We start from the raw sequence: 60,960 nt of genomic DNA on the forward strand, positions 1-60,960 counted from the left end.
TTGCTGTGAGAAATGGTATGTAAGGAAGGAACTACATTGGAAGCAGATGTCGCTCTCTAGACATGCAATGGACATTGATAAGAACACAAGATACTTCCACAACTTAGCTTCTGCGAGAAGGAGAAACAATAGGATTGATGCGCTACTCATTAATGGAAGATCGATAAGAAATCAAGCTAGAATTAAAATTGCGACTTGGGACTTTTATAAGAACTTGTATCGTCAGGAGGAGTCTCCTTTGGTGGGGTTCAGGGACGGTCTAGTGGAAATGATTGGTGAAGAGGATGCTTCGGCTTTGGAGGTGCAACCAACTCTTGAAGAGGTTAGAGAAGCAGTGTAGGATTGTGAATCATCCAAGGCTTTCAGGAAGTGATGGATACGACATGAACTTCATAACAAGGTGTTGGGCTAAAATTAGCTCTGAATTCATGGCAGTGATGTCTGGTTTTTTCCTGACTTTCAAGTTACTGGCGGATGTTAATCTCACTTGGGTGGCGCTGGCCCTTAAATTTACTGGTGCAAAGGAAATAAAAGATCTAAGGCCGATCAACATGGTAAATTGTGTGTATAAAGTCGTTTCGAAAATGCTGGTTAGGAGGATGCAAGCAATAATGCCATCGCTAGTAGGTGAGACACAGAGTGCTTTTGTCAAGGGGCGAAAGATTCATGACGGGGCTCTTATCGCATGCGAAACTATTCAATGGATTAAATTGAGGAAGAAGGAAGCGGTGATAATAAAGCTAGCTTCCAGAAAGCATATAACAGAGTCAAGTGGAGCATTGTGCACCTTGTGTTGCAAAAGATGGGTTTTGGACGAAGATGGAGGAGTTGGGTTATGTAGTGTGTAAGTACGTGTTCTATGTCAGTACTGATAAACGGATCGTCATCTAAGCCATTTAATATGGAAAGGGGTCTGCGACAGGGTGATCCATTGTCTCCATTTTTGTTTGTACTTGTCGTTGATGTTCTACATAAGATGTTTGGGGAGGCGGTAAGAAACGAGCGCATATCACCATTACTGGTGGGTAGAGATCATGTTGAGTTGTTGCATCTTCAGTTTGCGGATGATATTGTTCTGTTCTGCCCCTCAGAGGAAGAGACCATTAAGAATTACAGAAGGATCCTTCATTGTTTTGAGCTAATGTTGGGGTTGAGTGTTAATTTTGAAAAAGCTAGCTTGATTCCAATTAACTGTGATGATCAGTGGGTACAACGTATGTATCGCGTGCTGGGCTGTAAGGTAGCCTCTCTTCCAGTGAAATACTTGAGAATCCCGTTAGGAGCGAATCCGAGGTTGGTGAAGACTTTGAAGCCCATTATAGAAAAAGTAGAGGAGATTAGCACATGGAAAGCCAAGGTTCTCAATAAAGTCGGTAAGTTGGTGCTTATTAAATCTGTATTGAACAGCCTCCCTGTCTATTATTTGAGTTTATATAAAATGCCAAAGGCTGTTGTAGAGAAACTGATTTTCTTACAGAGAAGATTTCTATGGAATAAGGAGGATGGTAGGAATGGTATGCAATGGTGAGGTGGGAGGTGGTGTAAGCTCCCAAAAAGTTTGGTGGGTTGGGTGTCGAGGATGCCATGGTGTGTAACACAGCCCTTCTATTTAAGTGGTGGTAGCGTTTTTCGAAGGATGATTGTTCCTTATAGAAGAATGTGATTTGCTCTTGTAACAACCTGAACCCAAATGTGATGTTGTCATCCCAGGTGTTACCTGTTTGGGGGAGGGGGAACGTGGAAGGATATCTACCATATATAGTTGAAGGATCAACAAGTAAGATAGAAGATGATACCATATATACATACATTGCTCTATTAGTGTTCTTTGCGTTGGTTGCTTGTTTTATCTGTTCTTGATTGTTTCTATTTGTTGTCTTCTTATGCTCCACTTGTTGTGTTGAACTTTTTTCTTTCAAAAAAAAAGAGTTGTGAAAGTTTGAAATTTGAGAAAGAAGATAAAGGGTGGGGGTAATCGGAGAATTTTATTAAAAAAGTCAACAAAAAATTAGAATTTTGGTACTTTTGTTATACGGAACCTATCTTCCATGAGTACAATATTAATTTTTTTTGTTTGATGGATATTTTTGACAGCGTTCATAAAATTTATGAATATAAATGGTAGTTTATTCTTCACATAAATTAATAATATTAAAGAAATAATAATCTAAAATTATTTTATTTAATCTAATATCTAACCTTATATATTTACTTTGATGGTAACTAATGAATATAAAATAAGATAATTTTTTATTAATTTAGACTGATTTTTAATATCTTTTAAATATTTTTTTCACAAATTGTCTTAATTAATGCTCTATAACAAACCGTGGATATGTGCTTTATCATATAGTCATATACAGAAGGGAGAAGGAAAAAATTCATTCTCAATATAGGGTATGAAAGAACGGTTCCATCATGTTAATTGTTAAGCATTGATATATAGCTGGTCTTGAGTAGTGTATCAATGATTCAATGTTCAACTTCTAAATTTCACCAAAATTAGGGTTTAGTAAGCTATAATTGAAGAAATAATTTTGTCAAATAAATTATTGTGTACCTTAGTTTCTTCCAATTATCTCCTTTCCTATTTAATATTACATCGCCATAATTAAATTCCAAATAAAGCAATGTTTGTATGGTACCAGTTAATTAACAACTAGTAAATACCGTATATTAATAATACAAATCTTGATAGAGATACTTTTTAATCATATATGTGTAATTTAATTTTCTCTTTTAAAAAAAATGGACGTGAATAATATATACATAGGGTTCATATGCTGATATACATAATTATATTAGGCATACATAACTACATAAGTAATGTAAAGAAAATGCAATGACATTTTATATATATTAATTAAGGATATAAAAGTGACGAAGATACACAATAACAATGTTATCAAATTCTCCTACAATAATGATTATCTATTCTTTATCAAATAACAAAAGGTAAATAATTAAACCAGTTTTTTATTCATCAATCATCAACTCAAATTCATAGCATTTCTTATTCAAGAGATCCTTTATCTTTTAATGATTGAAACCATTAGCTTTTGACTATTGATGAATGTAATAATATAACCCCCACAAGGATTCTTTTTGTGATGGAAAAAATCGAACCGTGGTAGAGTTAGTAAATTGTAGCTGGGGCACGCAAAAGACAAAAAAAAATAAATATAAGGTACAATTTAACAACAAAAAATTATAAAATTTATTATTTTTTAACTATAATTAGTCAATAATATTTAAATATGTGAATTGAAAATATATTATTAAATTATTAAACAAAAAAATTAGACTAATAACTAACAGTATTTACCAAAAATAATACATTCTGTTAACTTTTGAATTTTTCTCAATTAAAAGATTTGAAACACCAAACTGAAATATATTTAATTTAATTTGTATGAAAATGTGAAAAGTTGTGTCATCACTTTCTTTAATTGTCTGAGGCTTCATCCCTGCATGTCCCGGTAATTAGCTTCCAAAATTATTATTATTATTATTAAAACATGTCAAATTAACATTATTTAGTAATAAACAATCCCTGAAATGCGAAAACAATATAAGTATGTAGTACGGACACCTACCTCTGACTCCAACCAATGCTAAACTAACCAAAAGAGATTAGTAACATATCTTAACTAAAAAAGATTATTTATCCAAAAGCAACTTTAATTTGTCTCTCTAAAAGACTAGGTAGCTCAATAGCTCTTATTATATAGGAATCTTTGAAGATTGTACCAATGCTTAAAATCCAAAATTAAAAGGCAAACAAGTAAATTAAAGGTGTTTAATTATCTTTTCCTTCTATTTTATATGAATTGAATAATAATATTTCATCTTGATATTGCTCCGTGTTCCATGGTTTTTATTGCTCCGTGGTATATATTTCTAAAAAAAATATTATTTATACACTAAAATCAGTCATTAATATATTTATATATTTATGTATAAATATATATAGTTTAATTTATTTTTAATATATATTTATATTCTAACATGTATCTTATACTAATAACTAATTTTAATAGTTGATTTTAATATACATGTAGCAATACTCATATATCAAATATCTATACACACAAAAGATAAGTTCTATGTTTTTTAAGTGAGTCAAATCATATTTTTCAACTTAAATTATCTTGTCATCTTATTTTTAAAAATTTATATGAATCTCTTTCGATTATTTAAATCTAAAACCTGAAATTTGAATCTTTATAAATTTTCTAACAATCTTTTTTATTTTCAGTTTACATAGAAGACAACTAATAGTTATACAAATCTCTTGATTTTCTAAATCAATCGGATTACATATGAAATTATTCAAAATAATCTTTATAAACGAGAATAAAACATCAATTAAAATTTTAACTTTAAATTATATATTCTCATTAGTTTTTATGAATTGTTTATATTTCGTAATAACATACATTATATTACAATAATATTATGCATGAATTAAAGTCCTATATATATACTTTAAATACTTTTATTTAATAAAAAAATAACATTCTCAACATATTTTTGAATGTTTAATTTTATCCTAAACATCCTCCGACCCTAGCTATATACTACAACAAACGTGACAGATGGCGGCGGTTGGAACCTCGGATGGCGGCGGTTTTCTGACCGCCGCGAGACATTTTGCAACGGTTGGTTGACCGCTGGCAGTATGGGCGTCGGTAAACTTTTAGCGGCGATTTTTTACGACCGCCGGAATAACCGCTGCCAAACTGTGTTTAGCGTTGAAAGTATTTTGCGGCGGTTAGCAACCGCTGCTATCTTCCAGAACTGATTTTAGACCCATTTCGCGGCGGGTAGATAACCGCCGCTATTTAATTTTGTTAACAGTCAGGATTTTGCGTCGTCCCATAGTAACCGCCGCTAAAAGTTCAATTTTATTTTTATTTAAATTGATTATTTGAATTTTGTTTTCATATCACAATCAATATTTAAAAAATCTTTTAATTTTAAAATATTACGTATTAATTTAACTGATTATGTTTGCTATTACAGTAAAAAAAATACTTGACTTAAAACACAATGATGTGGTATTCTAACTGATATATATAGATCACAAACGAAAATAGTTAATAACAAATACTTCTCAAAGTATACTGTTCACAAAGGAAAAAAAATTGTGTTTAAGATCCCTATTTTGCTCCACTCCCCAAAGACTTCAGCTGTGCATCAATTTCAGGTGGCAAAGTATGTCCTTGCTGTTAGATGATGTATTTCACCAAGTTCTCCATTATCTGTATCTTTGCCTTGTCCTCTGCTGCCTCTGCCTTATGTTCTGTTGCTGCTGCCTTATGTTCTGCTGCTGCTGCCTTCAATTCTGTAATCTCTGCCTTTTGTTCTGCTGCCACTTCCTTCAATTCTGTAATTTTTCTCTGATACTCCTCAATTTGCACTCTAGGGTTCGATTGTGGAGTATTACGAATAATTTCGCTTGGACATGGTCCAAAACCTAACCCCCGAACTCGCCCTGAATGCTCCTTTCCAAGGACTTGCGCAAGCGAATCAGTAACAGAAATCTCCTTCGAGGTTCCACCTTGGCTCTCGATACTCGCAATTGCTTCCTACAGACATTCCAGAGTTAAGTTTATGTGTTTTTGAAGTTAGCAACACGAATAGAGTAACAGATGTAAATCATTCTTAACCACTACTTACTCCAACAACACGCGCATCATCATTCATATATGAGCTATCCCTTTTTCTATGAGTCATAATAAACATCTCTCCTCTACTGATGCGCCTTTGCTGTTTTTTCTCCTACAACCACATAAAATATTTACCCAATCATACATGTTATAAAAGAATATAACAAACCAAAAAGTTATGTATCAAACATAATACACATATAATTACCTCTTCATCCCTTAGCCTTGCTGTTGTCTTAGAGCCCCAGTATGTGTATATCGTTGCTTCGACCGATTTAGAGAATTTTGTCTGCACATTTCCTATAAATAAAAAAACAAATACAGTTTATCATGTAATGAATTGTATACAGTAATGATGCCTTCACAGTGTCACGGATTTTATTTTTTAAGGTTTGAAACTAATTTGACTGATGTTTGGCTTTTTAATTATATCACTTTCTATCAATTATTTTATTCACGTATTAAAAATGTTAAAAACTGCAACATTAAATGGAGTACCAATTTAATATTAATTACCTTCGTAGATTCCTTCAAACGATAGTAAAGGAACCATCTCCACTGCTGTGCATCTATTCCTGATGGGTTACGTTTGGCATTTACTTCGTAACTCTCTTCCTCGTCGTAAACCTTGTGAAACAAGTGGTTTCTTTCTTCCTTCCAGATTTTTCCTAGCCTTTGGATCATTACCCGCTTTATTGTTCCCTTGTCATCCTCCTCATACCGAAAGGTACACTAAAATTTTGAGACACAATGCGATGCACGTCCACAAATGAAAAAGTAAGAATTTGATATGATTTTACTTAACATAATAAACTCTAAATTTTAATATCATACCTTAATTGTCTCATATGCATGTTCCTTTAAAGCTTTGTCCATTGTCTTCCAACTGTCTTCATTGATGGGAAAATGTTGAAAGTCAGCACCCAGATTCCCTAAAAACCCACTCAATAATCCAGCCGCCTGACCGATCGGTTGCAACTCTTTATTAAACTCCAAAATGATTTTTCTGCTAGAAGGAAGTACTATGGCCTCCTTGACGCTCAAACTCATCGTTCTTGTGATGCCATCATCTAAGAAACAAATTAGAAGGATTAATTGCATTAATGTTACCTTAAAATTAAAAATAATACCAAAGTCATCCAATTATGATTAAATAATGCAGACCAAAGATAGAAATTTTACCGCTTACGATAACATTCCAATAATCCGTATCCTTGCGACCGTTGGACTTGTTCCGGGGTACAGCTTCTTCTTCAGCATATAAGTCATCAACGTAATCATCTCATGAGTCAACCTCATCAACCTCGGGATCATAATCTTCATCATCCGAAGAACTTTGGGCAGGCTCAGCAACATGTTCAGTCCCAGTGTTGATATGCTGATTTTTGTCAGTGCCAGCGTTGGAGATACAGATGTACCGCGGTTTCTTAGGCATATTTCCAAACCTTCAAGCAAACTACTAACACTTATTAGAGAGTAAAAACCTACCAAAAGCCAATGATAAAAATGTAATAAATTTAAAATTTCAGTGTAACTACACAGATTACATGCCTTAAATAAAAATCACATCTATTATTGAAAGTTTGCAAATTAAAATGTCACCATAGATTTGACAACACGACAACCGTACAATGGAGCACATAAGATGAGCTTTCTAACAAGAGTTTAAATTGGATGAGAAGTGCTTGAGAAAAAAATATATTCAAAGATTGCAATCCAAGTTAGTTAAGGAAGGGTTGTGATTTGGAGCACACCATTTATGATATGTTATTCACAGTTTTCTGAAGATGTGTGTGTTCAAACATAAAAAAATTTCTTAGTAAATGAGTCTCACCATATTTAAACAAGCTTCCAGTAATACAGCAAACTCTATAACTATCCTCTCTTCCTCGCTTTCTGAAAACTATATATTCAAGTGAATTTTGATGTCACAGGAAAAGAAGAAGTTCGGTAATTGATTTTTCATTCAAACCAGGTGATTCCTATGGTGCCTAAAATGTGATGTCTAGTTTGCAAAAAAGGTTTAAAAATATTTAATTTAAAAAATTTAAAACTAAATCATTTTTAAATAGTTAAAATTTACTCTAAAAAATAAATTTGGTAAAATTTAGACACTATAGAATTCACCTTGAAACTAATATTCTGTCAAAGGACTACACTAATTCAATTAAAAAAAAATTCAACTACTAATTTTTGAAAAGTCTTCTTATCCAGAAACAGAGTATATAAACTTAGAAAGAGCAATTCTACACAGTCAGCAAAATACTATCAGAATTACTAAGAATAAAGTAGTCTAATCCACTATTCTGTCTATCCATTCAGGAGTAAAGCAACATGCAACACAATTCTAACAACCATATCCTCATAAAATTTCTTGCACTAAACATTTTTCCAATTTTGTACCACTTATGGGATGTTACAATGGAAGTTTACAGATTATAGAAACTAAACTAAGTGCATGTTTGGGCGCCATTATTTTGTTAAAAAAAGATCTTTTTTCAATGAAAAAAGATCTTTTTTTTTATTTTTTAACGTGTTTTGTAAATTTCTAGTAGTAAAAGTAAAAGTACTAGTAAAATAAAAAAAAAATATCTTTTTTGAGAAGCTGTAATTTACATCTTTTTTTAAAAGATCTTTTTTCCTTAAAAAAAGATGTTTTTCATGTAATAAATAAACAAAAAAATACTTTTATATTGTTATACCCAAACATAATTTATTGATAAAAAGACATTTTTACATGAGATATCCAAACATAAAATTACTTTTACTTCTCTATAAGATCTTTTAAAAAAATATCTTTTTTTAAAAGCTCACCCAAACAAGCCCTAAAAGCAGATCACTTTTCTATCATCACATTTGGTGTCTTTGACATTATCACAAACAGTTGGTGGAATAAGACTTAAGATGCATCAAAATCCAAACTTTTTTACATAATAGTGTTATTAACCAAATGGGTTTGTCTTCAAGAGGAAAATGAACCTGAGAGTAGTATTGCTTTCAGCTATTTCATTACCTACCATACACTTTTTCTATTTTAATATGTAATTTTTATCACATTTAAAGGTCTTCGGTCAATTAAAACAAATATTAAATAATTTATTGAAAATAAAGTAAATATATTTAATATTAATCAAACTTTAAATTTTTTTTTTTCGTTTTTTCTGTTTTATTCTAAGTGAAGGAAACCTTTAACAAAGCTCAATAGTTGACTGAACCTAATTAAGTAAACATAAAAAATGAATTCAATCAAAGGAAACATAAAATAGCTACAAGCTTTCAGCAATTTGAATGGGTTAACAAAATGTTGTGACTATTTAATACCCCATAAATCTAACATCAGGTGTACTTTAAATTTTCATAGACTTAGTAAATATACAGCAAATTTTTTAAGCACTTAAATTTTGTTAAATAAAACAATAATGATAGAAGTTTTGTTGGATACATTGGCAAATTAAGAATAATAGAATAACTCACCACAAAATCAACAAAGGAGTGAGCTCAACAAGGACCAGACCAACCGAAGAAAACAGAAGACCTTATACAAGTACAACCAAGAGGAATGAGGAACACAATGAGCGTATTAATCTGGTCAACAAAACAGGATTTCAAGCTGTGGAGGAGCAACAATACTAGAAGCACGCAGCGCAGATTATATAGCAGATTCTGGCACAATGGCTGCGAGATAAAATACTGCTTGCGGCCCCAAAATAGGCGTATGAATGTGAAGAGGAGGTGTTGAAGATTAAGTTAGGTTTTTGGGCGGATACGACTACTAGTAGGGGCTTAAAACAAGATCACTTGGGTCTGACTAGTGTTAACTTCTCTCGTTCGATACACACCGGTAATCAAGAGGACCATGAGCCGTACATATTGGCATCAGAGGCTCATCTTGTATACTATGTGGATGATGAAGTAGATAAAGCATGGAGTATAGTGGTTCATGTCAAGCCACGAGACTTGTATGACATGGGAGAAGAGAATGAAGTAGCTGAAGTTGATTTTTCTCCACAACCAGGGTTGAACTTCTCAGCGGAAGGTGACATTAGAGACTTGCAGTTGACCAGGGATGATGATGTAGAAGACCCCGCAGACAATGCAGATGAGAATATTGACGAGGTTGCATAACAGAACTACGGTTAAAGTCAACGATTGTTAACAACAGTATTTTTATGTGTGGCTTAATGTTCATGGCGTATGTAGCTTCATAGTTATATCACGAGTGGTATTTTCAAAATTCAATTAAATCTTGACTGAATAGTGGGTTTTAATAAATAAAAGTTGTGATCCAATTCTTTTTATGGTTTTGTTGGAAATTTTTAGCTTACAATGAAGATATAAGTTCGTTATTATCGTATTTTGCAAACTATTAGATATAATCAATGCTAAAGTTGTTATCACTACTAAATATTACAGCACATAAAATGATAGCATAACAGGGCAAATGAAAATGAAGGACTTTTTATCATGCTGTGCAAGCACAACATTCGCTAAAGAGATGGCTATGGCCTCGCCATTCTCCTCATTAGGACATGCAATTTCTGTTGCTAGAGAGATATGGTTTCGCAAAATGAATGTGTGGTGTTGGTTGGAGGCTATTTCAGGACGCTCTTGTTGTAACAACCACCCCTTCTAGAAACAAAATTTAAATTTCAAAGTTTGAAAATCGGTTAGGAGATAAGATTAGAATTTTGAAATTTTGGATAGGAACCTAGTAACCGCCCTCAGTTTGAAATTTAAAATATCCCAACCACCTCATCCCCAGACGTATATAAATAGGGGAGCACCCATAGGTAGAAAATCACTCCTCTCAATATCAATCCTCTCCCTTCTCTCTCTCTACAAAGAAATAGTATTCTGTGTGCAAACACAAGAGGCAGGCTCGAAGAAGCGTTAAGAAAAAGAGTAGGGAATTATGCCTTTCTTACTTATGTTGGCATGTAGTATGTTTTATTTTGTTTTCTTCCATCCATGCATGGCTATCACCTTTCATGTATTTTATGGCATGAATTATTCTTTGCATCTACATTGAGCATGATTATCTATTTTGTCAATTATACCCTCTTGAAATCCATTAATATGTATCCCATATCTTTTCTATGTGCATTTACATGACCCTTTAATCACTATTCCTTTTATGTTAAGAGTACATGTCCCTTTATAACATTTTATTAAATTATTTAACAATCCCTAATTTTACTATGTGCCCTTACATGACCTTTGATACCGTTACCTTATTATTATTCCTTTTATGTTAAGAGTACATGTCCCTTTATAACATTTTATTAAATTATTTAACATTTCCTAATTTTACTATGTGTCCTTACATGACCTTTGCTACCGTTACCTTATTATTATTCCTTTAATATTGAGAGTACATGCTCCTTTTTATATCTTGTTCAAGGAACCCTATTTTATTATATGCAACTAAATGACCCCTTATATCATTATTGCTCCTTTATTTTAAAGATCAAGGGTACATACTTTTTATAATATCTAATCCAAGTATTTCAAATACTCACTTTCTTACTATATGCACTTAGATTATACTTTTTACATTATATCATTAATATCTTCTTAGGGTCAAGAGTATATGTTTTCTTATAGTTGTTTTATTCAGCTAATTAATATCCTATTTTCTATAATGTATTGTTTGTGAAGAAAAAGGACGGCAGCATGAATAGGACGGCAGCATGCGTCTCTGCGTGGACTATAGGCAACCCTGGGGAGCTCCGGTATTGTTTGTGAAGAAAAAGGACGGCAGCATGCGTCTCTGCGTGGACTATAGGCAACTCAACAAAATCACGGTGAAGAACAAGTATCCCCTCCCAAGAATAGATGACTTAATGGACCAACTACAAGGTGCAACAGTATTCTCAAAAATTGATCTGAGATCAGGGTATCATCAAATAAGGGTAAGAGAGAAAGACATTCCAAAGACAGCATTTCGAACGAGATACGGGCACTACGAGTTCACAGTAATGTCTTTTGGGTTGACCAATGCCCCCGCCCTCTTTATGGACTACATGAATAGGATTTTTCGACCTTACCTCGACAGTTTCGTGGTAGTATTCATAGATGATATCTTGATTTTCTCCAAGACAGAAGAAGAACACAGGGAGCACTTGCGTGTAATACTGGGAACCCTTCGAGAGAAGAAGTTGTACGCAAAACTATCCAAGTGTGAGTTTTGGATGAAAGAGGTACAATTCCTTGGACACATGGTTTCCGGCAACGGAATATCAGTGGATCCCAGTAAAATAGACTCGGTACTAAACTGGGAAAGGCCGACGTCAGTCACAGAAATAAGGAGTTTTTTAGGATTGGCGGGCTACTATAGAAGGTTCATAAGAGGGTTTTCTCAACTAGCCCTGCCGTTAACCCGTTTAACCAGGAAGGATACCCCGTTCACTTGGACGCCAGACTGCGAAAGAAGCTTCCAAGAGTTAAAGTGTCGTTTGACATCTGCCCCAGTACTAGCCTTACCTAACCCCGACATGGCCTTCGAAGTTTACTGTGACGCCTCAGGACAAGGATTGGGTTGCGTACTAATGCAATGCAAAAAGGTAGTGGCGTATGCGTCAAGACAACTGAAGGCCCACGAAGCCAACTATCCAACTCACGACCTTGAACTAGCTGCGATAGTATTTGCGCTGAAGACATGGAGGCATCATTTGTACGGAGTTGGATTTCAAGTATTCTCCGATCATAAGAGCTTAAAGTACCTGTTCGACCAGAAGGAACTCAACATGCGACAAAGGAGGTGGATGGAGTTTCTTAAAGATTATGACTTTGTTCTAAATTACCACCCAGGAAAGGCTAACTTGGTGGCTGATGCTCTGAGTCGGAAGGTACTCAAGGCATCATGGCTGATGATAAAAGAGGCAGAGTTGATAAAGAATTTCAGAGACATGAACCTACAAGTCACCCTCGCTCCAAAAAGCATACGTCTGAACCACCTAACAGTGGCAAGTCAATTCAAAGAACAAATAACCAAGGCGCAAAGTTCCGATCCCGATTTTCAGGAAACCCTGCGCCTTGTCAAAGAAGGAAAATTGAAAGGCTTCACCGAAGGAGAGGACAAGGTGTGGAGATACCAAGGTCGAATCTGTGTCCCAAAGGAAGGCGATCTTCAAAGCAAGATTGCGGAAGAAGCCCACAAAGGAGATTTTACCATTCATCCTGGCATGACAAAGATGTACCATGATTTGAAAAAGATGTTCTGGTGGCCAAGGATGAAAAAGGATTTAGCTACGGTCGTGAATAAATGTCTGGTTTGTCAGAAGGTAAAAATTGAACATCAGAAACCATCAGGGGTATTGCAACCCCTTGGCATCCCAGAGTGGAAATGGGAGGACATATCGATGGATTTCGTCATGGGACTACCTCGTACTCAAACAGGGCGTGACGCTATATGGGTCATCGTGGACCGACTTACAAAGACTGCCCACTTTCTACCAGTCAAGGCGACCGACTCATTGGAAAGACTAGCCACGCTATATATCAAAGAGATCGTGAGGTTACATGGGGTACCAACAACCATAGTCTCGGACAGAGACCCAAGATTTACCTCGAGGTTTTGGAACGCACTGTAGAAGGCATTCGGGACAAAATTGTGCCTGAGCACATCATACCACCCGCAAACAGATGGACAAACGGAGAGAACCATCCAGACGTTGGAAGACATGTTACGAGCTTGTGTCCTGGACAGACCAGGAAAGTGGGAGAGTCACCTACCACTGATCGAGTTTGCTTATAACAATAGTTACCATGGTAGCATTGGGATGGCACCATATGAGGCACTGTACGGGTGAAGATGCCAATCTCCTTTATGTTGGTACGGACCAGAAGATAAAGGCTACTTAGGACCGGAGTTAGTAAGACAGACCACAGAAGATATCAAGAGGATAAGAGAAAGAATACGCACCGCCCAAAGTCGACAAAAGAGTTATGCAGATCAACGAAGAAAACCCCTCGAATTTCAGGAAGGCGATCACGTATTCCTAAAAATCACCCCCACCACCGGGGTAGGGAGGGCTCTCAAGGTACGAAAACTAAGCCCCCGGTACCTGGGTCCATTCCAAATCCTCCGGCGTATAGGAAAGTCGGCATACCAGCTTGCCCTACCACCAAATCTATCAAGACTACACAACGTGTTCCACGTGTCCCAACTCCGAAAATACCAGCACGATCCAAGCCATGTGTTGCAGCAAGAGGACGTAACACTCAAAGACGACCTGACTTTTGAACTACCAGCCATGGAGATTGTAGACAGAAGCATGAAGCAACTAAGGAGCAAGACGATACAACTGGTAAAAGTGGCATGGGGCAGCGGCAATTCCAGAGACTACACATGGGAAAAAGAGGCAGACATGAGACAGAAGTTCCCAAATTTGTTTACAGGTAACAATCATGGTGAGGATTTCCTTTTCTCCCCAACAATAGAAAATTTCAGTAAGGCCCCTAAGTTAATTAAGATGACCCGTATCGACCAAGTTCAGACATGGAATTTGGGGACAAATTCTTTTCTTACGGGGGTGATAATGTAACAACCACCCCTTCTAGAAACAAAATTTAAATTTCAAAGTTTGAAAATCGGTTAGGAGATAAGATTAGAATTTTGAAATTTTGGATAGGAACCTAGTAACCGCCCTCAGTTTGAAATTTAAAATATCCCAACCACCCCATCCCCAGACGTATATAAATAGGGGAGCACCCATAGGTAGAAAATCACTCCTCTCAATATCAATCCTCTCCCTTCTCTCTCTCTACAAAGAAATAGTATTCTGTGTGCAAACACAAGAGGCAGGCTCGAAGAAGCGTTAAGAAAAAGAGTAGGGAATTATGCCTTTCTTACTTATGTTGGCATGTAGTATGTTTTATTTTGTTTTCTTCCATCCATGCATGGCTATCACCTTTCATGTATTTTATGGCATGAATTATTCTTTGCATCTACATTGAGCATGATTATCTATTTTGTCAATTATACCCTCTTGAAATCCATTAATATGTATCCCATATCTTTTCTATGTGCATTTACATGACCCTTTAATCACTATTCCTTTTATGTTAAGAGTACATGTCCCTTTATAACATTTTATTAAATTATTTAACAATCCCTAATTTTACTATGTGCCCTTACATGACCTTTGATACCGTTACCTTATTATTATTCCTTTTATGTTAAGAGTACATGTCCCTTTATAACATTTTATTAAATTATTTAACATTTCCTAATTTTACTATGTGTCCTTACATGACCTTTGCTACCGTTACCTTATTATTATTCCTTTAATATTGAGAGTACATGCTCCTTTTTATATCTTGTTCAAGGAACCCTATTTTATTATATGCAACTAAATGACCCCTTATATCATTATTGCTCCTTTATTTTAAAGATCAAGGGTACATACTTTTTATAATATCTAATCCAAGTATTTCAAATACTCACTTTCTTACTATATGCACTTAGATTATACTTTTTACATTATATCATTAATATCTTCTTAGGGTCAAGAGTATATGTTTTCTTATAGTTGTTTTATTCAGCTAATTAATATCCTATTTTCTATAATGTACATTTATACCCCTCTAGGGACGAGAGTACCTACTTTCGTATAAAATCTTATTTAAACATGCTTATTTTATCATGATATATGTCTCTCCTCTCGCATGGTTCATTCTTGTATATGCCTAAAATAACCGTACTTGTTAAAGAACTGAGGGAATGATCCTTCGGTAAGGGAAGGTGACCCCCAAAGACAAGATATCGAGATGATCCCTCGGTAAGGGAGGGTGATCGATCGAGATGATCCTTCGGTAAGGGAAGGTGATCGCCAAAACGTTTGGGATAAGAACCTTCGGTAAGGGAAGGGGACTCCCACTTATACCGGTTTGAGCTCAATACCCTCCATATAAGTTATAAATTAAGAAAGAAAGAAGGCACGAATGAAAGCTTGAGTTCTATGTTTTCCTTAGATTTAATTATGATTATGTTGATGTTATCCTTCTATTTTCCTATATGTTTTCCCTTTTTTTTACACACATGTTTTACAAAAAAGAAGATGCATATTACATGCCATGTTATACGCTTGTTTTTAAAATCCCGCACGTGGGCTGGAGATGGATATGGAGGTGTTACATAGCACTCCTACTGAGACGTTAGGTTCTCACTCCCTTTCTTTTCCCATACTATCTCCAGAGAAACATGGCACAGCGGATAGAGACGACGCAGTGCCCCCGAGGGTAACTTCTGAGTATGACCCCCTCAAAGCACGCGTGGGTAGTTGCGACCACTACTACCGTGCTCCAGACTATCCACTTAGGTCGAGAACCCGTGGAAGAAGAACCCCAGCTGCCCGTCATAACCTTCCTAGATAGGAATGCTTCAACATCTAGAAAGCGGTCACCTAAGGTGGTACACCTCGAGTCCGACTCCGAGGCCGAGGAAGAGGAATCCGACGACCCTGGCCAGAAGGAAGACACCATGGAGGCGGATACAGAGAAGAAGTTGAACCCTTGCGGAAGTCCAAAGGTGGAATACGTACCCTATTCCCCCACTTCGGCACCCCGTCGAGTTTTGGTTCATCCCACACAACGGAACCGGGTCTTCACTGAGCGAAAAGGTGTTGGAGGGAGACCCCTGGTACCTCGATTCGTGAATAACTAAAGACTCCTGATCAAGGATAGGATAGGATGCAAGTAGGGGAGTCTCTTCGATGAGATTAGTTTAGGACGTAGTTAGCTTCTTTTCCTGTTTTAGTTTCCTATAAGTATTTTGAAACGTACTCATGGTTAAGATGTTTATTTCACTTTAATCCAAATCCCAACATTTTAGCGCTACTCGTTTTCCGCTCTACACGTATTTACTCCTTCCTTGCGTAACGATTTAGTCATTTCTTTGCTTAATCAAGTGTGGCACCTTATTTTAAAAACCTCCACGATAGTATAAGAACTTAGGGTGTTACATTATTGGTATCAGAGCAAATTCGATCCTAGGAGATATGACTAATGGAGCCTCTTCCTATGGTTATCCATAAAAAGGGAATGTCCAGCAGTTCCCCCACCCCCTGCCAATGCACCCCAACGTCAAGGACGAGTCTTTGCCCTCAGCAGCGAGGAAGCCCACCAGTCAGAAGATCGAATCGAGGGTAAGTGCACAATTAATGGAGCTCCTTTAACTATCCTATACGATACTGGTGCTTCTCATTCATTTATATCTCTCTCTGCTACTAGTAGAATCAGTTTATGCATGACCAAATTACCATATGTCCTACTAGTAACCACCCCAGCCGGTAAGAGTGTCGAAACTCAGCAGGTTTGCCAGAGGGTTCGCATCCTCATTTCAGATAGATCATACGTTGCTGACCTAGTATGCCTCCCTTTAGTAGGATTAGACATCATCCTAGGAATGGATTGGCTCAACAAAAACCGCGTCTTGTTAGATTGTTTTGAGAGAAAAGTCATCTTCCCTTCCCAACCCACACGAGACACACGTGATCTTCCAAGATCCTCCGAAGACACACGTACGAGGCAAGGATATGCCTTGCTAAATTCGGTAAAAGTAGATTCCCATCAGGAGTTCTGTGAGATACCAGTAGTACAAGACTTTTCAGATGTCTTTCCCGAAGATATACCCTCGTTTCCCCCAACACGAGAGGTTGAGTTCTCCATAGAACTGATGCCTGGGACAGGGCCAATCTCCGTAGCCCCTTACCGAATGGCTCCGTTGGAACTCACTAAACTGAAGAACCAACTAGAGGAGCTGCTGCAAAAAGGATTCATCCGACCAAGTGCCTCTCCCTGGGGAGCTCCGGTATTGTTTGTGAAGAAAAAGGACGGCAGCATGCGTCTCTGCGTGGACTATAGGCAACTCAACAAAATCACGGTGAAGAACAAGTATCCCCTCCCAAGAATAGATGACTTAATGGACCAACTACAAGGTGCAACAGTATTCTCAAAAATCGATCTGAGATCAGGGTATCATCAAATAAGGGTAAGAGAGAAAGACATTCCAAAGACAGCATTTCGAACGAGATACGGGCACTACGAGTTCACAGTAATGTCTTTTGGGTTGACCAATGCCCCCGCCCTCTTTATGGACTACATGAATAGGATTTTTCGACCTTACCTCGACAGTTTCGTGGTAGTATTCATAGATGATATCTTGATTTTCTCCAAGACAGAAGAAGAACACAGGGAGCACTTGCGTGTAATACTGGGAACCCTTCGAGAGAAGAAGTTGTACGCAAAACTATCCAAGTGTGAGTTTTGGATGAAGGAGGTACAATTCCTTGGACACATGGTTTCCGGCAACGGAATATCAGTGGATCCCAGTAAAATAGACTCGGTACTAAACTGGGAAAGGCCGACGTCAGTCACAGAAATAAGGAGTTTTTTAGGATTGGCGGGCTACTATAGAAGGTTCATAAGAGGGTTTTCTCAACTAGCCCTGCCGTTAACCCGTTTAACCAGGAAGGATACCCCGTTCACTTGGACGCCAGACTGCGAAAGAAGCTTCCAAGAGTTAAAGTGTCGTTTGACATCTGCCCCAGTACTAGCCTTACCTAACCCCGACATGGCCTTCGAAGTTTACTGTGACGCCTCAGGACAAGGATTGGGTTGCGTACTAATGCAATGCAAAAAGGTAGTGGCGTATGCGTCAAGACAACTGAAGGCCCACGAAGCCAACTATCCAACTCACGACCTTGAACTAGCTGCGATAGTATTTGCGCTGAAGACATGGAGGCATCATTTGTACGGAGTTGGATTTCAAGTATTCTCCGATCATAAGAGCTTAAAGTACCTGTTCGACCAGAAGGAACTCAACATGCGACAAAGGAGGTGGATGGAGTTTCTTAAAGATTATGACTTTGTTCTAAATTACCACCCAGGAAAGGCTAACTTGGTGGCTGATGCTCTGAGTCGGAAGGTACTCAAGGCATCATGGCTGATGATAAAAGAGGCAGAGTTGATAAAGAATTTCAGAGACATGAACCTACAAGTCACCCTCGCTCCAAAAAGCATACGTCTGAACCACCTAACAGTGGCAAGTCAATTCAAAGAACAAATAACCAAGGCGCAAAGTTCCGATCCCGATTTTCAGGAAACCCTGCGCCTTGTCAAAGAAGGAAAATTGAAAGGCTTCACCGAAGGAGAGGACAAGGTGTGGAGATACCAAGGTCGAATCTGTGTCCCAAAGGAAGGCGATCTTCAAAGCAAGATTGCGGAAGAAGCCCACAAAGGAGATTTTACCATTCATCCTGGCATGACAAAGATGTACCATGATTTGAAAAAGATGTTCTGGTGGCCAAGGATGAAAAAGGATTTAGCTACGGTCGTGAATAAATGTCTGGTTTGTCAGAAGGTAAAAATTGAACATCAGAAACCATCAGGGGTATTGCAACCCCTTGGCATCCCAGAGTGGAAATGGGAGGACATATCGATGGATTTCGTCATGGGACTACCTCGTACTCAAACAGGGCGTGACGCTATATGGGTCATCGTGGACCGACTTACAAAGACTGCCCACTTTCTACCAGTCAAGGCGACCGACTCATTGGAAAGACTAGCCACGCTATATATCAAAGAGATCGTGAGGTTACATGGGGTACCAACAACCATAGTCTCGGACAGAGACCCAAGATTTACCTCGAGGTTTTGGAACGCACTGTAGAAGGCATTCGGGACAAAATTGTGCCTGAGCACATCATACCACCCGCAAACAGATGGACAAACGGAGAGAACCATCCAGACGTTGGAAGACATGTTACGAGCTTGTGTCCTGGACAGACCAGGAAAGTGGGAGAGTCACCTACCACTGATCGAGTTTGCTTATAACAACAGTTACCATGGTAGCATTGGGATGGCACCATATGAGGCACTGTACGGGTGAAGATGCCAATCTCCTTTATGTTGGTACGGACCAGAAGATAAAGGCTACTTAGGACCGGAGTTAGTAAGACAGACCACAGAAGATATCAAGAGGATAAGAGAAAGAATACGCACCGCCCAAAGTCGACAAAAGAGTTATGCAGATCAACGAAGAAAACCCCTCGAATTTCAGGAAGGCGATCACGTATTCCTAAAAATCACCCCCACCACCGGGGTAGGGAGGGCTCTCAAGGTACGAAAACTAAGCCCCCGGTACCTGGGTCCATTCCAAATCCTCCGGCGTATAGGAAAGTCGGCATACCAGCTTGCCCTACCACCAAATCTATCAAGACTACACAACGTGTTCCACGTGTCCCAACTCCGAAAATACCAGCACGATCCAAGCCATGTGTTGCAGCAAGAGGACGTAACACTCAAAGACGACCTGACTTTTGAACTACCAGCCATGGAGATTGTAGACAGAAGCATGAAGCAACTAAGGAGCAAGACGATACAACTGGTAAAAGTGGCATGGGGCAGCGGCAATTCCAGAGACTACACATGGGAAAAAGAGGCAGACATGAGACAGAAGTTCCCAAATTTGTTTACAGGTAACAATCATGGTGAGGATTTCCTTTTCTCCCCAACAATAGAAAATTTCAGTAAGGCCCCTAAGTTAATTAAGATGACCCGTATCGACCAAGTTCAGACATGGAATTTGGGGACAAATTCTTTTCTTACGGGGGTGATAATGTAACAACCACCCCTTCTAGAAACAAAATTTAAATTTCAAAGTTTGAAAATCGGTTAGGAGATAAGATTAGAATTTTGAAATTTTGGATAGGAACCTAGTAACCGCCCTCAGTTTGAAATTTAAAATATCCCAACCACCCCATCCCCAGACGTATATAAATAGGGGAGCACCCATAGGTAGAAAATCACTCCTCTCAATATCAATCCTCTCCCTTCTCTCTCTCTACAAAGAAATAGTATTCTGTGTGCAAACACAAGAGGCAGGCTCGAAGAAGCGTTAAGAAAAAGAGTAGGGAATTATGCCTTTCTTACTTATGTTGGCATGTAGTATGTTTTATTTTGTTTTCTTCCATCCATGCATGGCTATCACCTTTCATGTATTTTATGGCATGAATTATTCTTTGCATCTACATTGAGCATGATTATCTATTTTGTCAATTATACCCTCTTGAAATCCATTAATATGTATCCCATATCTTTTCTATGTGCATTTACATGACCCTTTAATCACTATTCCTTTTATGTTAAGAGTACATGTCCCTTTATAACATTTTATTAAATTATTTAACAATCCCTAATTTTACTATGTGCCCTTACATGACCTTTGATACCATTACCTTATTATTATTCCTTTTATGTTAAGAGTACATGTCCCTTTATAACATTTTATTAAATTATTTAACATTTCCTAATTTTACTATGTGTCCTTACATGACCTTTGCTACCGTTACCTTATTATTATTCCTTTAATATTGAGAGTACATGCTCCTTTTTATATCTTGTTCAAGGAACCCTATTTTATTATATGCAACTAAATGACCCCTTATATCATTATTGCTCCTTTATTTTAAAGATCAAGGGTACATACTTTTTATAATATCTAATCCAAGTATTTCAAATACTCACTTTCTTACTATATGCACTTAGATTATACTTTTTACATTATATCATTAATATCTTCTTAGGGTCAAGAGTATATGTTTTCTTATAGTTGTTTTATTCAGCTAATTAATATCCTATTTTCTATAATGTACATTTATACCCCTCTAGGGACGAGAGTACCTACTTTCGTATAAAATCTTATTTAAACATGCTTATTTTATCATGATATATGTCTCTCCTCTCGCATGGTTCATTCTTGTATATGCCTAAAATAACCGTACTTGTTAAAGAACTGAGGGAATGATCCTTCGGTAAGGGAAGGTGACCCCCAAAGACAAGATATCGAGATGATCCCTCGGTAAGGGAGGGTGATCGATCGAGATGATCCTTCGGTAAGGGAAGGTGATCGCCAAAACGTTTGGGATAAGAACCTTCGGTAAGGGAAGGGGACTCCCACTTATACCGGTTTGAGCTCAATACCCTCCATATAAGTTATAAATTAAGAAAGAAAGAAGGCACGAATGAAAGCTTGAGTTCTATGTTTTCCTTAGATTTAATTATGATTATGTTGATGTTATCCTTCTATTTTCCTATATGTTTTCCCTTTTTTTTACACACATGTTTTACAAAAAAGAAGATGCATATTACATGCCATGTTATACGCTTGTTTTTAAAATCCCGCACGTGGGCTGGAGATGGATATGGAGGTGTTACATAGCACTCCTACTGAGACGTTAGGTTCTCACTCCCTTTCTTTTCCCATACTATCTCCAGAGAAACATGGCACAGCGGATAGAGACGACGCAGTGCCCCCGAGGGTAACTTCTGAGTATGACCCCCTCAAAGCACGCGTGGGTAGTTGCGACCACTACTACCGTGCTCCAGACTATCCACTTAGGTCGAGAACCCGTGGAAGAAGAACCCCAGCTGCCCGTCATAACCTTCCTAGATAGGAATGCTTCAACATCTAGAAAGCGGTCACCTAAGGTGGTACACCTCGAGTCCGACTCCGAGGCCGAGGAAGAGGAATCCGACAACCCTGGCCAGAAGGAAGACACCATGGAGGCGGATACAGAGAAGAAGTTGAACCCTTGCGGAAGTCCAAAGGTGGAATACGTACCCTATTCCCCACTTCGGCACCCCGTCGAGTTTTGGTTCATCCCACACAACGGAACCGGGTCTTCACTGAGCGAAAAGGTGTTGGAGGGAGACCCCTGGTACCTCGATTCGTGAATAACTAAAGACTCCTGATCAAGGATAGGATAGGATGCAAGTAGGGGAGTCTCTTCGATGAGATTAGTTTAGGACGTAGTTAGCTTCTTTTCCTGTTTTAGTTTCCTATAAGTATTTTGAAACGTACTCATGGTTAAGATGTTTATTTCACTTTAATCCAAATCCCAACATTTTAGCGCTACTCGTTTTCTGCTCTACACGTATTTACTCCTTCCTTGCGTAACGATTTAGTCATTTCTTTGCTTAATCAAGTGTGGCACCTTATTTTAAAAACCTCCACGATAGTATAAGAACTTAGGGTGTTACACTTGTTTCAATGAATACTTGGAAACGGCTAACGAATCTATCATGCAGGTTTGTTCATCAAGCATACCCTATTAAACTTGTTTTAAACTCTATTTGATCAATACATATGTTAAGTTGAAATATAATAACAAACTTGCTGCGTTAATATTTGCAATGTCAACATTCATATTTGTAGGAACTTTATGAATGGGGATCAATGTATGAGAAGAAATTTGGATATGTTTTTGTGACATGTACATCTGGAAAGGGCTCTGAAGACATACTTACTGAACTGAAGGTTAAAAAAATATATTATATACAAAGTTCTTAATACAGACACAGTGTTGACCGAAAAAGATAATGAACTATGAATTTTATTATATAGATGCGCTTTACAAACAAGCATGTAATTGAGTTGGATATTGCATCACAGGAGGAAATGAAATTTATAGAATTGCAAATTACACAGCTTTTTTCCAAAGAATCTTCCCAAACGGTCAACAACGGAGATGGTAATTGTTGTTTATTGTTGTTTAGTTTTGAATCCTATGTTAGAAAATTACACGTACCATTTTTTCCCTAAAGTACTATCTAATGACTTGGAAGTTATTGGCATCTTCTGATTATACTAATATTTTTGTATGCGGATTCATATTTTCAGTTCTAGCTGAATATTCAGGCGAAATAGTTAACGACACTCTAGATGGGGGCAGAGATTGATTCAGCAGACAATTTAGACGACATCTCATCCACTGGCATTAACATGTCCATGCAGTTTGACCTGAATAAGGTGTCGGAAGAAGACAACAAAACTTCAGATGACCAACAAGTAGAAGATGGCATACATGTTGCAAAACAGCGCTTCAATCTGAACAAAAAACCATGGTTTGGAGATGACCTATCATATCCTGTGTCACGTGAAGCCAGTAGATTTTTGACAGAATTTTTCTAGCCGGGTCAATATGATGTTGACGAGAAAAATTGATCTTTTAATAAAACAAACTACATTGTGTCCTTTAATTTAATGGTCGGATTGCAGTATTACCTATTTCACTACTTTTACAATTAATTGATTTATGATTAGTAAGGTCTAAGTTCGAAGAAGCCTATTATAAACACATGCTAAACTGAAATTAGCATTAATTTATACATATTTTACGTATTTCTTTTATAGTTATGCCTGAATACAAACATAGAAGTTATTATACTGAATGAAAAAATCTCATTTCCAAGATTGTTCACCTCATTAAATATATTATTAAAATAAATTTTTTGTAACATAAAACGAGTGATACGGTTGATATTCCCTTAACATCAAACGTATTTGTGAAAATAAACTTATTAGAATATATCAAAAATTTAAATACAGGCAAACTCAATTTAATTACTAACGGAAAACTCTAAATTTTATGAAAGACAACATTTTTGTATTACGAGGGTCAAGAAATTAGTGAAAAATTAAGTAGTCTGTACTCTGTTAGTCTGTAAAAAGTTATAACGTTCGAATATCGAAGTTTATAGAAATGTTAAAGATAGCGGCGGTTGGATTGAAACCGCCGCTAAACAGCAAACATTGAATTAGCATTTCTTCCACCGATGGTATTTAATTAGCGGCGGTTACAAAAAAACCGCCACTAAAAGACAAACGACTACCAACACCCCGTATAGCCGCCGCTAGTTTCAGATTTGCAACGGTTAAAGGTCAACCGCCACCGCCATCTACCGCGTTTGTTGTAGTGATATATATATATATATATATATATATGAAAAACTTTAAAATGATTATATTTTTAAGATTTCAAGATATTATTTATGATTACTTTCTTTATTTAGTGCTTACAAGAATTTTTAGGATAATAACTACTCTATCACATATTCACATTCTTTGTGTTGCTGGGTCTTTGGAATCTCCATCTAATTAACTTTCGATCATTTTGAAATGATTTAAACATTCAAATGTTATCATGAAGCCAGCAGACAAATTAATAAATGGGTGGATGCCAGTTGCTTTTTATATATATATATATATATATTAAAGAAAGAACAGTAAAACCTTCATAATCCCAAAATACTATTAGAGTATTATGTGTTAAACTGTTAATCCCTTGGCTCCAGACCAACCAAAAAGATTATTAACACTTTTAATTAATCAATTAAATAATGATCATAAAAGGCAACTTTCCCTTTTGATCAGTGGTCCATGCATGACATAAAGACAAGTTTGTCCAAATGTAGCCAGCAGAAGAGCAAGATGTAATAGAATTATACAGCATAGTGTTTGATGCAAAATGCTTAATTTATTTTATTATTTGTGATATCAATATCATTATAAATTCCATGCCAAGCAGTTCATCAATAGCTTTTGAAAGGTTGTTTGTATGTCAAGTTATTGTAGAGTATAATTGATGATATATTTGTAGGATTCTTTGCATATATTGAAAACGAAGAAGAGGGGAGGTTAATTTTTTTAGATATGGAAAAAAATTGAGTGTAATTCATACTAATGGATAATTAGTATTTTTTTTTTATATAAATTTTTTTTGGTTAATTTTAAATAATAAACTAAACCTTCAGATTTTGAGAAGTAGTAGAGAAATTTGAGAATCAGATTTTATACTACTGTATAAATTAGAGAGTTTGATTTGTGTTGAAAAAAATTTTTTTCTACCGTAAAATAAATTGGATGATTTGATTTGTACATTAAAATTTTTTTTTAACGATTTGTACATTTAAATTTTTTTTAATATTAAAATATAAATCTGAGAGCTAGATTTATATGTTTTAAAAAATTTAAAATAAAATTCTAAATTTAATCCTCATATTTATGTGTTTAAAAAAAATTAAAAGTAATAAATTTGACTTTTAGATTTATGCTTCACACATAAAAAAAAACACAAACTCTTCACATTGTTTAAAAAAAATATCATTGGAAATTCAATAACAAAAATAAAAAGCAACCATGAGACTGATTGGTCTCTTGGAATTAAATCAAATACATACTAAATAACGTAATTATCACCAGGACGCCAGGATTCATATGATTGTTCGCACATTTAGCACAAATTATTACGAGTTATATTTATTTAAGATGAGAGATCTTTTATACCCAAGGTTACACAGTTGAGTAATTTTTTGTACGCCATAGATTTCATTAATCCAACTGTTGAATCATGTCATATTATAATGATAATCAAATTTGCCAATATATATATATATATATATATCATTTTGCATTTATATAATTTAATAATTATTATATTTTCTTGTATTATTTTTTTTTTCTAAAATTAAGAATAAAACTTGAATTCGTAATCTTTAGGTGAATATATAGGAGACTATATGTCATTTGAGTTATAACTTATTGGCTTATATTTTTAAAATTTAATAACATATTCAAATCAATTTTATATTTTATAAATATCAAATTATTTTCACGAGTAAAGTTAACTATTAGTACTCCTTACTCCTACGAACATAAATAATATTTATTTAAAATTTTATTTAAATAAAATCTATATCTAAACATATTGTTGTCAAACTATAGGGAATTAAAGATATAATACTTACAAATGGGAATTTTATATCAATAATGGTGAGTATTATATATATAGTTGTTTAAAAATTCTCTGAAATATTCTTATGATTATACTAAATAAAATAAAAATTAAGGCAATTAATATATTGACATTTTTAATTAATAATAACAAAATAATTTATTTAGTAATTTAAAACATTTTTTAAAAAGTCTTGTCAAGAGAATAAATTATTTCTACTATGTTGACCATTAATAGAGAGAGATAAAAAGACAAAAGAAATGAATGATGATGTAAAACTAAAGTCATGTTGTCAATTAAACAAAAACCTATCAATAAGTAAGATTATTGTTATTCCATATTTCCATTGTACATGTTTGTTTGAATGTTTTTATATATGATTGATGTAACTCCGCGATCCATACTCACACTCTACTTGGGAAAATTAAATAAAAAGACAAATTTGATATGAATTTTTTTTTCTTTGTTTTGGTGGGGGGTGGGGGTTTAAAAGCATTTAATTCCTCAACTGTGTGAATCTGACTATTTTTATTTTTCTCGCTCTAAGTTTTTCCAATATTCCATACCACATATTTCTATGCTCAAACCAATAAGCATCTACTAGTATATAGAACTGATCCAGAAATTAACAAGCTCAATAAAATAACTCACAGGATTTGATTCATGGATAGAGACTTTTACCGCGGTGAAAGAATATCAAAGTCTTTAAAGAATCAGGATTTTTATGCAAATTTTTTTTTTAATTTTAGGGTTCATTTGATATTAAATCAATTTAAAATTAAAGTATATTTTTTTATTTATTTATACATGTGGCACAATAATCACATTTCACCCTCCACACAAATAAATCTCTATTATATTTAATTTATTCTCCAGTTTTTTTATTTATTTTTTCGACAAATCCAATTATAAATTAAAATTACATTACATAATTAAATTGTAATTAAAATAACCTTTTATGAACACACAATTTTATAATTTAAATAGTATCTTTTATATAATAATGACACATAATTTATCATAAAAGGTATTTTAGTCTCTTAAAATTAATTATAAAAAATTATTTTAGTATTTTAAAAGTTAAGTATAATAATATTTTATTTTTTTACTATTATATTAAATTTTTTAATTTTAATATAATCAAATAATTTTAATTAATCTTATAAAAAAATTAGTCTTTTTCATGTTAATGATTAAAAGGGTATTTTAGTATTCTAATATGAATTACAAGAGTTTTTTATTTTTATTTTTATTTTTATATCATATTCAAACTTTTTAATTTTAACACAATCAATAATATGAATTAGTCCTATGATGGTTTTTTTTTTTTTAATTAACCTTCAAAAATTGTTTTGTTTTCTTGAAAATCAATTATAAAAGTATTTTAGTCTTTTTTTTTTTAAATTAATACTAAAAGTTTCTTTCTGTTTAAGTTTAAAAAAAATCTTAATCATTTAAAATAATCTAAAAAAGTATTTTAGTCTTATTAAAATCAAATTTAAATTTTCAACTCCAAACTATTTATTCATGTGAATTATCCCATTATCTACAATAATAAACATAATAATACTAATATATTTTTCCTTATTAGTCTTAAAAAAATGTATGAATAATATAAGCTGGTATTTTTTTTGGTAGGAAAACAATAATAAAAATTATTAACTAAGTTAATTGCATAATAAAAAAAATATGGATACTTTTTTAACTAATTTTATATAAAGAATGCATGTTTGGGTAATATATTTTTTTTATTAATTTTGGAAGGACTAAAATTAAATTATGATCGACATATATATAACCGATTTGTCCTTAATTAGTAATTACTATATTAATTTAAAATCAAAGAAATGTTGAAATTTTTTCATTTTAAATATATTAAAAACAATTAAAGACTTGATTATATTTACTTAACTAATAGTACGTATTATATAAACAATAATTAGAGCAATTAAATAATATTACTGTATTTTTAATATTTATATTACTCATGATATATATAAGGTTTAATTACTCTATTAGTCCCTCTAGTTTCACGAAATTTTTAATTAGGTCCGTATACTTTTTTTTTTTACTTGAATCCTTGCACCAATTTTTTTTTTAATTGAGTCCTATACTTTTTTTTTCTTTTATTTGAGTTCCTGCACCAATTATTTTTTTTAGTCGGATCTCTATACAATTAAGCCAATTACTATCAAGAGGGACCTAATTAAAAAAAAAATTTGGTACAAGGACCCAATTAAAAGGAAAAAAGGTACTGGGACCTAATTGAAAATTTTACGAAACTATTAGAACCAACAGAGTAATTAAACCTATATATAATTACCAAAATTTATCTACTAATCTCTTTGAATATATATAAATTACATAGTTTGTAAATAAGGGTTTCAAATTAAATATTTACTTAGTTAATAATTTTGTTGAAAGATTCAAATTACTTATATATTTTTTTGGTACCAATAAAATAAAGCAAAGTAAATAAAATTAATACTAATTTTATTTTATTTTTATCAATATAAAAAATAAAGGAATAACTGATTATTTTGATATTTACTTACATATATTATTTTTAACAAATTAATTTTACTAAATACATGTTTATCTCAAAAAGTCCACATTTTTCTTTCACTAAATTTACACCTTAAAATTATTAGTATAATTGACTATTTTTTAATTTATTCATTATAATTTTACTAACTTATTAGAGGTCATCCATGCAATATAAAAAATAGATTTAATTTGAATCCTCTAAATTTTGAATTTCATTTTAGAGGGTAAAATATGATCTATTACTATTTATTTTATAGGTAGGACCAAGAGAAAATATGAGAGAAAAAACATTCAATAGTAAAAGATCTTACTTTATCCTCTAAGGTGAAGATCTAAAATTTAGAGGATCCAAATTTTACAAAAATAGTGTAAGAAATCTTCACAGCTACAAAAATAGCATATTCTCTTTAATCTTGAAAGAGTTACTTTATATTTTTCTCACCATTCCTTGATTCATTGATTGGGAGTTATATCTTACAACATTTACAGTTTACTCTTCTGGAGAAACAAAAAGTAAAACAATGGAAAATATTTTTAAAATTATGGAAATATAGTGAAATATAGGCCTATAGGGTAATCAAATCCTATTTTCAGACAATTGAGTAATTAATTTCTCATTTTTTTAAAATTGTTTAGATGATAAATATAAATGAAAATATTTTATATTATTATTATTATTATTATTATTATTATTATTATTATTATTATTTCTATTTTCTTAATTACAATTATATTTTAATATGATTCTTATTTGTTACTATTGAAGTGTTATTTGTTATCCCTAAATATTATTGACAATTAATGAAACACTTACTTTAAAATATTCCAATATTACTATTAATATATATAGAGAATGATATTATTTAAATCACCAGTGTTAGGAAACTAGCACTTTTTTTAGATTTTGAGTCAGCAAACAATATTTGAAAAAAAAAAAAGCAATAAAGATAAAGTTTGTGAAATATTTAGAAAGAAATGATATTTGTCAGCTAAATAATGATTAAATTTGATTAAAACTGTTGGTGATATAGACTTTTTTCTATTTAAATATATACGTATATTAAGGAGATATCTACCATAATAAATAAATGTAAAATAAAAATTACACTAAAATTTGAAAATAATAAAATAGATGTAAATGAAAAATATGATGATTTAAATTGTGAAATATAGGAGTATGCTAGGCATTATCGAGAATAGTTTATCTTCTGTTAGTTCATAAATATAGCAGTTTTCAGATTTAGATTCGCTGTGTGTGTGTGTATATATATATATATATATTTTTTTTTTTTTTTCACTTCCAACTATTTTTGTTTTATTTTATTTTTGTGAGCGTCTATAGGAATATTGTCAAGTCAAGACAAGATGGACAGAAGAAAATTGGGTAAATATTCTTTTTAACGATTTGATTGGTCCTCTGATCTCTCCTGTCACTAATTCAACCCTATTAGCACCAAATAATAATGTCAATTTCAGAAAGACACTATTCATTAGACCGGAGAAATAGCATAGCATGTAGCATTCATGACCCTCCCCGACCCAATGTTTTTTCTAAAGTAAAAAAGCGAGTGCATTAAATTATTGTGATTATAATATCAATGTGATCATCACACGTAAGGCTACATTACAATCTTGATGTAATTATATCAATTTTTGATTGCACCCAATGAGAGAATGAAGGGAATTGGAATGAGAGGGTTAGATGTTATGTGATATTAAACTTTAAAGTGATGGGTCATTGTGTCTAAAAGGGGCATGCATCATGGAATAGGCTTAAAATTTTGTTAACATGACAAGAAATGGCCATATAAGTTTCTATAACTATTAGGGGGAAAGGGGCACGTGCCCTTGTTGTCATGTTGTAAACTGTCCTCTTTAAGGGATGGCGGTGTCCTTATGCGTGCGCGTGCTTTCAAACATATAACATGTCAAACACAAACAGACATATATACATGGCAAACACTTCAAAATTCAAATATCTGTTGTAAACAATTCTTTAGTAGTAGATAATCTGATTAACTTTTAGTAAATTGATTGATTATTGAATCTATTTAAAGTTAAACGTTAACGTAATTAAAAAAAGACACATAATTTAACAAGCAATTAAAGGACGTGGCAGTGATTTTGGCTACAAATCGAAGCTAGGGGATCTTAGTGACATCCAGAGAGAAAATCCCAAAATGGATATTGTCGATCACATACATGATACATACAACAACCCCCTATCGCGTGTGTAGACTAGATGGGTCCTTGTTCCTCCTTCTTCTTATTAATTTGTTTTTCCTTACGTCATAGATGCTTAGATTAAACACTTTAAGCCAAAATGTTTGTTGCGATGGCGGAATCAAGGTTATCTTATCAATTTGCAAGCACTCCACACTCAACTTCATGTTGGTCAAAGATCACATTTTTAAAGTCCTTATAAGCCATAGGCCTACAAGGACATACGGTAATCCAAATATATAGGTCATATACAAAACAATAATAATAAATGAAGAGGAATGCTAGGACCAACAATTTTAGTATTTTGTAATCATAAAGAGGTCATTAATAGAATTTTCAACGACACACTTTTTCTCATAGCTACTTCTGTTACTGTACTACAATCGATCTTCCTCACTCACTCTATGTCAAAAGAACATTGCTGTCTCATCGGAAGTCTATGCCATTCACCATGACCCATCGGAACACTATGGTGCTAACCACGTTGCACATTCAAAAATATGGAGAAAATAACAACTGAAACATGCAAAAAGAAACATCCATAATATAGAAAAAAGAACATCTAAAACATGAAAATAGAACATCCATGGTTCTGAAAATCGGACCGGACCGGCTGGTTTAACCGAAAAAATTGGGAACCGGTTACTTAGCCAGTCCGAGTAACGTAGAAAATCACCTGGTAAAAAATCGGTGAAAAAACCGGTCGAATTGGAAGAACCGTCCGATTTTTTGGCGGTTTAGTGATTTGCAACTTCAATGCCAAACGACGTCGTTTTGGCTAAAAAAAAAAAAAAGACAAAGGTGTACGCGAACCTAACCCTCTCATCAGTCTCACTCACCTAACCCACTACGGTGCTACAACCCCCCCTCTCTCTCTCAGCCAGGCGCCAGCAGCCCCCGCCTCCTCGTCTCACTCTCAGCCAACAACAGCAGTCTCCGGCGACCCATCGTCCGGAAAGCTGACCACCATTCTTACCTTCCCTCTTCTCTTCTCGCCTCTCCTTTTCCCTTCGAACGCTTCTGCCCCCACTCAGCTCTCGTCACTGCCACAGAGAGAAGCTGAATCTCTCTGCCCTGCATTGTTCCGCCGCTCGCGCCGCTCTCTGCGCCGCCGCGAGCTCAGCCGGCCACCATCAACTCTGGGCGGCACTACTTCTACTCTTCTTCCCCTTTCCATTTTTCAGTCTGTCTCTGCTACATTCCAGGTCCCCTGCCTTATCCCTGCTTCCTGCTCTGTTTCTTTACTTTCTTTTATTAATTCTGTTATTAATTTTAGTTAGATTGCTGATTAATCATAATATTGAATTAAGAAATTGGTTCTTTTTTGTTTTCTTTCCTTCTTCTCTGATATTATCATTATTGTTTGGTTTTGGGATCTTTTCCAGTTTCTGCTCGTTGGCTGCCATAGTTTTTTGGGACTCTATTCAGCTTTAGGAGAATACAGAAAGAAAAGAAAGCTACAAAAGTAAGAGTTTTTTCTCAGAAGAAAGATACTATACATACATTTAACAAGGTTTGTAAATATCTTAAACTAGCAGAACCTAGTGCAGTGAAATGGGTAGTGCTCCTTTATCAAGCTGGCCATGGGAGAATTTTGGATTATTCAAGGTATATTATATTATGTGATACATCTGTTATGTATATAGAATAAGTCTAACTACTTGTGTGTTTTCAATTTGATAAATACAGTATGTGTTATACGGTCCATTGGTGGGAAAAGTTGTGTATGAATGGTTGAATGGCGTGGAACTCTACTCCATGATCAGCTGCTGGAGCCTTCACTTGCTCATACTATGGATTCTAAGAGGAGGAGTTCATGTTCTGTGGAGTTCTTAATAATTCTGTTTGTTAGAATAGATAGATATATATGCTGTTAGGTAGCTAGGTTGTGGTTAGAGGATTCTAGGCCTGATAATTGCTCCGTTCTTGATTATCCAACATGGCTTAATACTGCTTATTTGCTGAATAATGTTGGTGTGATCATTACTGTGTTGTTTCTGTTTCATGTGACCTGATTCTACATGCTGCCCTGCTGAACTATACTAGTGAAATTAAGTTTGATGCTGCCTCTGTACATGCAATCCATGCTTTTCTTATGTTAATTGCAATTTTTGGATTCATGTGCTTATATTTTACTGCTACTTGCTACCCAAATTTCTAGAAATTGCTCTGTTTTTAAACTTGTTACTTAAGAGTTGAACGTGGAACTTTTCAAATTCTTAATATCATTGTATTTCTCTTCCTTAATGATCTATGAAGTTGTTTAGTTATAAACTTTGATGTTTGAAGTTGTTTGTGAACTTCTAATGTTAAGTTATGGATAATTTATTATGTGAAATTTTAAATTTTATTAAATTAGAAATTATTGAATTTATATATTTAAAATTATTTTTAAATTTTTTAATAATTTTATTTAATATTTAATTAAACTGGTTGAACCCCAGTTGAACCCCGGTCGAACCAGTAAACTATTGAACCAGTGACCTCACCAGTTTATTGACCGGTCCGGTTCTCGCAACCTTGAGAACATCCCAAAAATAACAAATTTTAAATATTTAAATTTTAGAGATTTTATATATATTTTTTTGAAAATGTCCAATAAAAGATAAATAAAAACAAACTGCAAAAAAATATCATTTCAAATGTTTTTTATACCTAAATTTCGAATGTTTAAATTTTAAAGGTTTTGGATTCTTTTTTTCTGAGAATGTACATTAAAAAGTAAATGAAAACAAATAACACATCATGAATCTCTTGAGAATGAAGAAGACTCACATGCTTATCAATCTTATTAGAAAGAGTAAAAGAGAATAATAGAAAAAGAATTTGTGTGTATTCAAGTTGTAGTTGTATGGAATGATATAATATAGAAGGGTATTTATAGGTGTTGAGAAAATCGAAATAATAAAAACGTAATATCCTGTAATAAATAATCATATATCTTAAATAATGTTAATTGATCTAATTGGTCCTAATTATACTATAACATCCCCTCTCAAACTCAAGTAATAACTTGAAGTTGAAACTGATTTAAAACAACGAAATAAAAAAATGCATAAACTAATAGAACGGGTGCAGACGTAACCGTAAAAAAGAAGCGCAAATGGAATTGTCGGAAGGAAGCGCAGACAGAACTACTACAAGAAAACGCAGACAGAATTGCTATAAAAAAACACCGACAGAACTACCACAAGGAAAGCGTAAACGGAATTGTTGGAAGGAAGTGCAGACGAAACTGTTGGAAGGAAATGTAGACGGAGCTGCCAGAAGGAAACACAGACGAAACTGCCAGAAGAAAATACAGTTCCAAAAGAAAACACAGACGGAACCGTCGGAAGAGAGCGCAGACGGAACTACCGCAAGAGTGGCCAACTGCAAAACTGCTGAAAAGATGGCGAATTGCTGGAAAAATGCTGAAAAGTGACAAAGTTCGAAAAGATGACAAACTATTGGAAGGTGATGAAAAACATATGGTTTCTCCATGAGAATAAGAAAGTAGTGAATGAGTTAATTGGTAAGGTAAGAAAAGCATTGACAAAAGAGAAGGGAAAAAATAGCACAAAAAAAAATATAAAAAGTACGATGATTTCACTAGAAGAAAATCAACCTAAATCAACCTATCATCTTCAAGGAGGATACTATGATTATGATATCATGTTAGAAAGGTAAGAAAGAGTAGTAAAAAAAAGGATTTGTGTATATTAAATTATATAAAATGATACAATATAAAAGGGTCAATGCATCGAAATCATAAAGACGTAATATTTTATAATAAATATTCAGATATACTAAATAATACTGATTAATCTTAATTATTATCTAACAAATTTTTTGAGCAGAAGAATATTACAACATTAAAATTGAAATCTCATTCGTCAATTGAAAATGTCATTCACTGATCAGATGAGTGAAGGACGTGATGCTGCGTGAGGGACGCGACGGTGAGATAGGTGGTCCCGCGATGTTCACCGTGAAGAGGAGGTGACGGTGATCAATGGACGCGGTGCAGAGATACTTGGTGTCCCGATGTCCGCTGTGAAATGATGATCAATAGGGACACGGCAGGGAGGAGGAGTGACGGAGGCGCACAATGTAAAGAAGTGATGATCCGTAGAAGAGCATGATAGAAAGGAGGAGTAGTGTGTAATTAGAGTATAATTAGGAGGAATCAGCGTTTTACTAATTTAAATTAGTATTTTATTAAATCATATTTTTAAAATAAAATTAGCTATTATATGAGATAGTTAACAAAAAAGATATTGGTTATCTAGATTTTTCATAATCATAAAAAACTAAAGAGAATTTTTTCTGACCTACATTTAAATAGACTTATTATTATCTCCTAATTATTATCGATGTATTTGATTTCAACATCCAATATTACTTGAGCAGTAATTCAGATGGAGGGGGAAAGGGACTATTAGAAGATCAAAATATCAATCAGGCAGATGAGTTGGACTTATCATCAATGGGGATAAGTTTGTCATGAGGGAGGGAAATTATTAATGATTTGAAAGTGAGTGGCAACTACCTTGAAATAATTAGAATAATAGCATAATAATATGCAAAATGCAAAAATTGAATTTCGGATATATGGTGCTAAACCGCTAATCATTAATGGTACAATGGAGTGGTTTGACATGTTTATCAAAAGTGCTTCCTTAGAGACCAACACACCCACTTAATGTGAATAGAGATCATGCATGCACTTATAACACTTCAATTCATTTTATTAGTCTTAATTATAATATAAGTACAAAATGTCCTTCATCTGATTAGTCTTGATTATAACATCTAGTGGTTAAAGTCCGAATTTATCGTTGATGATCTTATACCATTGATCTACCAATTAAGATGAAATTAATGTTGAATAGAATCTAACTTAAAATTGACCAAACCTGACATTAAGAAATGAAGGTACCAATGAGTTGATCTTTCTCAGCCTTATGCCAATGTCTCATTACAATATATATGATATGTTTTATCGTCTTATTGTATGTGGTTGTTGATGATAGAGATACATGCTAATGTTTTTTTGACTTGTCGCATAAGCATTGAATTAGAATCTTCAATAGTCTAAGGGGGTTAATGAAATTCCAAGAAAAATCAGCCAACCCTGCCTAACAGATATAAGAGAGAGCTTTCATGGCAATCACATACACAAAAGTTTTATTGCAATTCAAAAGCTTAGTTGTGGCATTGTGGTTGTTCTTTTCCTTCATTTCCCCATCTCATGTACATGGCCAATAAAGTAGCTTCACCAAAAAGCACTTTTGAAAGGGACTCAATTCAAGGACTCACATTACAAACTTAATTAAAATGCCATAGTTTGGGAATTCAAGTCCAACTTTTGCTGTGATCAAATTAATTAGTCTACCAAAAATTTTCATAGATTTATCAGTTTTGGGGAGTATGGACCAATTGTGAATGGCATCATTGTAAAGAACATCTGCTGAGAGTGACACTTTGAAGTGAGGTACTCTTGTTGGCATGTGGATATGTTTTCAACCCCCCCCCCCCCCCCCCCCCTTTTTCTCTCTTTTTCTAGAGTTTTAGTTTTAAAATTTTTCCTTTTTGGACTAATATCCAAATTCTATTAATTTGCCTTAGTAAAATTTTATCTCCCTCTTTGTGGTATTCGGATTCAAAATTACTAGAAGAGTGACTATTTCTCTTTATTATTGGTATTCAGATTTTATATTATTTTATTTAAAGAAAAAGACGAAGTTATTTATTACTCGACTAACCCTATAATCCTGAACACATTCAATGATATAATGTGTAAACTATGCTACCACATGCCTATGGAGGATGTAACAAGACATTAGCCTTGTCCTAAACTATAAGATAGTTGGGGACATGCTACAATTTTTGCTCATATGCTTTGTACTTAACTGCATGCATAGGGCTATATATATATGGATCCCCTTGTCAGTTCTCTACCATGTCATTTGTTGTGGGATCCATTTTTTGTGGAATTGTCTGCTTCACCCAGACATGATATGATTTGTTTTCAGCCTCTGCCATTTTCTATGCTTTTGGGAAAGCATTTCTTTCCCCTGCACCTTCCATCTTGGAAACCATACAATATCTTATTAGATTCTTTTTTATAAGCTTAAAAGCTACTAAAATTTTGGGTAATCAATTTATTTCTTAATTACTAATGAGGTTGTAAAGTTGAACCAAATTCATCTCCATAGCAGATGTTGTTCACTATGGAAATTTAGTAGTATTAAAAATTTGGAACTAAGTTTTGACTGCATTCACTTTCACTCATAATAAACTGAGTTTATTAATATGGTACCATGCTACATTAAAACTCATCAATTCTTATTAAAATGTTGATGTGGTAAGATAGAAATTTAATCATCTCTAATTAAATTCTGATATGGCCCTACCATGAACAGATCTGGAAATTAAAGTAGTACTAGCTCATAATTTTGCATTTAAGGAATGATATTTACGCATTACCAAAGTTATGAAAATCTTATCTGTTTCACTTCTGTTTATGGGAAATTTAATTGGACCCGCCTAATTTAACAACAAGCCTGCAAGGAAAACATATTTATTTGGGTAGATGAAATTTTAAAACTTAATTAAAACACAAGACAAATGTTTTTACTTTTTACCTAGCTACTCGTACAAATATACAGTTAATTGTTAATAACTTAATATTACCTAACTTGTGTTTTTCCTATTAATTTGGTTTTCGTGATAGAATCTTAAATGACTATAAATATAATCGTCATGATAAATCAATGCGCATGATAATATGGTATGGTATTAATGCTTCTTCTTTTTATTTTTATTTTTTTTAAAAAAAAAAATGTTCACTTTTCTCCAATTCTTCCCCTATTTAATTTGGTGGAGCATGGTATATAAATTTTGTTTAAGAATGTTGGAGGTTTAAGAGTTTTAGGCTTAAAAATAATCAATTAGAATCTTGTTTGAATGAGTTTTTTTTTTTTAGGGTTAACTGGGCTTTCTGTTTCCGACATATTTTTGGGTTTTGCGACTTAGTTTTTGTTGTGAAACAGTAATGACGATCTCTAGACCCAGAAGGATCAATACCTTATAATCTCCTTGTTGTTTTTTTGAGCTTTCGGCCTCGACATTAACCAAAAAAAAAAAAACATCCAAGTCTCCTTTATTCACTTTTAGCATAAAATTGGAAAATGTTATCCTAGTAGGAAATTTTTATTTCTAGCTATTACCCAACATTTTATTGGGGCTTTAAAATAAGAAGTACTACCCCTATTTTCAATCTTTATGCATAACATAACACAAAAGCAACCTAGACAGTAGATACTCAAACAACATACAACTCTCATAACTGATTATTCTTAGTAGGATTTTGCTAACTGCACTGGTTCAGGGATCACAAAACGGTGGAATTTTAAAAATTAACAATACTTTTTACCCAATGTTATAACAAAATCCCAATTATTTTCTGATAAAAACTCACAGCCAATTGATTTTATCTGAACTTGTCAATTAAGAATTGTTAAATGACAATTTAGTTAAATCATCTAAAAATTCTCAATTATCAACTTCACGTAAAGATAACTGCACATGTGAGTCTGTGTATTATTTTCTAGTCCTCTGGTCAGCGAGAACTGACTGATGCATACGAGTTAAGGTTTCGTTTCATATTCAAAGGCCATGCATCTGCCTAAACTGTGTCGTAAACTGGTAGACATTTTCTGGGTGTGGGAGTGATTTGACCACAGTTGGCCTCTGAAAGCACCTCTTAATCCATGCTGTAATCTTGGGGCAGTGGTCTTCAACTTTGAAGCCACCAAATTTTTCACATGCCAAGAACCATGTTGTGAGAGGGATTGCAATCACATCAACATACCCAAAGGAATCACCACCAAAGAAGTCCTTCTCCCCAAGAGCTTCCTCTAGTTGCTTTAGGATCTCAATGAAATCCTTCTTCGCAACTTCTTGTTCTTCTCCTCCCTTGCTTAGCCAGATACCCCTCATGGTCTCAAACACCTACCAATCACACATATATATCAACTAACTTCAAAAGGACATGCACGCTAGACTCTTAAGTGGTTGTGAGATTTAATAATAACAAGCATCTAGTTAATCTAAAACATAAGCACGTGAACAATATCCATATGATCTATAAAGAAACTTTGGTTTTCTTTCAATTAACTGCACAGCAAGAATGAATAAATTAACAATATCACAAAAAGCCTACGGTTTAAAAGTATGTACAAAGTATAAACCACTTTTGAGATTTAAGCAAGATTACATATAAGGGAAAAGATTGCATTGGGAACCAATAATCAAATGTAACATACACTTATTATTAACACCGTTGAAAATACAATTAAATGATGTGGTGTGTAATATTGCCTAAGCTAAGGTGAAGTTAGTAGAACTTATCCATTATGGAGCAGAGGAAATTTACCTTTTTGTCAATGAAGTCAGTCCAGAATCTTGCTTGGGCACGTTCATAGGCACAAGTTGGAAGTAGTGGATTGGAAGGAAAAACCTCATCAAGGTAGCTGACAATGATGGAAGACTCTAGCAAAGGCTTGCCATCATGCAAGAACACTGGAACCTTCTGATGAATTGGATTGGATTTCAGGAGAAGCTCACTCTTTCCCCCAAACAAATCCTCCTCCCTTTCCTCATAAGCCACACCTTTCTCCGCCAAGGCAAGCTTCACTCTCCCGCAAAAAGGACTTGTCGGGAATCCCAACAGAACATTATTTGTCTTTGACATCTTAGCTTCTTGCCTTTCTATTTGCTATTATGCTTTTCTATGTCCGTTACACAATGTGAGAGTAGTTTGTAAGTTTATATAGAACGATAAACTTGAGTTTATTATGAAATCTTGGAGTTAACGAAACATACTTGCTGTTCTTGTTCTTGGTTTTAAGAGAACTTATGTGGTTTTCCGCCGTTGGAGAGGGAATATTATGCGCTAGCCGGCCATATAATTTATTTACATAGTACGTGAGCATCTTCCTATGTTATCTTGGAAGAGATGATTTATTTTTCCTTTTCTTTTTGGGTTATAAAGGAATACTTTTATTGAAGTACTGATATTTATACAATCGTACTTACAAAATTGGTAGACATAAAATTGAGACTCATTATATATTTATATGACACTTACAAGTTACAACAGGAGGGTCCATCCTATGACAATATGTCACACCTGTGTTTAATATCTCATTACTTGAGGATGATGATTCTTAATTTCAATTTGTTCTCCACTTAGACTAATATATTGGTACTTGGTAACTAGCAAGCATAACTCCTTGAGGGCACCATACTCTGAAATTTGGTTGAGACTTGAGAGAGTCTAAAGTTTTATAAATTTTTTATTCCAAGGTGACTTTCTCTAATGTGATACCCATTATTTTGTCATCCCCTACAGACAGCTTCCCATGAATGCATTTTGCATCTGCGACACTCCATGTAGTTATATTGCCCAAGTCTCATTGAAAGAATCATTTATGACGAGTATAAATGTTTGGGTGTTCTCCCAAGAGTTATCCCAAGGGAGAAGTGTTGAAATAAATATAATTGACTATAACAAATAACAAATAGTCCTCTAAGGAGAAACGAATGAGACTAGTAGAATACCCTTGAAACAAGTTTTGTTGTTCAAGACTCAAATTGCTTGCCTTCAAAGGTTTGTCCAAAGGTCCAATGCTTGGGAGCAACATTGTAAGATGTAAGTGTGACACCATCACTGGCAGTAACCTCGAAAGAAAGAGGTTGGTTCTGTAGTAAGGCGCTTACATGCCAGTTTTGGCCCCAGTTCCTCCCCATAGGAAGCCAGCCAGTTCTTGAACCCTTAACCTTCACGGCAACAATGTCTCCTGTCCCAGCCACATTGCTGATCAGCACAGAAATGAAGATCCCAGAACCAGCGATCGTGAATCGGATTCCTCCTTCCCTTCTGCACTTTATCCTGCGCCAAACAGAAACAGTAAACATATATATGCTTAATAAGTAACAATGTAACATAAACCAACCGATTACATTCAACAACATCAAGATCCGTCTATGATATTTTATATAGTACTAAATCATCTAATAAATTTCATAGTATGTCAATATAATTCTTAAAAATAAATATAAAGTAACTAACATTTTGTATTTTGTCTTACAATTGAATCAACACTCTTTTGTTTTTAATTTTAGTTTCCTAAAATGCTTCATTGTTAATATATTTATGAGCCAATTTTTTTGTCAGGAAACACTCCTGGACTTACATTTTTTTTCTTTGATCAATTGTCTAGACAATTAAAACCGTTAACTAGATCTATAGATCTGCCCAGATGCTTCTACTTTGGGCCCCGGGCCCCAAATAAATTTTTAACTGTCACAAATATAAGACCAAAAGTAAACCGAAAGGAAAAAAATAAAAGACCGAAATAAAAGTTCTACAAACAAAATGGATCAAACTATGTTTATAAAGACAAAAAATAAGCTTCTGAGAACCTACTACTAATACCAAAATGGGCTTTTTGCCCCTTCTAATACCCAAAAAAAGAGACAAAAATAAGCTTTATTATTAAACTCATAATATAAATTATTTTGAATCTACCTCACGTATTTGAGGAGTTCACTCTTACGAGAAGAGAAACGCTCAAATATTAAACTAGAATAATGAATAGAATAAATTAAGAAACCTATACGTTACGGATCTAGATGCCCTGGGCATTGGCTCTTCTATAATTGATAATGAACTTTTAGCGGAAAGTGAACGCCAATCCCTAGTTTGATGAAAACCAAATCATATCCAACCAAAAAGTTATACACACTTTAACCAAACCATAATCTATGAGGCAGCAGATAATAATAACACAAATACCAGGACAACGCAGGCTTATCTAAGCAGGCTGATATCTGATTTCGAAGATTTAAAATTACTAGTTACGTATTGTTTTAACTAATATTTAGTGTGACATTTTTTACTGTTATGCAGGTTGAATAATAATTAAGAAAAAAAAAAAAGAAGAGTAGATTAGCACAGTAGCCAGTAGGTACCTCCGATACTGTACCGGCAGGTTCCCTTGCTTCCAGATCGCGATCTTCTCGAAGGTGTCAATGGGGACCACGAAGTGCTGCTTCGGAGGGTTGCACCTCCCGCCGCCACTCTCCTCGTCGGCGTCGACCCCGTAATTAGGTGCACAGAAGTCCGTCGCCGTTACCATCACCGACCTTCCGGGGATGCACCACCGACGGTCGAACGGAGAATCCTCCTCGGCACACCGCAGCTCGAAGCACGCACCACAGATCTGCCCCTGCTCAAACACCGCGTGGCTGAGGATCGCCGCGGCCGCCGCACCAGTGCCGTCAGAGTAGCCGCAGGCGCCTCCAAGCGCGTCGGTGGAATTGGCGGGGGTGTAGTAGGTGGCGTGTGCGGACAGCCATTCCGCATAAGGAGGAGAAAAGTGAGAAGAATGGGAAGAAGAGTTAAACGGCGCCGCCGGAGGTGAAGGAGAATAGTAGAGAGAGGTGGATGGTGAAGTGAGAATTACTAGTGTGATGGAGAAGATGGCGAGTATAGTAGATAGTGAGATTTGCATTTGCTTCCTTTCGTGTCTAGTTTGAAGGTTTTAGGGTTCCCCAACTTGAGAATCGTGACGATGATAAATAATGATGGTCGCAAAATTATTACTACTTCGTCTCCATCCCCACTCATCCCCATTTTGAACCCTCATTTTATACCACTGCTTTCGAGTCCCTTTTTTTCTTGGATAAAGGAACAGTAACTCACTGGCAGCTGCCATTCAATTTTTATTTGACTTTCCCACCAGCAGTAAAACAATCAGAAGTTACTCACTTTTACTCCTAGTCTCCTACCAAGGGGGATAACCATGATTGCATTTTAATCTGATATAACCTCTAGTAGTAGTTGTAGAAGCACTAAAACCCATGCTTTTCATGCCATTTATTAATTTTCATCCCAAGTTTTTAATATAAAAAGATTTACCTAATATCGTATATAATAAGATTATTAATAATATTTTTTTTAATTTATAATTTTTAAAATGTGTGTTTAGAATACAAAATAATAAAAATAAAAGATAAATAAGTTCTTGACTTTTTTTGTGTGGACATTTTCGTCCTTAATCATTGAAAAATACATTTTCCACTCACGCGTACGCTTGGATCACGCTTACGCGTAGCCTGACAGATTTCCCACTCACGCATTGCCATGAATTCTCCACTTCACCATAAATTCTTGCATATTTTTTTCCATTTCTTTCAAGTCATTCTTTCCTTTAAAACTTTAAATCACTCAAACAAACATATCAAAGGCATCGAATGTAAGAAAAGTAAGAATGATACAACCTCTACATGATTAAAAAAAGTTACCATGATAAAACTGCTCTCAAAGTTAAAAGTCGTTATTAATAACATTTTTTGTCGGCTTTTTTTTTTCGTCATCATAGCCTTGCATTGTATATCAAAATGTTAATTTAGTATTCTTTTACATTGTACTCTTATTCCAATACTCTCAATAATCTTATTCTTAATATTATTTTGGAATCCAACGTTTATGATTATATTATTACCTATGGTTAATATTTTATTTAATTTTTCTTTTTTAATGAGATCATAATTTATATTATAAAAAAAATTATACTAAAATATAGTACAGGAGAATTACAATTATTAAAGAGAGTACTACAAATAATAAAAATTAAATATTTATCTTGACAATGATGGAAATAAATCTAAAAATTTTTTATGATATTTTTATATAGATATTTTTTAGTATGCTATAATTTTACTATTATTATTCTATACAAAAAAATAATAGGTAAAAAATGTATATAAACAAAAAATAAGAATTTTATAAAGAATAATAATATCCATGAGAGAGTACTAAAGAAAAAATATTATAAAAAAAATAAAATTAATTATATGAACAATGAGATAGAAAATAAATTTCAATCTAATGTGAAAATGTAAACGCAAAAGCTATCATTTTTAGATTTGGCTAAACTTAGGTTGACAAGAAGAACCACGTTTACGTTTAGAAGAAGAAAAAATAGCCAAACTAAAAAGTGAAACTTAAAAAAAAAACTAAACCTACATTTGATGCTTCAAACGCTAAGCTAAACATATCCTAAATTGCTGAATTTAATTTACTTTTCTCCCACTCGATGCCTTGATATGTTTATTTGAGTGTTTTAAAGTTTTGAAGGCAAAAATGGCTTGAAAGAAATGGAAACAGTATGCAAAGTGGAGAATTTATGGTGAAGCTGAGAATTCATGTCAACGCGTACGCGTGAGTGGAAAATCTGTCAGGCGACGTGTACGCGTGACAAGTTTTTCCGTTGGGTCTGACGGGAGATTTCGACGGAGGGACTAATCCGTCCAACTTTTAAGGACGTTAGTGACTTAAAGTATTTTTCAATGGTCAAAGACGAAAATATCTGCGAAAAAAAAGGTCAGAAACCTATTTATCTTTTACTCAAATAATAAAATTCATAAAAAAAATTGTATAGGATCCAAAAACTACGCTGCAACACGACTGCTAGACTGCATATGTGTTGCTACTTGCTAGTGGTCATAGAAGGGCTATGTTTAGGGGTGACAAATGGGTCCAAATTTGTCTAATCCACAAAAGAAGATGGGTAGGTTAAAAATTTGAAACCACCAATCTTAAAAGTCCGTCTAACCCACACAATCTAATCCATGGGTTTTGACGGACTTCGACAGGGTGGGACAGACTTTTTTGACAGGTCAGGTATTTTTTTGTACAGAGATGTTTTTTTTTTATAAATTTTTATGATATTATTGATCTATGATTATAAACTTGAAGATGTTTAATTATATATTTTAAATAATATTTGTTTTACTTTGGATAATATTAGTTTTATTATTTTATTTTAAAAAATTTAGTTTATGATTATATTTATTATATATTTATAATATAAAAATTTTAATTTTTGTGAATTTAAAAATTATAATTTTTTTTATATTTTTAAAAATTTTAAATTTATTAAAATGATTGTGAAATTATATATATTATTTAATATTTAATGATTTATAAAAAAAATATTTATGGGCTTAACCCGTCAACCTGCTGTTAGACAGGACGAGGAAAAAATTCAAGACCGCCTTACTAGGTGGATTAGAACAGCTTAACGGGCTTTTGGTAGGACAGGACAGACTTTCTCATTTGCCACCCGCCTACGTTCTAGAAATGTTAGAAAAATGAGGCAAACCCATTATTACTAACAGTCTAAGACCATTCATTTCAAAATAACATAGAATAGAGAAAATTCCAAAAGCCAAGATACATATAATCAACCATATGCTTTTGACTCATTTGCTTATATGATTCCTAATAGGTAAAAATTCACATGTAATTGTCTTAATATGAAATTGATATTTGAAAATTATTTGATAATTTCACAAGTTTGATTAAATTATCTTAGATCATATAACGATTTTTAACTATCAACTTCACATGAAAATAACATCTTTCATCATAACAATGACATGATAATGGTCAAGATGTAAAGACATTGACATACCTATTTATAACATCCAAGAGAGGGAGAAGATGAAAAACAGAAACAAATAAAATAGGAGTTGAAGAGAAAGGAAAAGTGTACGTGTGAAGAAACACAAGAACACACCAGGTCCTTAAAAAGTGCACCCTTAAGGTTACAAAAACAGACTGAAAAATTTGTTGGCAGATGGTAAACTACCTCATGGACTTTGTCTACATAAGCCAACATCGGATAACTCCTCTTTAACAACCCACAAGAGATGCCTTGTTGGTAAAAACTGAAAGCCTATGAACAAGATATGTACCTTAACGAGGAACACTTCTATGAGGACCAACTGAAAGATACAAACACTAGATAATTCACAGTTGAAATTAGGAAGAGAGAAGGGGGTAAAAGGAGGCTCAATAGAAAGCCTATCCCGACCATGGTAAAATGGAAAATAAAAGGTCGTCCTGGAGCTATATATATGAAAAAGAAAGTAAAGGCAGGTTTGTGGATATGAACAACTTGCACTTCAAGTATGTAGCACAAATGTCAAAAATTTCAGCTACTCTTATCTTTTCTACTCATCCCAAATCCTGATACTTCCAGCTAGCGCATCTCTCAAAGGAAAAACCTGCTTTGAATATGATCTCATTGGAGGGAACTATAATGAAAGCCGGATGCCTTGCTCTTCCCTATCAGTGGAAGAGTGGTTTTTTTCTCTCTCAGCCATGAACCTTTTATATGGGACAAAACCTCTCCCACAGGTTTCAGTTCTCATTCTAGGCCTTAGCTTGGATGTTGCTCTAGTTTCGCTTGGAACAATATGGCTAGGAATTTCCGATTTTCCTTCCCCCTTGCCAAAGCAATGCACATTTATGTGTACGGGTATTGGTTTGCATGCCTCAATTGATGGAGGTGAGGGTCTGCATGTGTTTGTTACCGATAGAGTCATCCCGAAAAGCTTTACAGTCTGACCAAATGATTCTTCTACCATGCTTGCTTTGATTTCTTTCTGGGATATCTGGATGTTACGATAAACAAAATAGAAAAGGAAAAGAATATGGCATCATATATCTTTTTCTAAGGATTGTCAATATGACATAGTATTAATATTGGAGTCAATAGAATGAATTGGAATTGTAAGTACCACAAGAGGGTTCTCATTGTGAGCTGAATCGGCATTTAGTCCAGCTTCCTCGGATGGGGTTTTGGGTTCCACAAGTGTAAAGCCGCTTGAATTGACCCCGCTAACGGATGACATTGGGGATAAGCTTCCGTTAGGTGTATCTGAATCTGAGGAACCATGACTGTCTGAACCAACCCCAGTTAACACTGACTTGGGAGATTGGTTCTCTTGATCAAAATCTGCTTGTGACTTCAGAGAATTAGACCTCTTCGGCTGCTCTTTGACCGAAGTTATTTTATTAGGAGTCCCTACTAGCTTACGGGGGTAAGGATGCATCGGCTTTCGTTTTGGTCTTGGAGGAGGAATTTCAATTGACTCTGCAGAGTTGATAATCTTACCATTAGAGTCACGGAGAACCTGCCATGAATATATAACATAGAAAGAATTAAAGTGAATTCAAGCATAGATTAGTTAACCCTTCAATACCAAAGAAGATATTATTTTGGATACATAGTGGTCATTAACATCCAAGCATACTTTATGGTTACTAGAATAGAGCAGTAAACCTTAGAAAAAAACTTCTGAGCATGACTTCGAATCTGAACAGCAGTCTTTGTGCCAACATGTTCTGTGGTGAAACAATAGAGGACTCCAAAACTTTAGAACAAACTTCTTTAATGCTTACTTATATCTTTCTTTGGCTAAAATCCTAATAGTATACACTCCATAGAAAATGAAGTTTGAAAATTAATGATACCTTCGATACGACGCCAGGCCCTGCCATGTAACTTTAAAGCCTCAAGGAACTTCTTGTGCTCTTCATCCGTCCACCTCTCTCTTTGTTTCTTGATGGTGTACGGTTTCCTCACCTATTGAAGTAGAGAGAAACTTGATCAAAACAAAGATGACGCCAGCACACAAAAATCAAATCTTAACATGCCAAAGCCACAAATAGATGAGAATCTAGGGAGAACCTTGAGAGCACCATCATTTGTGGTTGAAAACTGGTCTTTGAGTTGAATATCTGTAACAGAATTCAGTTCAGAACCCGAAGATACTTCATTTCCCACTGGAGGACTACCCTGTGATGTGGTAACTCGATTTTGATCCTACATTAGATTCAAACAGCATGTATATAGTTATAATGTGATCATTAATTCATAACAGGAAATCATTTATCCACCAGTCATTAATCTTCCACGAAAATTCTTCACTTCACGTGAAAATACTTCCAAAAATTAATCAGTAATGAAAGCTTCTGCATTCTCTAAAAGGGAGGAAAGCAAAGCAGGTTCCTGCTCCTAATAAATTGTTTCTTGGGGCGAATCATTTAAAATTTACACTATCGTGAAGGAACGAAACCCATGTATATTTGACATTTGAAAACCGAAAAACCATAACATTAGAGTCCTATGTTTCCCATCATTTTGTCAAAACTCTGCTACCATTGACAATTTCAACTTCCACATGAACATGAGACTATGATAATATGTATAATTATCTATTATTGTTTCCATCGAAGGCCAAAAAAAGGATATAGCAGGGAAAATTTTATACGTACGTGAATGGCCATAACTGCAGAAATCAGTGCTCAAACTCAAAAGTGCCAAGCTTTCTTCAACTTTGTCTTCCCTCGCCCAAAGACAGAAACAACAGACACCAAAAAGCCACTCTTTGCTTACTCAAATCCCCACCCAACAATAGTATGGTCTACATAAACAATCAAATGAACAAATTTTGTACAGAAAAAAGGACCTTCTTCCCCAGTTCCATGTCTCACCACTTTCATCAAACACCAATTTTCAGCTAAAAAACTACATACAGAACCCTCTTGGCTATAAGATCCGGTGATCCCGCACTACAAAGCATGTTCATGAAAAAACAATAGTATCCACACAAATCTGGATCCTTTTGTACAGAGAACCAAGAAAACTCATCAGAATCTTGTTTGCAATATAGAAAAGCGGAAATGGAATGAGTCACCAAAAATTGAAGGAAATTGTGAGGGAAAATAAGCAAAAACAATAGGAGGAGATATTCACAAACACCTTGCAGGCAGAAATAGAAAACAGCGGGTTTCTTTTTTTCGATCACCGGAGCAACCAAACTCGTCGTGAATTGGCACCGGTGATCAATGTAATCAAGCTCCTAAACACACTCCGATGAGAAATAACCAAAATTGTTTGGTGTAAACTACAGAGAGAGAAAGTTCTAAGCTTTGAAACGTTAGGAGGAGAAGAAGTGAAGAGAAGAGGAAGATGGAAGTTACAAGTGAAATCTCTGACTCTGAAGAGAGTGGCTCTCATGGTTGTGAGAAAAAAACGAAAAAGAAAAAGGGGCAAGGAGGTGGTGAGTGGTGACACGTCAGATGTTTGATTTCTATTTTCATTTTACTTGGAAAAAAAGTCATATTTTTTTAAATATTCTAAAAACAGTATTAATAAATATTTTAAAGGTATTTTCAAAAAAATATATAAATAAAAATACTTTTTAAAATTCCAATAATGTAAACTGAAGAAATTTTTTTTAATAAAATATTTTTCTGTAATACTAAGTATACAAATGAACAAAAAATATAGCATTTTAAAACATTTTTAAATTCATATTTTTAGCAATTAAAAAGACAATTATTAACTAAACTCGTTTTATTATTCCGACATCGAAATCTCGAGAATTCAAAGGAATCTTGTGGCTCATGTCAAAGGAGTTTGCGCACACGTGGCGTTCAGTGGTGGCGTAGGTTCCTCGCTTTTTTGAAAAACGGAAATTTTGTTTTACTTCGGTGGGCGGAGGAAGCAGACTGTGGATAAAGCCGCACGCGCCAAATTTTGCTACGCGCGGCTTTGGGCGTGCCACGTGTGTCCATTTATTTGCCTGAACAAATAAGTTGTGGCCGAAGTTGTTTTCCTAATTTTCAAAACAGATAAATGTCACGATTTTATATTTATCCGTCTCCCATCAAATATTCTCCTTATCTTCTTTATTATTATTATTATTATTATTATTATTATTATTATTATTATTATTATTATTATTATTATTATTATGTTGTGTATATTTTGAGAAAGATCTGATAATTAAGAATATCTATTATTCATCATCCAAAGATATAATTTCTTCATTAAATTATCAAGAGTGTTTGGATTAATTATTTATTAATTTAAAAATTTTGTAAATTATAAAATTTAATTTTATGTGCACACAAAATTTTATTTATATTTCTTACTTATTTATAGTAGTTTTGACTTTTTGTTATATTTTCTCCGTATAAAAATGTCAAAATCTTTCATCCAATCATAAATATGAATAGTTTTTTTATTTAAGATGTATGTCGTCATTTTTGCCATGTAGATTATTAGATGTGTTTATTTTTTTTGTGACTTTTATTAAGATAAATAAAATGAATATAGTTTTTTTCCGTTAAATTTTTAATGTGAAAATTTCACAAAATAAAGCCTAAAATATAAAATACAATATGATAAAAAGTTAAACAGAAAACTATGCTAGGAAAGAAGGAATTGAGAAACACAAATAGAATCGAGAGTGACTGAATGAGCCAGAGCTGTGCAAATGGTGCAGTACAGACATCACATGGATAAATATTGTAATTGAAAAAAAAAAAGATAAATGATATAAAAAAATAAAATAAAATTGGATTCATTATATTATTAATGTGAGGATATTTTTTAGGCTAAAATATCTTGAGCCTCTGAAAATTAAGAAGAGTGTGGGTTGGCGAAGCCATGCATGATTTGTGGATCGAAAATAAAAGAGGGTCAGAGGGACCCTTGCGCTTTTGGCCACGTCACAGCCACATGCCGTCACACTTAAGAAACAACGCCACGTGTCACAGTGGAAAGAAAATAGAGTTCGTTCTAGACCACTCGTTTCTTTTCTCATTTTTTATTAAGCTCAAAATTCTCTGGCCACACGTTTCTATTTGGGGTTTTTAATTTAATTAAATTAAATTAGAAAACGGTAGAGGGTAAGTATTAGGCAATGCCAGGTGTAGGTGAGAGTGGAAGGCTGCAATCAGCGCTAAAAATGAGGCCCAACGCAGTGTCTGTGCTGAAGAGGAAGAGAACTGTCTAGTAGTGTGACTAATCTTTTTTGTGGACTCATTATGTTATTTAATTTAATTATATATTATTGTTATATTAGCTTTACTAGTAAGTGTTTTAGAAGTAAAATATGATTATCATTATCATTTTTATGAGTTTCTTTTATACAACTTATTAACAAAATTCTTATTAAGTTATCATTTAAAAAAATATATGACTTTTGTTTCATACTTTCATAAGATGAATAAGTATAACGATATAAAATAAATATAAGAAAAATGAGTTTTCAAAATTATTATATTAGCGACAGTTGTCTTAATCATTGTAATATTAAAACTCAAACAAATGTAAATGTATAATTTGAGAACAATGCAAAAATATTTTATATTTATCACATCATGGAAATTAAACTCCTACTAATATTAACAAGTGTTTTTTATATAGGTTCAATTTGCTTTTAAATTAAAGATCGGTCTTTATTTTAAACGTATTGTGTAAAATTAAAAAATGATAATATTACTTTTATTTTTATAATGTTATTTTATTTAACGTTATTTTTTGTATTATATATTTATATAATATAAATTTATAAAAAATAATATTGTTAAAATAAAAGTGACAATCAATATCATCATGGGTAAATTTCAGGCTGAGTATATTTTAATAATTTAATCCATTGGTTTGGTGTCTGAATCTTGATTAGCATTAATGAAGCCATATTGATGTTGTTCTGACGCTTGAAATAGCCGGGACACGTTGTTGAGTTTCAGTCCTTTGTTTTTGCTTTTGAGGTGATTGACTGGGTTTTATTGTTGCTTTGCCTTTAATTTGACAATGATGATTGATAACCCTTGGCTTTTAAACTCTTCCCTAAAGTGGGATTTCTTGATACTTTTTCTACTTTAGCTTTAGAGATATATATAATAGGAAAGTTTTCAAGGATATCGATACACCGATGTTTTAGTAATTTTTAATTGTTAATTTTAATTATATATATTATATATATTTTTTATAATTAAAATTAATGTATACTAATATATTTGAAAATTTTTTAATATAATATATCAGTAATGTTAAAAGAAAACATTTAAAATTATTTTATATAATATAATATTTATAATTTTATACTATAATATTTATTTATATATTTATTATATTTAAATTTATTTTTGTTGGTTTTCAAGCATTATATACTGTGGCTTTATTTTCATGATTACTTCTAAGTTCTACCAAGTGGTTAAGAACCCCGAGGATAGGTCAGTTCTGCTAAAGTGGCTGTATGCGTTTGCTATTGTTATATGTTTGCTTTAATCAAGTTTTTACTAACTATTTTTGTTAAAAAATATGAAATATTATTTACAAATTGATTTTTATATTTGATTTATTGATTTAAGAATAATTGTTGTAATGTTTTATATGTGAATATTTTAGAATTATTACGTTATTTTCTTAAAGATAATTACAAGCAATGATTTAATTAAAACAATTTATTTAATATAAAAATTTAATTATAAAGTTTAAAATGATAAAGATTTAATAAATTATATAGACTATCAGAATAATTAGGGCAATTTTTTTTTACAATATCTTTTAATCAAACAAGTTAAAGACTAATTCGTCGCAAATTTAAACTTTATTTAAGGGTTTGTGCTGGCCAATAACTTACCTTATATATAAGACAGAATTCGAACTATTTGTATTTTATTAAAGTAGACAAATGAACTAATTATTACCACTGTACTAACTCAAACTAGTTTGTGTTATTCCATTATAACAGCTACTACTATTTTGAGAAATAACTATTTTTATTATAGTTTCTACTAATTAAAAAATAAAAACACTAAAGTAAAATTTATTAGCATTATATTTAAATAATTTTTCACTTTAGTTTCATTAAGCATGTCAGAGTCAAACCGATTAGAAATTAATCGTTTGATATTGGCCGCGAATACTTAAAGAGTTAGCACCTAGCAATAATTAGGGAGTAACGCTAGAAAAACAATAATATAAATTTATTTTATTTAATTTAATATTTATAATTATAAATTTATTATATCTAAAAATTTTTATTTATTTTAATAATAATTAAGAATTACAACACATTAAAAGAAAAAAACAATTATGACTCCCTTTAATTTCAAACTATATACCCTTCGATCATTTTCATAATTAGGTAGTGCATTGTATTTCATATTATAGAAATAATGCGTTTGGTTCGGTTAAGATTTCGTAACATTTGTTTTGAGGTACTAAGATAGAGACTAAGAGATTGAGATTCAGTATTATGTTTATTGGTTTAGAGACTGGTATTAAAATTTCTGTCTTTATCTCTAAAATTTCAGTATTTCAGTATCTCTAAAAAGTAGGGACACAGAAAAACTAAAATTTTTAGAGATGGAGACTAGAACTTTAATAATATTTTATACCTAAAATATCCTTATTTCAATTAATTAATTTCAATTTTACCCTTTGTACAAATTAAATTAGAATTTTATTTTTGTTTTAATTTCTATCTCCCACTTTATACCAAACAAAATACTAAAATTTATTTTAATTTATATTTCTTAATCTTAATCTCTCAATCCCATTCTTTTCATCTCTATCTCTCTACCAAACGCTACCTAAGACATGCTGCGTCGAGTACTCAAGTTACTTGAAATACCGAAACACAGAATTAAAGTTGAGTGTGAAGATTGAGAGTTTGGAATTGAGCCAGCCAATGGTGGTGTCATTAGCTTAGGGATACGATATACTTGTAAAGATATCTAAAATGAATAACATATAATTGTGCTATATATTTAAAGAATATCGGATGGAGTAGTTATGGCTATGCTACAATATCGTGATTACAAATGCCTTAGGTGGAGCCGTGGCCGGTGGGTGAGCCTTCCACATTAGGGGGTAACATTGGCTAAATAGGATTTGAACTCAATCATAATTTTATTTATAGATTAAATTTGTTATTAAAATTCAATCCTATTTTATTTATAGATTGAAAACAACCTAATTCTAATTCTATTTGCATTTAACTCACGGGTGTATACGATTTTATTTGCGAATTTTTATAAATATGTAATATTATTATATAACTTAATAAGTATATAAATTAAAAATTTAATACAAATAATATAATCACCCAACAAACAATATAATCGTCTCATAAATAACATAATTATCAAATGTTCAATTTTATATAAAAATTTTTACTTAAATTAATAATACAAACACAAAAATAATGTGATATAATGTTGTATTTATATATCACTAAAATAAAATTAATTTTTATATAAATAAAAGTGTGAAATTATTAATTAATGATCTTAATTTAATGGTTAAAATTTTTTACACTAAATTAAAAGTTTTTGATTCAGCACCTACAATATATACATAAGTAAGAGATCAGATATCTGCAGATAAAATATATATTGTCACTCCTACTACTCCATATAATAAAAAGTGCAAAATGATTAATGTGACAATACTTTTTATTAATATTAGTCAATATTTTTAATTAATAATTAATTTTTATATTAAGAGTTAAGTTTTAATATCTAAAATTTAAAAATTTTAATATTTAAAATATAAAATATTAATAAAAAATAATAAATTTTATTAATCATATAATATTGCTCTTAGTGAACTTGATGACATGATATACTAACTAAATTCTAAATAAGCTCTTGTTTATCTTTATTTTCAGGCTCTGAGAGATTTTACTCGAATCCTCTCTCATCCTGGTGTACAAGCTGAATTATTTTATGCAAAATACGAGAGAATTAAGTGCGCATAGTTTGTGTTTTATTTTTAATATTTTTTATGTTTAAAATTTAAAAAAATAGATAAAACAGTCAAAATAATTTTTTTCATAAAATCTAAAAAAAAAACACAAATTAAATGCACAATAATAATACTTTTAGTGAAAATAACAAATTAATTAATATTAAGTAAAATAAAAATAAAAATAAATTTATTAGTCATTTAATATTTTTCATTTTATTAGCCCAACATTTTTTTTTCTTGTATCTAGTCCAATAATTTATTTTAAAATATACACAAGATTTTAGAAAATGACTATTATTCAAACAAAAGTAAAAATTTGCGTATACTTATCTTTATATAAAATTATTAATTAAAAACAGTTAAATAATTTAATATGTAATCTAATCGCCCTTAATTATCAATTTTATATAAAAACAAATGCATATAAATTTCTACCTCAAACAAATCACGTTTCCGGATAGATCAATCATACTTGTAACTTGTTACAAAGTCATGAGCTAACTTGTTTTTATTTGGCCGCGACCAATAAGCTAATTTCCAACCACATGATAAAAAGTTAAAAACTAAAGCCTTGCAGCACTGCACCCACTTAATAAAAACGAATCGTCACTTCCAAAGGCTGAACTAAACCGAGACCGAACTTCCTCTTAGTTTGTCCTAACTTGCCTGAAAATGGCAGATGCCCAAGTACCAATCAAGATGCCTAACATTAACAATAGAGATGACATGTCACATGGCGTTAATTAGTTCATGATTGCATTCCTAACTTGCAAAATAACAATCATGGAGGATCATATTGGCACTTATAGTAACACCAACACTCCCAAATCTATTGCCAATAATCAATTGCCAAACACTTTGAATTCCATAAGATTACATTTCTTAAATGGCCTCGAATAAGCGTAGGTTGAAAGAGGGAGGTTGACATGACTTAAATGGAATACACCAATGCAAACCAATCTAGATAACAATGTTCCTTTTTCTTTATTCTAAACCCACGTACCATTAAATTGACGTTCATCATCAAGTTGGCAAATTACAATAATAACACACACGCACATTGTCATTATCTAGTTGCAAATGATTCTCTACTAAAAAAGTTATTCTAAACTTTTAAAAGCAGTAGTTTGTCAAAGCTTTATTAAATAAATAAAGCATGGTTAAACATACTCGCATTTACTAAAGAAATTAAAAGGCTTATGTCATCATGTTTTTATTGAATATTGATTAACATGTTGCAAAAGAACATAGTTGTTGAATTTTGTTTTAAACACAATAGATCAACACAATAAAGTGAATCATAAAAAAAAAAAAAAAGAAACATGGGACAAAGAACAAATTTTAAACTTTTTTATTATTTTAGATATTACCATCAATGACTAAAAAAAATCAATACAACACTATAATATTACTCCTTGTAGCTTTTGATTGAAGATGCAATAATATTCGCAATATCCAATGTCTTATTCTAAAAGTTTTTTTAATTTTTTTAACCAAATATTTCAAATAATAGAGGACAAATTTATCAACCACTTTTTGCGATTTTTTTTTCATTGTCACTGTCATCCAACTCTCAAAATATTCCTTTATCATGCTTGAAAAGATCCAAGAACTTCCAGCATTACAAGCCCAAGTACTACAAAAAAACCGGCAGATAGCAGCGGTTGTTTAGCGGCGGTTTTTTTCAACCGCTGCTAAATAATATCTACCAGCAGTTCTTGTGGCGAATTTGGAGTAGGCTACCAAATGATCTCATTTTGCAGCGATTTTGCTGTAACCGTCGCAAAATGTCGAGTAGGTGAATAATTAGCTACCCGTTTTGCAGCGGTTCTTGTGGCGGATTTGGAGTAAGCTACCAAATGATCTCATTTTGCAGCGATTTTGCTGTAATCGCCGCAAAATATCGAATGGGTGAATACTTAGATACTTGATTTGCAGCGGTTTTCTTTCAACCGCTGCAATATTATTTTTAACTTGAAATTTTTTTGTTTAAACATTGCCTTGTTAAAATTATTCTAGTAGTCGTTATTTTTTTTTACTGAAAAACATGTTTCCAACACTGCAACTTAATGCATTAAGCAAATTTTCAATTTTGTGTTACATAAAAAATAATTCATTAATTAAAAAAAATATTCATAAATGAATAACAAAAAACAAATTTACGAATCAGGTTTTCTCTTATACTATCAGCGCATTTTGAGTTTGTATTCAAGCATAAATGGTAATAAAGAAATCAAGTGAACGTCCGAATTCATAAAGTCAAAACAAAGTTCAATAGAGCATAAAAATCAGATTTACTAAAGTAGACATACAAGTATTAAGTCAAAATTTCTCATCAACATCGTATTGACCTGGCCAGAAATACTCTATCAAAAATCTACTACAGTCACGTGATAACGGATCTGATAAGTCGTCTCCAAACCATGGCAACTTGTTCAGATCGAAACCCCTTTTTGCAGCATGTATGTCATCTTCTCTATGTTGGGTGTTTAAAGTTTCATTGTCTTCTTCTGGAAACTTATTGAGCTCAACATTCCTGGAGATGTCATATCCACTAGAGGAGATAGCATCTAAATCATCTTTTGAATCAGTGTCTGCTCCATCTAGAGTGTCATCAACTATTTCGCCTGAATATTCAGCTGACACTGAATACATGAACATGCAACCAACAACATAAATCTACTTAAAAGAAAATGATAACTTCCAGGTCATTACCTAGTTATTAAGAAAAAAATTGGAAATTATGGGAAGAGGACTTTCAAAATTAACAAACACAAAATTAACTATTACCATCTCCTTCGTCGGTAGTTTGGACAGATTTCTTGGAAAGAAGCTCTCTAATAGCACGTTCTATATACTTTAATTCCTCTTTTTAAAGCAATCTCCAACTCAACAACATGCGAGTTATTAAAGCGCGTCTGCATCATAATAAAATGTATAATTGATGGTCTTTTTGTAAAGCATATTGTGTCACTGTGATTCATTTTCTATGCTATAAATTTATTTCTAACCTTTAATTCAACAAGTATGTCTTCAGAGGTCCTACCAGCTACAAATGTCACAAAAACATACCCAAATTTCTCCTCGTACATTGATCCCCATTCATGAAGTTTCTACAATTAGAAGCATGAACGTAACAACTATCAGTGGTTAAATGTTGTAAGCATATATCAACTTAAAATACTTATTATTCAAATACTGTTTAACTCAAGTTTTTAAGGATATGGCTAATGAACAGACCTGCACAGTATCTTCGTTCGCCATTTCCAAGTATTCATTAGAACAAGATCATCCTGATATAGCCTCCAACCAAGACCTAACATTCAACTTATGAGACCATATGTCTCTGGCAACCGTAATTGCATGTTCCAATGACGAGAATGGAGAGGCCATGGCCATTTCATTAGCGAATGTTGTGCCTACACAACATGATGAGAAATCCTCCATTTTCAATTCTCTTGTTACAACACCATTTTATGTTAACTATATTGGTCAATGATTACAATATTGTAATTCAACGCAATTTACTTGATATCATATTTTTTTTTATTGGAGATTAAGAACAACAACAATGATGATGACAACAACAAAGCCTTGAAAACTAACTTCTGATATCAACAATTATTGGAAGAAATGAGGAACTAGCGGTATTCATGAAAATCAACAAGAAATAAAAACTTAATTCAAATACGAAAACACAGATCGTAATGTAACCAGCAAACTGCATACATCATAAACAATGTTAAACTTATTAAACACACACAGATACTCTATAAATGATGTACACGTTTTCCATATTTACACTATGCCACATCATCGATGTTATCAGAAACATCTTCTATTGGGTCTTCTATATCATCTTCCCTTGTCAACTGTAAATCACTGATGTCACCTGCTGCTGACATGTTCAACCCGGGTTGTGGAGAAAAAGCAGCAGCTTCAACTTTTTCATTCTCTCCTCCCATGTCATACAAGTCTCGTGGTTTTACATGAACCGCTACACTCCATTCTTGATCTACTTCACCACGTACATAGTACACGAGATGAGCTTTTGATGCCAATATGTACGGTTCATCCTCTTCTCGATCACCGGTGTGAGTTGGACGAGTGAAATTAACGCTGGTAAGGTCCAGATGGTATTGTTTGATGCCTCTGCTCGTAGTTGTATCAACCCAAATACATTTGAACAAAACCACTGTGAAATGGCAGCTGTAGTTCAGTTCGATTATGTCCACAATGTTTCCATAATATGGAACACTACCAACAGCCACTCTATTGTCACGCATGCTTGCATAACTTGTATTGGATGAGACATAAACTCCACTATTTTGGGTTTTCAGCCCGTCTTCCTTTGTGATAGTTCTAAACTTGTATCCATTGATGTTGTACGCCCTAAAACATCTTGCCTGCATGGGACCGCATGCCAGCAACTTCATTTCTTTCGAATGTAGAGTACTGTCCATTGGAACCTGGCACCATAAATTAGATTTTGTTCGTATAAAATATTGAAATTCGTAATTTATAATTCTAGGGCACAAATAAGTTGGTCAGGTTAAATTTCTACGAACCTTACGCTTGAACCAGCGAGAAAATTCTGCATGCACAACACGGTCTATCTTAGATGGCGACCTTGTTTGATGCCATAATTTTCGCTTCGTTTCTGTCCTAAATGTACTTTACGACATAACAAAAAATTAGTCCAATGACTGAGTGTTTGAAATGGGTTATAATCGTGCTTAATGATTACATGTGCATACTTACTCAATAAATGGAACGACGGCCTCGCAATTGACTAGCACATGACGATGTGCCTGATCTCTTTCCATCAGGGTCAGTCCAAAATGTGAAACAGCTCTTGAAGCTTTTCCAATTTCTGGGAACATAGTTTTTCCTATATTGTTTGTAACATCAACAGGTTGATCATTAACTCGCGCTGGTCAGTTGATTCTAGTATCAGTATTATCCAAATATCTGGAGCAAAATGTCAAAATTTCTTCGGATAAATAGCCCTCCGAATTGAGCCTTCTACTTGTGCCCTGTTACGCATGTATTGCTTCAATCGTCCTAAGTACCTTTTATATAAATACGACATAACGCTTAATATATACATAACGAAATTGAAAAAAAATGTCTTAAATGCGTTTAGTAACAAGCTAACCTTTATATTGGATACATCCACCGATAATGTACCGGGCCACCAAGTTTTAGTTCATCAACAAGATACACCGTAAGGAGGAGAAATAATTTCCAACTGACACAGAATTTGCATAACATGGTTCGAAAGGCCACCAAGCTGCATAGGGTTTACAGCTTTTCCACAGAGTTCTCGAAAAAATGAAGACAGATTCGCAATCACAGTCGACACCGGACTCGGCAATGCATTCTTCACCAAAATCGGAAGTAATTGTTCCATTAGAATGTGGCAGTCGTGACTTTTCAACCCATACAACTTGCGCTTTCGGATGTCAACACAACGAGTAATATTGCTCGAGTAACCATCTGGAAAGACCACGTTCTGTAGAGTCTTCAGGAATACATTCTTCTGTGGATTCGACATTGTGAAGATTGCTGAAGGATATTTACCACCTTCGTCCGGCCACAATTCAGGCCTTATGCCCATGCTTTGTAAATCTTTGCTAGCTTTAAGATTGTCTTTTGATTTAACGCTATCATTTAAGATAGTGAAGACCACATTGTCACAAATGTTTTGCTCTATATGCATCACGTCAAGGTTATGACGCAACATGTGATCCTTCCAGTACGGGAGTTCAAAGAACACGCTCCTCTTTTTCCAATACGAGTCATCTTGATCTGCATCTTCACCAATGCATCTTCTTTTGGCTGTCAAAGTTGAGTTCTTCCCAAATGATACTTGTATGTTACACTGCTGCCTTTAAGACATCTGTTCCAGAATACTTCTGTGGTGGATCTCTGCTTTCAGCTTGTCTGTCAAATCTACTCTGGTCTAATCTATATTTATGGCCCTGATTTAAGAAGCGGCAATGGCCCATGTAACACCATTTTCGACAGAATTTTAGTCGCTGAGCCTTAACGTCCACGTTACACGTAGGACATGCTAACCCACTATACGTGTTCCACCCAGATAAATTTTTCAACCTTGGAAAATCGCTAATAGTCCATATTAGTGCCGCACGCATCTTGAAAGTGGTCCCCTTATTAGCATCATAAGTTTCAACGCCATCCCAGAGTTGCTTCAACTCATCCACCAAGGGCTCCAAATAAACATCTATGTCATTACCCGACATTTTAGGACCGGGAATAATCATAGATAGTATAAAATATGCCTGTTTCATGCAAAGTCAGGGAGGAAGATTGTATGAAATAAAAATCACAGGCCAAATGGAATACTTCATACTCATATTTCTGAAAGGATTAAATCCGTTACTAGCTAAAGCTAAACGAACACTGTGCGGATCATTAGAAAAAAAAAAGGATACTTTGCATCAAAGTCTTTCTATG

At 33.5% G+C, this 60,960-nt stretch overlaps 5 protein-coding genes across 5 annotated transcripts in view; 1 reads left to right on the forward strand and 4 right to left on the reverse strand.

Moving 5' to 3' along the window:
- The window catches only part of LOC112735487 (uncharacterized), a 943-nt gene extending 95 nt beyond the window's left edge, over nt 1–848 (forward strand). The window contains exons 1-2 of the mRNA XM_025785020.1: nt 1–322; nt 465–848. The exon at nt 1–322 is cut by the window's left edge and continues 95 nt beyond it. Coding sequence (XP_025640805.1) covers nt 1–322; nt 465–848 — 706 coding nt within the window. The remainder of the gene's footprint in view (nt 323–464) is intronic.
- Nucleotides 849–38,437: 37,589 nt separating this feature from the next.
- LOC112733773 (glutathione S-transferase U19) lies at nt 38,438–39,942 on the reverse strand. The gene is made up of 2 exons (XM_025782856.3): nt 39,441–39,942; nt 38,438–39,016 (listed from the first exon to the last, which is right to left on the reverse strand). The coding sequence occupies exons 1-2, from the start codon at nt 39,756–39,758 to the stop codon at nt 38,672–38,674; spliced, it is 663 nt and encodes a 220-aa protein (XP_025638641.1). The 5' UTR covers nt 39,759–39,942; the 3' UTR covers nt 38,438–38,671.
- A 518-nt stretch (nt 39,943–40,460) lies between these two features.
- On the reverse strand, nt 40,461–43,188 carry LOC112733772 (expansin-A13). Its single transcript, XM_025782855.3, has 2 exons — nt 42,041–43,188; nt 40,461–40,958 (listed from the first exon to the last, which is right to left on the reverse strand). Exons 1-2 carry the CDS (start codon nt 42,580–42,582, stop codon nt 40,649–40,651), a joined length of 852 nt encoding a protein of 283 aa, XP_025638640.1. The 5' UTR covers nt 42,583–43,188; the 3' UTR covers nt 40,461–40,648.
- A 2,391-nt stretch (nt 43,189–45,579) lies between these two features.
- LOC112733775 (protein REVEILLE 2) lies at nt 45,580–49,049 on the reverse strand. The gene is made up of 6 exons (XM_025782859.3): nt 48,201–49,049; nt 47,614–47,748; nt 47,397–47,508; nt 47,206–47,267; nt 46,661–47,056; nt 45,580–46,534 (listed from the first exon to the last, which is right to left on the reverse strand). The coding sequence occupies exons 1-6, from the start codon at nt 48,210–48,212 to the stop codon at nt 46,175–46,177; spliced, it is 1,077 nt and encodes a 358-aa protein (XP_025638644.1). The 5' UTR covers nt 48,213–49,049; the 3' UTR covers nt 45,580–46,174.
- A 9,234-nt stretch (nt 49,050–58,283) lies between these two features.
- On the reverse strand, nt 58,284–60,746 carry LOC112735489 (uncharacterized). The gene is made up of 5 exons (XM_025785023.1): nt 60,545–60,746; nt 59,737–60,321; nt 59,242–59,413; nt 59,049–59,154; nt 58,284–58,949 (listed from the first exon to the last, which is right to left on the reverse strand). The coding sequence occupies exons 1-5, from the start codon at nt 60,744–60,746 to the stop codon at nt 58,284–58,286; spliced, it is 1,731 nt and encodes a 576-aa protein (XP_025640808.1).
- Nucleotides 60,747–60,960: the final 214 nt, after the last annotated feature.

Source organism: Arachis hypogaea, chromosome 13 (assembly GCF_003086295.3).
Source record: "Arachis hypogaea cultivar Tifrunner chromosome 13, arahy.Tifrunner.gnm2.J5K5, whole genome shotgun sequence".
Lineage (NCBI taxonomy): Eukaryota > Viridiplantae > Streptophyta > Magnoliopsida > Fabales > Fabaceae > Arachis > Arachis hypogaea.

Coding starts and splice junctions, on each gene's coding strand:
- LOC112733773 (XM_025782856.3), bottom strand. CDS start 39,758: ATGTCAAAGACAAATAATGTTCTGTTGGGATTCCCGACAAGTCCTTTT. Junction 39,017..39,440: donor CTGACTTCATTGACAAAAAG/GTAAATTTCCTC, acceptor TGTGATTGGTAG/GTGTTTGAGACCATGAGGGG.
- LOC112733772 (XM_025782855.3), bottom strand. CDS start 42,582: ATGCAAATCTCACTATCTACTATACTCGCCATCTTCTCCATCACACTA. Junction 40,959..42,040: donor CTGCCGGTACAGTATCGGAG/GTACCTACTGGC, acceptor TGTTTGGCGCAG/GATAAAGTGCAGAAGGGAAG.
- LOC112733775 (XM_025782859.3), bottom strand. Junction 47,509..47,613: donor CAAATGATGGTGCTCTCAAG/GTTCTCCCTAGA, acceptor CTACTTCAATAG/GTGAGGAAACCGTACACCAT. Junction 47,057..47,205: donor CTCAGAAGTTTTTTTCTAAG/GTTTACTGCTCT, acceptor TATTCATGGCAG/GTTCTCCGTGACTCTAATGG.
- LOC112735489 (XM_025785023.1), bottom strand. CDS start 60,746: ATGTCGGGTAATGACATAGATGTTTATTTGGAGCCCTTGGTGGATGAG. Junction 60,322..60,544: donor TGGGTTAGCATGTCCTACGT/GTAACGTGGACG, acceptor CAACTTTGACAG/CCAAAAGAAGATGCATTGGT. Junction 58,950..59,048: donor CTCGCTGGTTCAAGCGTAAG/GTTCGTAGAAAT, acceptor TTATGGTGCCAG/GTTCCAATGGACAGTACTCT.